Source organism: Juglans microcarpa x Juglans regia, chromosome 5S (genome assembly GCF_004785595.1).
Source record: "Juglans microcarpa x Juglans regia isolate MS1-56 chromosome 5S, Jm3101_v1.0, whole genome shotgun sequence".
NCBI lineage: Eukaryota > Viridiplantae > Streptophyta > Magnoliopsida > Fagales > Juglandaceae > Juglans > Juglans microcarpa x Juglans regia.
This window is the reverse complement of record NC_054603.1, coordinates 6,391,429-6,463,517: the sequence shown is the minus strand read 5'-3', so window position 1 is coordinate 6,463,517 and position 72,089 is coordinate 6,391,429. Positions and strand designations below refer to the sequence as shown.

The window sequence follows — 72,089 nt, the reverse complement described above, 5'->3', positions numbered from 1 at the left end:
TGCTATGTACAAGTAAGTTTGCGTACCAATCTGCGTACTAATGTTGTTGCGTTCATATTCTAAATTCAAATTAGCATTGTTTTCAATAAAATCTACTTTCTGACCAATCATATTGAATGTGTGCGCGTATTAGTGCGCAGAATTGCTTACAATTAGATTTTTCCTTATTTTATTTTAAAAAAAAAAAAGAGACTTACTAGGTACAAGCAGTTTGGCGCACTAAACTGCGTACCAATACTTACATAATTTTTTTTATTATAAAAATAATAATTTTTTTTAGAGAATAATAGGATCTTCTGTCTCACGAAAATCATTTTTGTCTTCAATTCGCATTATTTTATTAAACGAATGCCTTACATTTAACATTGGTGTGCAGTTTAGTGTGTGAAATCGCTTGCAAGAAGACTTTTCCAAAAAAAAAAATAAAGTCGGCAGGAAGAAGAAAAAAGGAAAAACCTCCAGACTTTTCATTTCTCTCTTGGCTTCGTTTCTCTCATGGTGTCGTCTCTCTTGATTTCCTCTCTCCCGCTCTTATCATATCAGAGTCTCGGAATGATGTAGTTCCATTGCTATTGATCAGTTACAGCAACCCATGCCATCCTCGACTGCTATCCACATTTCAACATCGAATCTAGTAAGAAGCTTAGAAGCTTTAATTTTTCTTCTATTTATCTTTTCTCTAACTTTGGGATTGTTTGAGTGTGAGTTGTGAAATTTGTCAAACAAATGGGTCCCCACCGTGGGGTAGAGATGTAATAAATTGAATACAGAGCATGAAATTGGATACGGAGCATGGAGTTTAACCTGATTAGTTGCTCAACACATTAGAGTCAAAGTTTAAACTCATGACCGGATCTACTTTGATACCTTGTAAAATTATCAGTATTTATCTTAAAAGCTCAAGCTGATGGAAACTAAAAATGATAGATTTAATTAATTATTTGTATTATATTGATACTCATTGTAAATTAATTGAAGTACTTTTACTACGTGTAATATATAACTAATTTCAAACAGGCCGAAGTTGAAAGTGGAGCTGCTCCATCAACAATCGTATGTTATATCGTAGCTAGAGACAACAAGACTCGAACTGTGTTGATTTTAGCTACAGGTGCAAAAGTATATGTATAATCGATCCCATAGGTTTGGATGTACCCCTTTTGCAATCAGTCTCGCTTTAAACCATTCAATTCTACCATCTGCTTTGTACTTCACAGTAAAAATCCATCGGCATCCAATGATTGGGAATGCATGGTATAGATTTAATAATCACCGCATTCCAATAAGTCACAACTACAAGTACAAGCTAGCCAATGCATTGCAATTATTAATATGCAAAAGTACCCCAGCAATAACAATCAAGGCATGTATATACATCATATTCATGAACAGGGTGTCAACAGGTTACACAGAAGCCAAATAACAATTTGCTTCAATCCAGATCCTATCATTATCTCAGAATCTAACTGTTTCAATAACTAAGCAAGACTCACCACACTGCCAGTTATTGCTTCCCATCCTTGTGCTTTAGCTCATGATTTTGATATCCCAATCCAGTAAATAAAAATGAACAAGATATAGAACAACTCCACCTCCTTTCCAGCAAACGAACACTATTAGCATTCACAACAAAGCATGTATCAGTAAAACCCAAACTTTCCACATGCCCAAGTTCAGGACTAGACTCACTGAAAGGCATGACGAGTTCAATATTCTTCAAGATTCAACTTTCATAAGTTTAAACCCCACGATCAAAAATAAATTAGTCAATCAACAAGAATATGATGCAGTGGCACAAAATAGTTGCAAATTTTCAACTCTTTTATCATCACAATACAGCCACATAATCAATATTGTTGGAAAAACTTTTCGAAAAGGAACAAAATGGAAGTAATACATAAGTTTATTATAACCAAGTTTATCCTTTCTGATCCTTGTAGTATTTTCATCACCAACATCCCATCATCCACATTTATGTTTTTCAGCTTGCAAGTATTTTGCAAGAGCTACAAACAAGAATAAATAAACAAAAAAAAAAAGCCACCACCAGGAATGTGAAATCCACCAATGTATCAACTGTAAGGCCCCCAACGAAAGACCCAAACTACAAGGTCTATACTCCAAATAGACTAGTCAATGATATAATTGGAGTCTCATTAGAACTTTATAAATTTGCAAGAACTTCTCATTCCCAAGTAATGTGGGATCTCATACATCACTTACTTTTATCCTTATCATATGGAGTATCACAATCTACCACCCTTAAATTCTCGACGTCATCGTCGGGCCTATCCATCGTAGGTGGCATGGCTCAAGTACCACATTTCTGGTTGTGATAAACTCTGATACCATTTGTAACGCTCCAATGGAAGACCCGAACTACATGACCTATACTCCAAAAGGACTAATTAATGATACAATTGGAGCCCCATTGGAACCTTATAAAGATCAAGAACCCTTCCTTCTCATACCATATACCACATACCATTATCCTTATCATATGGGGTATCACATCAACCCAATGATTTAGATTCCTCTCTCTTTCAATCTGTTTCATATCATCGTCCTTGTCTTCACTCTATTACATTATATTGCCTAAGAGAATCACAAAATAGTTTTCAATCATATTGCCTAGCAGTCTCCTTCCACCCAAAAGACAAAGAAATGACAAAAAGAAAAATCATAGATTGCTTTTCAGGTACCTGAGATTTGAATGGGGAACAACAAAATCGTTCCCCTTGCAACATATAATGGGCAAAACCCAAATCTGAGCCGTGACAGGATAACTATCGGGAAATCAAAGTGCTATAGGGAAATCAAACTCATGACTGGTTTAAGACAGTTGAGATACCACATACATGGAAGAACAAGAACTTAGTAAACGGAGGGAAAAATAAATCCATGATGAAGAATGACCGTCTACCGCAAGGAACAAGGAGAAGGGACTCACCATCTGCCATGACGAAGGAGAAGGGACTCAACATGAGCTTTGTGAAATGCACTAGGAAGAGAAAAAAAGGTCGAGCAGAGGAGAGGGGAGGGGAGTTAGGAACAAGGAAACGCACCTTTCATGGCTTGCAATTTTTTCATTCTTACCCATTTAAGCCACATGGGCTGTCGTGGGCGAGGCCTACGCCCTTGTTACTGAGTTTAGAATTTTTCATATATTATATATACAATCATGTCATGTATGGGGAAGAAAGACTATGCTACTTTTGGTCATGTTGGTACCACCGGCGGGAAATTCTATGGCTTTTCTTTTAAGCAAACAATCTTGTATTATTAATAAAAGTTTGTCAAGCTATACATCATTTCTCTCTCAAGATAGTATTTGAGATTACATCAGGTCCTTCTTCCATCTAGACCCTGTCCCCCTCCCTTTTAAAGCTTAAAGCATACTTTTCTAATAATTGCGCCGCTATATTACCCTCTCTAGGAGTATAAACCACCTTCCAATCTTTCCTCCCATCTGTATAAAACTTGATATCATCTATAATATGTCCAAACCAAGATTAATCTTCAACATCTCTATATACAACATTGAAAATTGTTAAACCATCCTCTTCTATAATTGCCTTCCTTATGTCTAACTCATTGCATACCTCTATCGCCTTCCATAGTGCATAGATTTTAGCAAGAGCAGGTTACGAAACATGCTTCTTTTGGGCACAAATCGTGACTAGAACCTCCCTTCCTTCATCTTTGATTATGGAACCAATCCTCATTCTCTTGATTTTTTCAATATAAAGTCGCATCCCAATTTGCATTCACAAATTCACTAGGTGGTTTCCACTAGTTCTTTGTCAATCTCCCAGCCACTGTTGTGTTTTGAATCCCTTTCTTCTTTCATTTGCTGATTGAAACTCTTCCATACTTATTCTTGCTAGTTCAGCCAACTTACTTGGACTATGGAATACATCTTCATAAATGAACCCATTCCTTCTTAACCATAGCCTACGCAGGGTAGTAGCAACCTACTCCATCTCAGCCTTGCTTAACCTGCCCATTAGCATCACCCATAACTTTATAAGTTCTTCTTCATCATTGGACCATTTCTGGACTGGAATTTGCTCCTGTACCCACACATTATTTGTTGCTGGGAAGTTCCCCAAAACATGCATCACAGTTTCCTCCCTGTTTTGACAAATAGGGCAGCAAGAGTTATCAACAATTTTCTTGTTAAAAAGGATTTTTCTTGTAGATAGGATGTTATTTCCTACTTTCCAGAAAATACATTTTAACCACCCCTGTAACTTTCATCCCCATATAAATTTTCATCTGTCATCTTGCTTAGTTTCCTTTGATGTCTCTCTTGGCTCTCCTTTTTCTGTTTAGATCCACATAGTAAGCACTCCTTATTGAAAACATCTCATCCTTTGTAAGGCCCCAAATTAATTTATCCCCAACCCCTAGCATGCTAATTGGGATACTACAAATTACATATGCTTCTTCCTCCACAAACAATTATTTAACTCTAACTTCTTTCCATTCTCTGGACTGATTGTTAATGAGATCACAAACCATAGATTCCCCATTAACGGCCTTACTAGGTGATTGTACACAGAAAGAAATAGGTGATGGGATCCACCTATCTCCCCATATTCTAATTTTATCCCCATTCCCAACCCTCCATTTAAGACCTTTTTTGAGAAGTCCAATCCCATTCCATACACTCCTCCATATCAATAATGGTGCCCCCTAGCTTGGCCTTTAGTATATGTTGTTGCTTGAAATAGTTATCTCTATAGACTTGAGCAGCAATCGAGCTTAGGTTTTTCAACATCCTCCAGCCTTGTTTTGCAAGCAAGGCTAAATTGAAACCCTCCAAGTCTCTAAAGCCCATCCCTCCTCTTGTTTTTTATACTCCCATCTTTTTCTAGCTTTTCCATTTTATTTTCTTGTCCCCATCTTTGTTCCCCCACCAGAATCTGGAAATATTGAGTTTAGGTCCTTACTTATCCTTCTCAAGAGCTTGACAATACTCATGGTATATGTTGGGATTGCATGTACTACTGCCTTTATGAGAACCTCTTTCCTAGCTTGAGATAGGAACTTATTCTTCCAGTCATTTATTTTTGCCACACCCTTTCCTTAATACACCTAAATGTGTTATACTTTGATTTTCCTACCATTGCTGGTAAACCCAGGTACCTCTTATTGTTGCCACAAGCTTTTGTCCCTGTTGCTCTCAACATGCATCTCCTTTCTGCTTCCCCAGTGCTTGAGCAAAAAAAGATGGAGGCTTTAGCTTTATTAAGAACCTGGCCTGAAGCTCTTTCATAAGTATATTGAATGTACTGCAATCTCTCTCATTCATCTCCAGTTGCCCTTCCAAACAGCCCACAATCATCCGCAAACAATGGATGATTTGTTCTAATACCTCTAGCCATGGACACTCCTCTTATCTCCCCCCCATCTTTCAACATTAGTAAGCATTGTACTGAGACCCTCAGGACAAAGCAGAAACAGATAAAGAGACAATGGGTCTTCTTGTCTCAAGCCTTTTAAAGGTGCAAATTTTCCTCCTGGTTTTTCATTGATCAATACAGAGTAAGTAACTGAGGTAACACACCTCATTATCAGAGCAATCCATCTCTCGTTGAAGCCTATCTTCATTATAACAGCTTCTAAGTAAGCCCATTCTATATGATCATAGGCTTTAGGCCTAACTAGCTTTAAAGCCATTGTCAGAGCATCTCGTTAAAGCCTGTTTTTTCCACTCTGCCTAGTCTTCATTGTGTGGAGTGCTTCATAAGCCACCATTATGTTGTCTGAAATGGCCTCTTAGGGATGAATGCACTCTGATTTAAAGATATTATGGCATCTAGCACAACCTTTAGCCTGTTAGCAATTACTTTTGAAACAATCTTATACAAAACATTACATAGGATTATTGGTCGAAAGTCACTAACATATACAGGAGATTTAACTTTGGAATCAAAACAATGTAAGTGTAGTTTAAAGAATAAGATAAGGTACCACCATTTAGAACACTCAGAACTGCATGAAAAACCTCCTCTCCCACGATGTTCCAATGATTTTGGTAGGAATATACCTCAAACTCATCTGGGCCTAGTGATTTCAGTGGGGCCATCTGTTTTAATGCTTCTTCCACTTCAGTTCTGTTGAAATGCCAGGTTGGCACACACATTGAGATATTTGTTGTTTCTATCTCCATGCTGATACCAGTTCTTCTTTGCCCTTTGTCTCTATTTTAAGTCTTCATTCTCCCTAAGTTGTCCCAACTCCCTTTGTATCCCTTTGATCTCTATGTTATGACTCCCTTACTCTAATTGTAACCTGTGAAGGCTTGTTGTTTTATCTTTTATCTCTTTCTCCTTATCCTTCTCGAAATTCTTGCTCCACTTGGTTAAAGCTCCACTGCATCGACTGAGCATGTCTTGCACTTTTGAAACTAGATCCAACAACCCTGGCCATTTATTCCATTCTTCCTCTATTATGGTCTCACACTCTCCGTCAACTGCCCACCCTGCTTCATATTTAAAGCCTTTCTTCTCATGCAGAGTTCCTTTCTTGAATTTATCCATGGTTAATAGGAAGGGTCTATGGTCTGAACTTTTAGCTATCAAGACCTCCAGTCTTAGACTAGTATGTGTTGGCCACAACCCTGCCTAATCGTTCATTTGTGAAAGTTTAATCAATATGCCTATTACTCTAGGTAAATCTATCTCCATTCCAGCCAATGTCATCTAACTCCACCTTCTCCAAAACATATCTAAAATTTGACATTAAGTATTCTTCCAAGGGTTGCGCCTCTCATTTTCTTCGTTTGTTACTATTTCATTAAAATCTCCCAAAACAAACCATCCATAGGGAATATCATGTTTAAATGATAGTAACATATCCTAGACTTCTTTCCATTTAATAGCATGGTTGTCCATAGAAACACATTAACAACCATTTGCCTTTTATTTCATCATCAAATATCCATACATTTATATGGTTTTGTGAGTAGTTAATATGTTCCACTCGCATCTCCATATTCCAGAAAAGTGCTAAGCCCCCACCCCTACCAGTTGGTTCCACCACAACACAATTTTTGAACCCCACATTCCTCTTTAACACCTCATACTTTCCAGCTTTTAACTTAGTCTCCATAACAAAGACTAATTGGGGTCTCTTTTTCTTTACTAGTAGGCAAAAGTCTCGAACTGTTCAAGGGTTTCCAAGAGCCTGACAGTTTCAGCGTAGGATTTTCATTGTGATTGGCATGGCTGATTTACAACCACCACCAATTCCTTTGTCAGATTGTCCCCATCTTTCCTGCTATCTGTTTTGCCTTTTTTCAACTCCCCCTTCTATAAATCATCCATGCCTTCATCACTTATTCTTCGTTTGAAACTAACCCAGTTAGACATCTCCTTAGGTGCTTTACCCATTCCCATGGCTCTCCTCTTCCATGTACCCCCTACCTTCTTCCGCCCTCTCCCTTTCTCCTCAGACTTCTTTATTATACCTTCTATTGAGATCATAGTAGATTCTAAACAAAAAGGCCCCTGTACTTTTCCTTCACTCATCACTATTTTTTTACTCTGCTCTCTACTACCCCTTCTCTCAACCTCTATACCCTCTGTAGAATTCATAGATACTTTCTCCCCCAACACCATTATTACTTCTTTGCTTCCCCCTCATTTTCATCTCTTCCATCCTTTCTCATCCCTTGTCCTTCATCTGTTTTTTATTCCCATCATCTCACAAATTTTCTTTCAGATTTGTGCCCTGTAAGAAATCTGGACTAATAACCCCATAACCTCCAATTGCTGATCTTCCACCATAATCCTCATTTGATGAATTTCCAGAGCTAGTATTGCTCTTGTATTTGGGTTTTCCTCCTCCCATTCTCCTTATAGTTGTTTCAGCTCTAAGCCAAGGCCCAAATTGCTCTACCTCGCTTGTCTATTTCTCCATTTACTTTTGACTGGCCATACAACCTTAGGAGCTATAGATTATTCTTCCACAAGTGAAACAAATACGAGGAAGTTTTTCGTACCTGAGGGAAACCCACTCATTCTGTTCTTGCACTGTGATTGTTCTTCCTCGTGCAACTGGCTTGGTTTAAGTCCAGAATGATATGCACCCTGAAGTAATTACCCCAACTACTCCCATCCTCTTGGACCACCACATTCGTCACCCTTTCGATCCTATTGCTGATTTGTTCCCCACAGTTACGCATCAAGTAAGCTAGTGGCAGGTTGTACATTTGTACCCAGGAAGTTTACTGCTCAAATCTCATCTTCTGTGATTGAGTGAAACCATCAAACAAGTTAAGGACTAAAAGGATGTTATCGAATAACCATGGCTTCCCGTCCCATAATCTCTGTTTGTCTTCCTTATTTGCAAAGGTAATCACAAAAGTGTTTCTCCTCACTTCTTGGAATGATGCTTGTTTGCTTACTCTCCAGACCTTTGCCATGGTTCATCCAATAACCTCTTGCCCGATCGTAATTATCTTCCTCACCAAACTCCTGTCCCCCTTCTGTTTCACCTCCTCTAAAATACCATCGTCCACCTTGATGGACGCATACTTCTCCTCCATCAATCGCAATCTATCCCACTTATCACCTAGCTCTTCCATCCTGTTACTGCAACCTGCCATAGTGACTGATGACTTCAAGCGCCCTCACCCGAAAGGATAGGGAGTAACCGTTTCCTTCACCCCCGCCTTCTCAGAGAGATGGTAGAGAGAAGAGAGATTGTTTAATAGAAAGACCCATAATTCTATGGCTTTTCTTGATGTCATTAATTCGTAGGTTCAAGATTTTCTTTTTTTTTTCTTTTTTTTTTTGTATGATCATGATTTTTTATGCTTTTTTTTTTTTGTTTGTCAGCATGGATCTTACCTTGAAAACAAAATATATATGGTCCGGTAATTAATTTTAGTACTTCTATTTACACATTAAAAAAAAATTCATTCCATTATAAACCCGTACTTTAGTATTACAAGCTTGTTTAAAATTAATACACTACTTTATATTAAAAATATTATTATTTTGAGTTTATTATAAATATATTAGATTCCACTTAACTAGTATGTTACACACTTGTATATAATAGAGCTAAAAAATAGGTTGACGTTTGAAGTGATGTCACATGTCACTACAAGGAAAACTACTTATTGCGTCGAATTTGGCATTGTCGCAAACAAAATCATCGGAAATGGTACCTAATTGCAACGGTTAAAATGTCGCTGCAAGTTTTTGTCAACAATTATGGGATCGACAATCAATGAGCAATGATTCAATCTATTACGGCGATTCTTCATCATTTGCCACGATTTTACCGTCGCAATAACCATAGCTTTACTGCATTGGCTGGTCATCCACGAAATAAACATATTGCGGTGATACTAATCAACCGACGCAAAAAAATAAAGTTTGTATTCTACAATCTTACGTTGACATTTGGTTCTTTTTTTTTTTTCCCAGAGATCCCCCATCTCCTTCTCAAGGGTCACCTACGACCGTTCTTGTTGTTTCGATTTCTCCCAACAAAAGCCTTAATTTCTGACATGAGCTCCTCATTCCGGCAAGGTGTCGATTTCAACGGTAGGATGATGATGATCTCTCTTTTTTTGGGTTGTAGGTTTTTCATATATAATTTTGTATATATATAAATCATCATCCCATACCACTTGCCGACTGAATTTCAAGCACCATTCATGAGTAATGAACTTGCATCCCATATCTGATTTTGAGATTTCTTTGAGTGTGTGATGATGATTTCTCTTTTTTTGGGGTTGCAGGTTTTTGTGATTTCTCTTGGTAAGCCATTCCATCCCTTACCAGTAATGTAAATGACAATTTTTGAGACTTTGTATGATGGAGAATGATCCAAAATCTGGCATAATCGAAAATCCAGAGATCGTTTTTAACAAATTTTGGCTTTTATCAAGGTATTTTTTCCCCTGATAAAGTGATGTTTGTGGATTGTATAGAATCATTAATGTGTACAACTGTGAAAAGCTTGAAAAAATATAAGTGTTTAGATTATTTGGTTGTTTCTTGGAAACAAAAATGTTATGCTTCCATTATGGCATTTCATAGTTGGCTTTTTACTTCCTGGTTGATAATAGAAGAAGTGGGCATCTTAATATTTGCAAGTTGATTTGTTTTTGGCTGAATGTTATGTAGCATCAATGTTTTGCTTTAAGCCATTTACATGGGCTTCACCTAATATTCATTCATTCTCAATAAAATCCTATCTTATTTACCTATAAATTTTTGGCAATCCGCCATTTACTTATATTCTGTCAAAGGAAAGTCTCATAATTTTTGCTATATGTGAATCCACTTTTTCTTATGAAAAGAGGCGTGAGAAACACACTTAAAGTGAACTCCATCCATTCCTAAGTTTTCTTTGGTGCGTGCCCAGCTCCCCCACAAAACCAGTTTCTTGCATTTTTCTTCAAGTCTTTGGTCAGATTTGAAGTTTAGAGCCATTCAAAGAGACGAACCCAATATTCATCCTTACCTTTGAGATCAGATTGAAGACTCCTCAAAATGACACTCAATAACAAACCCAAGAAACCCATTACTCCTTTCAAATCCCTACCCATTTAATATGTATGAAGTATTAAATGTTATGTATGAACTATTAACATTTGTTTTGAACGATAAGAGACACAATATGAACAAATAAAATAGAATAGGAAACTCAATCTAATTCTTTTTCTTTTTTATTTTACATACTTATATATACATATACTCTTTATTCATCTATGCTATAAAGTAAAGAATATATCTTCAGACATGTATGTATCATGATATATTTAATGAAATAGATTTAATGAATATGTATATCGACCCATATCCATTAATTGATACTCATACAAATTGAATCATGTGCCAAAAACCAGATTTGAAATGGTGACACGAGGATTTTCAGTCCTCTGCTCTACCAGCTAAGCTATCCTCTACTCTATGAAACAGATAAGTGGTTAGAGTTATTAATACCGATAAACTTTATGTTTGTTCCCCTTTTAAATGAAGATAAGGATCTCAAAATTAATTCCAGAACTGATTAATAGTAAGTTAAAAATAAATTACAGTTAATATATATATCAACAAACTAGCTAGGCAAGTACTAATCATACTTATCTCAATTGAGGCGATGGCATTTTATAGGATACTTTATTCATCATGGAAGTCATGGTTATCTTCTATGAAATTCTTCTCAACTCATTTACCTATTAATACACATATACTTGAGTTTAGATAGTTGCTAACTTCCATGAAAAATTCAGTTTTTCACATGTATAAACTCAAGTTTCGATATGTCAAATCTGAAAATGTTTTTTCCACACACTTCGCTATGTAATACATATAAACACACTCCCACACACTTGCTTAGTTTCACTCGATTCAATTAAATTTCTTACTTCTCAAAAAAAAAAAAAATGTTAACTGAGGTTTCAAGAGTTGATAGGCACTTCTATTTTCCAGGCAAAGGTAGTCAATAGCCACTTGTTGTGGAGAATCACCATTAAAAAACGTGCACTGCAATTACTCTCAATATCTCATCTCACCAGTCTAACAAAATCTGGTAACTAAAAGTAACTTTTAACCAACAAAAAATTACCAACACACACAGAGATTTCCAAAGAAGCTTATTCTTTTTAAGATATAGTTAAATATGACAACAATTTTCAGCAAATATAATCCATTATAAGTTTACCACTTGCCACAAAATAAGTTTTTTGATAGGGTTATAGACTTAGCATGAATGACTCTTACCTTGAGAACAAAGATCCTTCAACCTCAAAGATGGCATCTGTAATGATCCAATTATCAGGATAAGGCTTACCACTTGGTGCAAAATAATAACCAACATGTATTATCATTGGCAAGATACCAAAACTATCATTCACCATGGTAACCAGCTAGAAGATAGAAGATAGAACATGTAATGACAAACCCCTAGCCATAAGAAAGATATAGCTTTGGATGCATATAACCTAATTAGCTATCCAGAAAGTCACTAAAACTGATCTAAAAATGTGGAGTTTAAACAACCACTGAATACAAGAATTTACTAGAGAAATTATGATCCAATACAACTTAGCAAAGAAAAAAATTATGATGCAATACAAAATCTCTACTTGTCTAAGCTAAAGAGGCAAACACACATTCGCCCATATGATTTCAGGAATATACACATGCACATGTTTACTAGAACTCATCAAGAAACTAAAATCTATTGTTTCTAAGTCAGTATAATACCCACTATTGACCTTAGGATACAAAGGAAAAGGAACAAATTTAACTAATGGTTTAAGTAGCACTCTCTAAAACTGAAGGTGTCCTTTTGACTAAAACAAAATTTTAAGGATTACATGTTTCTCTTTCAAGAAAAATATAAATATGTGCTATGAAGAACACAATTTTACCTCAATCTTCGAATCTATTCCATAGATACAAAACATTTTTTATAGGTGGTCTGTCCCAAGGTGTAAGTGGATTCAAAACAGGATCACCATGATATGACCTCAAATGCACATCATTGTGAAAACAGGCTATTGAAAATAGAACTAGAAAGCAGCACCATCCTATGCTTTCCAGAATAATAAAAAATAAAAGAGAAGGAAAAAGAATCTAGCATTAGAAATTCTAATCAATATAGCATTTGGTATTTATGAATCAGCAAACATACTTAGACTTCACCATATCATATGTTAAAAATGACCAATTGAAGCTGTGATGCATGTGCACGATACCCATAAGAATTTTATAACTGTTCCATTAATAATTCATACAATTTGTCTCTAATAGATGTTGCTTCATGCTTGTTAATAATTACTGACTTTGACATTATATGGTCCTGTTTCGTAGACTTGTATATATTAATAATCCTGGTTTTACAGATGTGAAATGTAAATATCTTGAAATTACTGTTAATTTATTTTTATAAAGGACGTTCGATGGGAGCACTTAGGGAGTTTTTCTTTAGTACTTTATGTTTTTGGGCTAAAGCTCTTGTATTGAATGGAGATCATCTTCATGATTTGCTTTTAGCCCATTCTAGTTTCCTAGCTTGTATTTAGGCATTTTCTCTTGTATACTTCCTATGTACTTGGGCTATGCCTATACTCTCTCACACACACACACAAACAGAGAGAGAGAGAGAGAGAGAGAGAGAGAATGATTCACGAATAGAGTACCTGATAATAAGATTGAGAGGCATCAACCAAGCCAAAATTGGATTGATCAGCACCATATACTGCTGCACTTAGTGTTTGAGAGTTTTCAACAGCTTCTTTCTCTGCAACAAATGTAAAAGAAATTCATAAATTGAAACTAAATATGGAGGCAAAAGAGAAGACAATATGAGAGGGTAGGCTCCACAAAAAATAGCTTAATCAAGGGAGAAGTTAACCATCTGATTATTCAATATGGAAAATGATTAACTAACCACTCTTTTCTAACTATTTTACAACTCTATATGAAAGGAGGGTAGCTTTGTAAAATTGAAATTCATTTTTAAAGAAGTGGCACAATTGCAAAGAGACCTAAATGCTTGGAAAGAAGAATCTTCCAAGCTGATCATAGAGACCTAAATTTCTCTCGTAAAGGTTGTTACTCTCCCCTAACTACTCAACCACCACCATATGAAATTGCCAAAACCAAGCTTCATCCAAAAATATTCAATTCCAACCAAAAACTATCAAACCCTTTATGTATGTTCCACCATTTTTCCTTACAACATCAATGCCACTACGATTGTTTTTGCCTCTTAAGTAATACTGTGTCAATTATAGAAATTTAAAAGTTTGATTCCATTGACTTAGCATACCTTTTGCTTGATGCCCCATTCATTTGCACATATATCAGGTTCATTAAAGTGATGTTATATATATATATATATATATAGATATCTTCCCTATTGTACACCAAGAATACAGTTTCATATATTAAATACTATTGAGAAATTTACATTGGCTTTGGTAGTATGCCCATGTAGTCTTTATGACCTACATTTGGGGCTATTGATTTCTTCTCTCAGTAGCCAATATATTTTACTTATTTCATGCCAACTAATAATCGTTGTCCATTCCTTTTTTCAAGATCGACAAAAGTTGGATGAATTCTAAGGATAGACTTCGATCAACGAAATATGCTAAAGGAGTTAAGGAGTTCCTCACATAGGCATGAAATGACGCAGTGGGGAGTGACCACATCCGGTGTCCATGCCGTATATGTCCTAATAATATTTGGCTACCTATAAGTGAGGTGGAAACTCACTTGTTCCTTACATGGATTAATCCTAACTACATAGAATGGATATATCATAGGGTAGGAGGAAGCATGGAATGTCACTGATGACGAGGACGATGGCCATGTTAGTGATAAAGAAGGATACATTGATGACATGGATGAGATGTTAGACGACATCAGGGGAGGGACGTTCGCTGATGTAGCCTCAGGCAGTCCTAGCCGCGATACTGGGGCTTCTATTCTAGGATCTACACAATACTCAGCCTACGAAAAACTTTTAAATGATGCCAGACAACCACTTTTTGATGGCTGCACACAGTTTTTGCAACTCTCGTTCATTGTGAAATTGCTACACATTAAAACAATTAGGGGTTGGTCAATAAGATCATTTGACATGCTGCTTGAGCTTTTGAGGTCTGCATTTCCAGATGCCCTCTTGCCATAGTCATACGAAGAGTCACGATCATTGCAGCCAGGTTTAGGCTTTAGTTACACCAAAATTCATTCTTGTCCTAACGACTGCATATTATTTTGGAAGCAACATTTCGAGCTAAATGAATGCCCTAAATGTAAGACTTCTAGGTGGTTGTCAACCATACACAAAAGCCACCTAATCCCTCAGAAGGTCTTGCGTCATTTCCCTTTGAACCTGAGGTTGTAACGACTATATATGTCACGAAAGACAACCGTTGATATGAGATGGCATAAAGAGCAACGAGCAAATGATGGCATCAATATGAGACATCTTGCTGATTTTGAGGTTTGGAACCAGTTTGATAAAGATCATAATTGGTTTGCAGTGGATGCTCGCAATGTCCGATTGGGTCTATCAAGTGATGGGTTTAACCCTTTCAATAATATGGCCAAACCGTATAGTATATGGCCAGTTATCATTCTTCCATATAACTTGCCTCCATGGTTATGCATGAATGATGCGTTCTTTATGATGTCTCTCATTATTCTTGGACCAAAATCACCGGGGAATGAGATCGGTGTGTACTTGCAACCCCTTGTAGATGAATTGAATGATCTTTGGACAAATGGGGTTGCTACATATGATGCCTCTACGAAGGAAACATTCTTGCTACATGCTGCTTTATTGTTGACAATTAATGACTTTCCAGCGTATGGTAACCTTTCAGGGTAGTCAACTAAAGGCAAACTAGCATGTCCTACTTGCAACTTGGGTACAGATTCTATGTGGTTGACAAATGTTCGAAAGCATGCATATACGGGACATCGTATATGGAGAACAAAAAAAAGTGTTTTCAATGGTAACTGTGATCATTGCACCCTGCCAAATTTGTTAACGGGACTTGATATTATCAATCAACTAAGTTTTCTTGGAGATGTACACTTTGGTAAAGGTTTGAAGAAGCGGAAACGTACTCTCGATGAATTGAATTGGATGAAACGGAGCATATTCTTCAATTTGCCATATTGGTCGACACTTAAGCTCAGACATAATCCAGATGTTATGCATATTGAGAAGAACATATGCGACAACATCTTGGGAACCTTCTTGAACATTCCTGGGAAGATAAAAGATAATATCAATTCTCGGCGCGACCTTTCCAATTTGGGTATAAGAAATGAGTTACATTTGATCCAAGATTGTCAGCGGTGTACAATGCCACCTGCATGTTTCACATTGTATGGAGATGAGTCCCCAATGGCGATATTGTCTGATGATGTATTCATGGTATAATATAAACTTAAGTGTTAGTGTTGATATTCATGGTACATTGAGTTCAACTATATGAGATTTGTAACAATTGCCAATATTGGTTGTCTTGACCATGTATCTCATCAGGTTCCAAATAAAGTGAAGTTGCTAGTGGGATAACTTGGACATGGATGGTTTTATTGCATAGTTTTTGTTAACAACTTGGAAGTAATAGTTTCAGCTGGGCTAGCCTTTTTTTCCTTTCCTGCCATTCAATTTGGTGATGCTACTGCGGGAGGCAACTTCCTTTTGATAAAAATAGAGCATTTGTTGAAAATTGCATAGCTATAAATTGTATTACATATTACATTTTATCATCGATGTCCATTGTGTGCGTTGGTATTCACAAATCCTCAACGAAGAGCATACATTGCCAAGATGAGTCCCACATGCCAATAAGCTTTGAAGTTTTGAAAAGGGTATCTCAAAAAATATACAAAAGTCATTTTATATAAGTTAACATAATTTTTGTGATTAATCTGAACAGTGAAGAAGTTGCTATATGAATTCGCTTAATAATTAATGTTATTCATGATTTGACGCCTTTAAGAAGAGAAATTCGAAGGCCTATGAAACACTACCTGCTAAATTGGACATGGAAGAACTTTTAGAAGCTTGAAAATGTTTAATTATTATACATAAAAGTATTGGAAAAAAACGTTGGCAATATTATTTACATCTTGCAGTTATGCCTATTAAATATTTCTAATTGTGCCAATAAGTATTAATTTAATACTTATAATGAATATTCATTTCTTTCTATGCAAATAAGTATTCATTTAATAGGTATTAAATATTAAATACAGATAATTATGCCAACAAGGAAGGAAATAATTAATGGATTAATCTATTCCTTCCAACCAATTATATGATGCATATGCAAAATTGTTCCATACTTCTTCTATTCATTTAATAGGCCTTAATTTGGGATAATATTTTAATAGTTTAATGTAGGATAAAAGCAAATGTTGGGTACGACTATTGGGCTTGAAATGTTATAGAATGTCAACCAAAAAGCATGGGCGGGAGAGCTTGGCGCCTTGGAGGAAAAGTCAGGGCTGATATTGCAATTTAACCCTCATTTTCAGCTCAGATTGAGAGGTTAGTACAAAGAAAAATGATGAAATGGTTGGCAGATTAAGAGACACCCTTTTTACAGCTTGCATGTGTCATTTCACCTTCTTCATTGTAGACACAAAGTTGAGAAACACCCTCGTTCCATTCCGAAGGGAGAAATGACCTCTCTCACACTCATTTCCTCAAGATAGAACATAGTTGTTCTAGAAACTAAGCTTCTGGACACCTAAGCTAGTTGTGTGATAACAAGAAGGGTAGGAATCCAACAGTTCTACGACCAACTTCAAGGGGGTAGGTTAAATTTGCTAACCTAAGGTTGTAATTTCTTTCTTCTGATCATAGTGAGTTGGGACTATAATATGACATCTGATATGAACTTTTCACAGTGTTTTGTGACTACAGTTGTGAGTTTCTTGGGCAATTAGTGTCAACTTTTACTTTCTCTTTATCTCCTTTCTTTCTACTACAAAAACATATGCCTTTTTCTTTCTCTCAGATTATTACTTGTATTTTAATAAAGGGAAAGCTTTAGGGTACATTGTGTTAACCTCGACTAATTGTTTAAGTAAAGCATGAAGTAATTTGTCTCTTGATGTGAGTGTATTCTTCAATATAGTATATTTTATAAATGAATTGTGGTTGAAGCCCATGGCTTTTGGCAGCGATATCTATGGGCTTAAGGTATTGACAAGATAACTGAAATGGATTGAAAGTTTTCTATTGTTTAGTACCTTAGTATCTTGGTCATCTTTAAAGGGAAAATCTTTTAAGAGACATTTCCATGTATCTCTTATAATGGTAATTAAATAGTGCTTCCATGCTTTGGTATCTCCATGATGTTGCCTTCGGTGGATATAAGCCTTTTCATGCATATATGAACTAGTATTACATAATGATTTCCTGTTAATATATTACTTTAAGATGTTTATACTTGTTTCAACCATTACTATTTTTTTATTAAGTTACTATCACCAAGTTAGTTAAGTTAATATCAAAGGCACTTGAGGCAATCAAAAGATGGCCCCAAGTGGACGAGGAAGATGGAAAGGATGAGGTGTAGGTAATAGACGTGTTGGGGCTGCAACAATTAGACAATCAGAACATCATCCAGAACTTGCCTCATGGACCCTTAGAGATCTAGAAGTTAGCTCTAATGACTCGATGCAGCCACCAGACAGAGTACCGGATGCTGGTTTAGATAATTTGCAAGTGGATGCACAACAGAATAGAAATGATGATGGTAAGTCTGAGTGTTCTTCATGGCTGTCACATTACTTCGGTTATATGAATGCATACTTAGAGATATTGTCTCCTTCTCACAGAGGTTGAAGTCGAATCAGTGGAAGCTCCAACAGTGCTACCCGCAAAGAAACGTGGCCGTGGACCTACAAAATGCACAGAGTTTGATAAGCTGATGAAGCATGGTAAGATTTCTTTGAAAATCAAGGCTGACCAAACAGCCCCATGTTGCGAGAATGCAACCATGTTTACCATAAGGGTAACATGGATATTAAAGCACCATGCAGACATGAGTCATGCTCGTTGGACTGATGTCCCCGCTCCCGATAAAGATGAGCTCATTGACCGTGTGCGGGTAACAACTAAATAAGTCCTATGTATCCATTTGTTAAATTTATTTTCTATTGGTCGACATTAAACCTTAATGTCCTTGTCCATGTTAGGCTGACTTTGTTCTCGATTGGGATTTGGATAACCATCGAAAAACTGTTTCGAAACAACTTCGCAAGCGACTTAACACTTTTCACCATCAACTCCACAAAAAATATTTGGCTTATTCAAGTCATGAAGAGGCGTTAGCCAATGGGTGTGTCTTGCTGGACCCCTTGGTGTGGGTTAAGTTATGCGGGAGGTGGGGAAGCCACGTATTCAAGGTATTGGACACATTATTTATTGCACCAATTTTTTTTTATTTTTTATTTATTTTCGTTATTGACTTAGTTTAAAATAATAACTGACTTCTATTTGTTCATATGGCAGAAGGTTTCAATGTAAAATACAGAGAATAGAAAGAGGCTGACAACTAATCACACAGCTGGAAGAAAATCGTTTGTGAGAATACTAGAGGAGCAGGTATATAAATTGTATCAGCCTTCATTTAATAAGTGAACTTTTATATGTACTTTTAACACAAAATGAGCATGAACTGTATATTTTAATTGATATACAACAGTCACCTACAAGCAACCTAGTGGAGTTTTACAAGGAAGTTTGTTGGTCTAAGAAGAAGGACCAGTTTGTGTCGCCCACAACAGAAGAACTTTATGTGAGCAATTTCCTTGGGGCTTGCTTTGTATTCATTTTTCTAGTCAATTTCTTTGAATTATTTGTTTCAATTTATATTTCAGTTAATTAAGTACATTGGCTTACAAGTCATGTAAAATTTGTTGGTGTAGCACAAAATAGTTGGAAAGTTGTCTGATTTGGAACCCGAAGTTCGTACAACAAAGGCAACAGAAGGGGTTTTTAGAGATGTTTTGGGACATAAGTATGGGTATGCTAAAGGTTTAGGAGAGATGATAATGCCGGAGTCTACCCAAAAAAAAGATCACGAACGTGATAAACAATATGTTGAAGTAGTAAAGGAGGTTGCATACTATAAGAATGAGGTTGCAGAATTACGGGGAGATGTGAGGGTCCTTTTGGAGAGACAATAAGAGTATGGCAAGTTGATGAACATGTTAATGTCTGAGAGGCAGTCACGGGGAGATTCTCTCCCTACTACTTTGGATATTAGGTCCTCCAAGCTCTAATAAAGCATTTTGTGTTTTTTGGGATCAATGTGCTAGCATCCTTTTGTAGGAATCAGCATTTTGCTTTTGAGGCTAGAGGTAATGGGTTCTGGTTATAGTGTAGTAACCTAGCTGGGCTGGCAATATTTTCTAAGTTTTGGAGGGTCAAACAAACGTCGTGAAGTAGAATTGATGACTATATGGTTTGATGCAAAAGATGGGAGATGCATATTAATCATGTGAGTAGAACCATATTATCCACTCCATTGATTACATGTATAAATATATAAATTAAGTCATGCATATATATCTGGGTGCAATTTCATATTGAGTAAATCATTTTCAAATAGTTTAGATTCCTAGGAAATGTAGAAAACTTGTGTATGATAAATTGCTTGCCATTTTGCTACACATACTTGGTGTTGGCATAAGACAGAGGTAAATACTGAAATTTTCAATTCTGAATATGCTTCTAAGTTTGATAACTGCCAGCTGTTGCTTCTCTTAATTATTTCAAATGTAGTGTCAATAATTAATGTTATTTTTTTCCTCTTCTTCTAAGTGTTATAAGGTGATGTTTGTTGAAAGTGGATGTGGTTATGCATGTGAGACTTGTCAGCATTGAGTTTGAGAAGAATGATTGTGGATGGCTTTTGTAAATTCCAAACTTGTGGTGAACAAATGAGAGGTAACGAACTGAGGCTGTTTTTGTGTTTTCTTGCAATAATTCATGCTATCAAAGCTGTGCATATGTTTTCTTGTTTTGTGGAATGTCCCTACATATGTAATGTTTTTAGATGGATCGAGTTTATAATGGGCCATTGTGCAGTTTTTTGTGTTTGTGCTGAAGTAGTTTTTGTGTTTTTAAAAATCATTGCTTATCTTCAAATAAGCCAGATGCTTCAAGTCCCTACTAACTTCTTGTGCAATATTGTGTACTTAAAAAAATGTTGTTGTGTAAAGCCTTTTGAGTGGGTAAAATCTTTAATGCTTCACCATGTTTGGCTTAGAAGACTTGACAGTAGGCAAACATATAAGTGTAGTTTCCTTTACCAATAGTATTTGACAATTTTTGTACAGCTTCTTATAAGATAATTGTAGGGAAATGGTTTTTTGTTATATAAGGTTATAACATATTTGAATGTTGTTGTCCATAATTGTAGTGATCCATGTTAACTGGTTCTTCTATTTTGTTTTAGGCAACATCAAGTTATGGGTAGATGATAAGTATAACCATCCAAGAAGATTCTCTATCTATCGGCTCACATGATTGAGAAGCGAGCCCATAGATAGAGAAGCAATATGGTACAATGATAAAGTAGATGCAACACCAACTTCAGATTCTCTGTCTATGGGCTCACATGATTGAGAAGCAATATGGTACAATGATAAAGTAGATGCAACACCAACTTCAGATCAAGCAAGCAGCCCAACTGGAGATAGATTCCAAACATAAGGTTAATTATGCTAGCATATAGGGATTTATTCCTACACAATATCATGTGAGACTCAAGTAATATGTTTAGTACTTAATATGGATTTGTTACTTTATTAATGTAAATATTAGACTTGTTGATATTATATCCGGTATGCATTTAGATGTTGATCCACCACATGATATTTGACTTGAGTTCAATATATAGTTCATCAATGAAGTTGGACAACAATCATGTTCTAGTATATTTTTGTAAATGGTGTCCCTACTAGTTTATACCCAAATATGGCGCTTATCATTTTTTCCATACTGATTTTGACTATGAATATTCATCCAATAATGGTGAGTATCTATACTGCCGAAATGGTACTTTTGTTATTATTTGAAAATAGCAAAAAACCTTTAAAGAATACATTGAGGAGCATACAGAGAGGTGAGGTCGCAGCAAGGGGGAGGGCTCGCAATTGCAAGGAGCGAGAGGTGAGGTCGCGACGTTTGGGGGGGGGGGGGGGGAGAGTTAACTTGCAGTCATTGGGAGAGAGAGAGAGAGAGATGAGAGTATTGTGGGGTGGGGGAAGAAATGAATAAAGGAAAAATGTAGGTTTTAATTTTTTTAGCTTTTGCGGCGGGTTATTATCACTGTAAAAGTTGAAAACGTCGCTGCAAAAAACAAATAATTCAGAATTGAAAAATAATTCTAGTAAGTTTATTTGTGGCGAGAAGAAGTCGTCAGTAAAAAGCTACTAACGTCATTGCTAAAACTAATATCCCACGAGAAATTAATATTTCAGGTAAGACTCTTTGAGGCGAGAAAAAGTCACCACATAAAACCTTTTTTTTGCTGCAAAAATATTTTTCTCCACAAAGTTTTATTTGCCAACGTGATCTCATGATAAAAGACTAGCACCCTAAGGGCCGGGTAAGAGGTGGCCCCGCCCCGTAGGGGACGGATAGCACCCTACTTACACGTAAAATATAATAAAATTTTAATTTTTTAAATTCTAAAATAAAAATAATATTATAAAATTATTTTATTCAACTTTTAATAAAATATGTCATTTCATATCATCTCATCTGAATTAGATAAGGCCTGAGAATCGTTGACATCGTGTAACACGCCCGAAGAACTAGAACAATGCCTTAGGCCTTGTTTGTTTTTACAGATAAGATGAGATGAGATAAGTTAAGATGAAAATTAAAAATTGAATAAAATATTGTTAGAATATTTTTTTTAATATTATTTTTGTTTTAAAATTTAAAAAAATTGAATTAATTATTTTATTTTAATAAATTATAATAATTAGATAAAATGAGATGAGATAAATTAAAAATAAACTATACCCCAACTTGCATGTGGAATTTTCGAGGAGAACCAAGTACGTACGTACTACGTAATTAATGGGTGTGGGTTTGTCTCCTCTTACTGTATTACGTGCAAGGCACGTATTTTTATATGCTAGAAAAGTACTATTATATATATATATATATATATATATTTATGACAAATGATTTTTACAAACTAAAAAAAATAAATTCTATACAAATTTTTATAAAAAAAAAGACTTTATATTCAAATATGTAAAAACAATTATTCATTTTTTATGGGATTCATATCGTTAGAAAAGATCTACATGCAATTTGTTTATTCAGAACTTATAGCTAGTATTACTTATTTTTTATATATTATACATCATATTTTTATTTCACTTTTATTTTACTATATAAGTTATAATATATTTATTGTTATTGGATGATAAAGATAATTCAATAAGTCAATGTCTTTTAAACTGGATGACATAAAAGATTGATCCCTAATAGGAGAACCAAGTTTGAACCCCTCAACCCTATATATATAAAATAATCATCTACTACATGATCATTTAATGGTGATAAATATATTACATTTTATATAATGAAATATAAGTGGGATGGTAGTGTGGTATATAGAATTTTTCAAAATATAAAATTTGAAATACATATTAATTAATATAATAAATATAATAATTAGAGAACTGTTATAGTCTTAAAAATATTCTATAAGAGTAAACCTATAAATTAACGTAGTTTAATATAATATATTAGATCTATTTAACAATAAAAATAATTTTCCAATATTACGAGTCATGACAAACTGAGTCAGTTTATAAATTATTGAGAAATGATAGTTGCTGTCGTGAGTGTACAAGCGCTGTGTAATTAATTTTATGAAATAAATAAATAAATATATGACCCACATAAAAAAAATTAATTTTTTAATAGTAGATCCTACTTTTTTTAAAATAACTGCACAATATTTGATCATTCTAAGACAACATGTAGTATTACTCAAAAGTTATTTCCGTAAGTAGAATCTCTTTGTAGTTAAAAAAACTTCTCTTATAGTTAGTCGGTGTAATTGCTTGCGGGGCTAGTTTATAATTTGTCATGATTTCGTGTCCCGTTGCCTTATATAAACCTCTCTCATGAACTACAAATTTCTCCACATCCAACATCACCCGCTATGTAGCTCAGCGTTGCTATCTTAACGTTAACTTTGCTAGTTTTTTCATTAGCTAGCTAGCCAGCCTTTTTTCCTTCTCAAGTACTCGATCATTATGGACTGTAAGAAACCAGTACTGCAAGACGAGCAGCAAACCTTACCATTTCAGATGAAATCTGAAGCTTTTAATTTAATACATCAAAGACGGTCTGCGGCCAATTACGAACCAAATATATGAAAATGCGATTTCCTGGAATCTCTTGACAGCATTTACGATGTTAGAATCCTAATTCCCACCCACATGCATTATTTTCATTAATTTTATTAGAAAGTTCCATCTATATTGTTTCCTATATATATTGAGATTATATTCGGATGCATGTTTTTTTCTTTTTGCAGGAACCGGAATGTAAAAAACATGAAGAGAAGTTGATAGAAGTCTAAAAGATCAGTTATATTTGGAAAAGCTGTAGAACTTGACTCCCTGGCTAAGACGTTGGAGCTGATCGACAGCTTGGAAAAGTTGGGTTTAGCCATCCACTTTGAAGTGGAAATCAAGGAGGCGCTAGCAACCATAGCAATATCCATCAAGCAGAAAAATTGGAATCTTAATGGAGAGGATGATCTCTACGCTACTGCTCTTTGCTTTAAGCTTCTCCGGCAGCATGGCTATGATGTTTCACAAGGTATAATATTCAGAGTACAACATAGTACTATTTAAGATAATATATATTGTTATTTCCAAATCCTGCTCATTTCTAACTTCAATGAATTATATATGTTAAACCATATCAGATATGTTTAGCAACTTCATGGATGCAAAGACGGGTGCATTCACCAGGAAAAGCAAACACGAAAATATCAAAGGAATGCTGGAGCTCTCGGAGGCCTCACATCTAGCCATAGAAGGTGAAAACTTTCTGGATGCGGCTAGAGAATTCTCAACCACAACTCTCGAAGAAACCCTTGCAAATTTAGACGGTTTCCTTGCGAAGCAGGTGGTCCATGCTTTGGAGCTTCCCTCACAAAAGAGGGTGCAATGGTTTGACGTCAAATGGCACATCAGTGTCAAAGAAAAACACAGGGACATGAACGCTATTAATTTGCTCGAACTTGCTAAACTTAATTTTAACATAGTTCAAGCCACGCTCCAAAAAGACCTAAGGGAACTATCCAGGTAACTAAGGCCTCTTTTAAGGCTTCGTTTCAAACTATAAATCATCTCAACTCATCTTAATTTATCATTACAACTTTTTCAAATCCCAATACAAAATATAATAAACAATTCAACTTTCTCAAATTCTAAAATAATAATAATATTAAAAAATAATATTCTAATAATATTTTATCATCTCAACTCAACTCAACTCACTTCAACATCCAAACACAACTTAAATGTCAAGATATGAAAATTTTATGAATAATATTAAAATAGTTTATAAATAATAGTGAAATAATTTGATTTAAGATATTTTATTGAGTCATGAGAAAAGAGAGAAGAAATTTGAACTAAAATATTATTATAAAATATTTTATTAATATTATTTTTATTTTGTAATTTTAAAAAATTAAATTTTTTTTGTGTTTTGTTTAGAAATTTGAAAAAGTTATAATGATTAATTAAATTAGATGAATAGTTAAATATTTGAAATTAAAAAGTACTTACTTTTAATGATGATGTTTGAGAAGAAAATAAGATGATATTTGATAAAATGAGATAAATATCCAAACGGGACTTAAATGAAACTACACGATATGGATAAGTGATGTGACGTCCTCGTAGTCGATACAATATTGTACCATAAAGATCAAATTAATGATATGTTTTTTATTTTTATTTTTTGTGTGTGTTTTTAGGTGGTGGAGGGATCTGGGTCTCCGTGAGAATTTGAATTTTGCAAGAGATAGACTTGTCGAAAGTTTCGTCTTCTCGGTGGGCCTTGCGTGCGAGCCTGAGCACAGCTGTTTCAGAAAATGGCTAACAAAAGCCATTAATTTTATACTGATAATTGATGATGTCTAAGACGTTTATGGCATATTGGAAGAACTCGAGCTCTTCACCATTGCCGTAAATATGTTAGTGTTGCAGCATATTACTATCCCTGAGGTTTTCTTAATTCCTAGAACCTAAAGAATTCTAATCAACATGTTAAACAAATTCAGGTGGGATGTCAGTGAAACTAAACTGCGCTTCCGGAGTGCATGCAGATTTGTTTCCTTGCACTCTACAATACGACAGATGATTTTGTCAATGAAATCCAAAGAGATAAGGGTTGGGACAAATTATTACCAGTACATGTAAAGAAAGTGGTTAGTACACATCCATTAATTTCCTATCACGATGAATATATGAAGGCTGCGTTTGGATTTGAGATTATTTGAATTGATCTGTGAGTAGTATTATTTTGTGGGTTCTATTAAAATATGTTTGAATGTAAATATGTTGATATATGTATTTAAATGTATGAACTATGTTGAGATGAGTTTAATTTATTTTATATAAAGTTGAAAAAGTAGTGGATTCATAGTTCAAGTTTTGACGGATTCCCTCTGTTTGATGCAGAGTACTCTCTCTAGGTTTCTTGGAACGTGGAGTCCATCTCTGATCTCCGATCGAAAGAGGTTCAGTCTATTGCCATTCCTTGCAATGGAGGATCTAGCTAACCTTTATGAAGGATTTAATCTAACCAAGGAAGAACAACAAGAGTTCAACTTCTCGGAGGAGGACATTCTTCAGTCGCAACACTTTAGCAACATTAGCCTTGTCACTCTGGTTGTTTCAAAGAAAGAAGTCAACAAAGGAGCTTTTAAAGCTACGATGGCCAAAGTATGGCAGAGTGAAGGCAACTTAACATTCAAAGATATCGGTAGAAACAAGTTCTTAATCGAGTGTAGTAACATGGATGTGAAAAAGAGGATCCTATTGGGCCAACCATGGTTCTTTGACTGGAACTTATTAAGTGTGCAAGAATGTATTGGGGCGTCGCTGTCAAAGACATAGGATTCTCTCTAGTTCCATTCTGGTTACAGCTCCACGACCTGCCATTTGCTGGCATGAATAAGAAACTGGGAGAGAAACTTGGAGAGAGCGTAGGAAAAGTTCTACTCGTAGATGTAGACGAAAAAGATAGAGCCTGGGGTAGTTATTTACGTGTCAAAGTACACATTGATATCACGAAACCCCTGGCAAGGGGGAGAGTAATCACGATGGGAGATTCACGTCGTTGGATTCCATTCAAATATGAACGTCTCCCACCTTTCTGCTTCAACTGTGAAGTTTTACTACACTCCAGCTCCATTTGCTCGGGCAACACCTCAAATGGAAGATCTCGAGGGAGTCATTCTCTGCAATATGGGGCCTAGCTCAGAGCTGGCCTTCCAGCGAAACCAGATCATCCTCATGTTCACCCCCGCTACTCAGGGAAGGGAGACACAGAAGCACGGCAGGATAGTTCAGAGAGCCCACCGTAGGAAAATGGCGGGAAAAGCAACATGCATAAAGAAGCTACTGTTTTGCAAACATTTCTTCACGTTAAAGGCGGGAAAGATAATTTTCAAGATTCAGAAAATCCCAATGCTCACTATTCACACCCAAGAAATCGAGATCCTTCCCCTATGCTAGATGAAGGAACGTCAAATTACATCAGGGACTCTAAGGCAGTGGCTGACATACCTACTCCTACCAACCTGCAGACTGACCCTCAGCAGAGTGAACATGACTTGTTTGCCTTAGAAGTCAACAATCTGGTATGTCCCCCTCAATCAGATTCTCAGCTAAGTCCAGCTAGACAAAACAAAAACCATCTTTTGTCTAACTGGAAACGGAGGGCCAGAGGGGTTCCAACCTCTAGTTCCTTGGCCACTAAATCCCACTTGCCTAAGATTCTCCCAAAGATTAGGAAAAAAAGGAAACCAAATGCAATCCCCATCCCATCCCCGAGAATGTCCAAAAGACTCAAGAACTCTTCAATGGCAAAGGCTGTTAAACAGCCCTGCCAATCCCCCATGAAAACCCTCTGCTGGAACTGCCGAAGGCTTGGGAACCCTCGGACAGTGTAGGAGCTCCACCATTTGGTGAGAGAAAAGTCCCCAAACCTTGTCCTTTTAATTGAAACAAAATGCAGAAGGAATAAGATGGAACACATTCGTAACAGGTTGGGTCTCGAGTGCAGTTTCATAGTGGACTGTATAGGGCGTAGTGGCGGTCTGGCAGCCCTTTGGAAGCAAGATCTCAATGTTGATTTAATCTCCTATTCCCTCAGTCACATATCCCTTAAGGTTCAGGGAAATGAAAGTGCTAATGACGTGACAATCACTGGCTTTTATGGCCAACCAGAAACTTATAAACGAAAAGAAAGCTGGCGTCTTCTAAGAGCCCTCAAACCTCCTCAAAACTCCCCATGGCTATGCATGGGGTACTTTAATGAAACAGTGTCCATTGGTGAAAAAATAGGTGGCCCTTCTAAGCCCTTGAAACAAATGGAAGATTTCAGGCAGACTATTCTTGATTGCAACCTGGGTGACCTTGGCTATGAAGGCTCTCAATTCACTTGGTGTAACAATCGAGAGGGCCCTCACTTTACCAAGGAAAGATTGGATAGAGCCCTTGTTAACAGTGCCTGGCAACAATTATTCAACTTCAACTCTGTGAATATCCTGCCTGTCCAATCCTCGGACCATAATCCCTTACTAGTCACTACTCAAAACTGTCTCACGCCAGCCTTCACTTCTCAAAGAAAACTCTTCAAATATGAAGCAGCAAGGACTAAACAGAAAGATTGTGATGATATTGTTAAGAAAGCTTGGTATGGGGCTCTCCAACATGGTTCCAAAACATATGTTATTAGAAGAGGACTTGAGACGACCATATTCCAACTAAGGGAATGGAACTGCATATCTAGAAGAAACCAACAGAAAATCCTGTTTCATAAAAGAGAGCAGTTAAGAATATTATAGGATGCTAATACAGGCCAGACTAATAACCAAATTCATTCTTTACAAAGGGTGATTGATGGCCTTCTAGAGGAAGATGACTTAAAGTGGAAACAACGAGCTAAATAGAAACGGTTGCAAGAGGGAGACAGAAACACCAGCCACTTTCACAGATGTGCCACACAAAGGAAACAAAGGAATGTTATTTCCAAAATAATTACTGAGGAGGGTAACACGGTATCGAAGGCAGAGGATATTGGGGTGCAGTTTCAAGAATTCTTCAGGAACCTTTTCCTGTCATCTAATCCAAGTGGCATAGCAACTCTTCTGGAAGACTTTGAACCATCTGTTACTACTGACATGAATTCTAATTTAACCAAAAGTTACACCTCTGAAGAGATAGAGAGGGTTGTATTTGAAATGAACCCCATTGGATCCCCTGGCCCTGACGGATTCCCTGCACTATTCTATCAAAACCATTGGCCCATTGTGGGAAAGTTGGTCGCAGACAACAGTTACAAAAATGATCAACTCTAAGATAGGATTCCATTCCATAAACAATACCTTCATCACCCTTATTCCCAAGAAAAGAACTTCATCCTCAGTATCTGATTACAGACCCATAAGCCTTTGCAATGTTCTCTACAAAATCATTGCCAAGGTCATTGCCAACAGACTCAAAAAAATACTGCCCCATCTGATTTCTGAGACTCAAAGTGCTTTTGTACAAGGTAGATTGATTACTGATAACACTATTGTGGCCTATGAACTATTACACTCCATGCAAAATAGGATGAGGAGGAACGAGGGATACATGGCACTTAAACTTGACATGAGTAAAGCCTTTGATAGGCTAGAGTGGAATTTTCTGAAAGTTGTGATGCTAAAAATGGGTTTTGACTGTGGTTTGGTTGACCTCATTATGCAGTGTGTTACCTCAGTGTCTTACTCTATCGTCATAAATGGATCACCTCAAAACAAATTCAATCCTTCAGGAGGGATCAGGCAGGGAGACCCCTTTTCTCCTTACCTCTTCATCCTTTGTTCTGAATTACTAAGCTTTACCTTGAAGTAAGCTGAGCTAAGAGGTATCATCTCTGGATTTCCTCTAGCTAGAGGCTCTCTTTCTATTACTCACCTCTTTTTTGCAGATGATAGCCTTGTTTTTTGTAAGGCTCAGTCCAATGAATGGGAAAGGCTACATGGCATTTTAAGCTCTTATGAACAAGCTTCTGGCCAAAGACTCAACCTAGAAAAAACCTCAATATTCTTCAGCAAAAATACCAGTCTATCTACTCAGCAAACCATAGTGTCAATGGCAGGCATTCAAGCTTCGGACCCCTTTGACAAGTACTTAGGTCTGCCCTCTTACATTGGCAAACAAAAATTCAAAGCCTTCCATCCAATAATTGACAAGATCCAATCCAAGATAGGAAGCTGGAAGACAAACCTGCTATCACCAGCAGGCAAGGAGATTCTCATGAAGTCTGTTATCCAGTCCATTCCAACCTACTCAATGGGCATATTCAAGCTACCTAAATGCATATTAAGGAATCTCAATAAACTCATGCAATCCTTCTGGTGAGGGCAAAAAGAGTAGAAATCAAAGGTACATTGGCTCAGCTGGAAGAAAATAGGCGTTTCCAAGCAAGATGGGGTCTCAGATTTAGGGACTTTGAAAACTTTAATCTAGCTATACTGGCCAAACAAGGATGGAGATTACTCACCCATCCCTCCTCACTAGCTGCTCGAGTCCTTCAAGCTAAATACTTTCCCCATACTGATTTCCATAATGCAAAAGTCAAGCCTTATGACTCTTTTGTTTGGAAAAGCATAACTGTAGCTCGACCTCTCCTCCTTGAAGGCCTAATCTGGAGAATTGGCAATGGAAGATCAGTCAAAATTTGGTCTGACAGATGGATCCCCACCCCTTCCTCATTCAAGATCCAATCTCCTCCCAAAATCCTTGATCCCGAGGCAACAGTTTTTAATCTCATTGACCATAACACTCTCCAATGGAACACTCCTTTCCTACATCTCATTTTCAATGAAGAGGAGGCCTCTTCCATCTCAAAACTTCCCATTAGCCCCTGTAATAGCCCTGATAAGTTAGCTTGGAGATGCACCACCAATAGTAAGTTCTCTGTAAAATCAGCATACCACCTCCAAGTTTCTATCTCCTCAGGCAGTCTTGGTCAATCATCCACCCCTCCAAACTCTGTTGGTTTATGGAACCTCATCTGGCACTTAGATGTTCCCAATTCTACTAAGATGTTCCTATGGAGGTCTGCCAAAGACATTCTTCCCACAAAGTTTAACCTGTTCAAGAGAAAGGTGGTTGACACACCCCTTTGCCCAATCTGCCTCCTTCAACCTGAGACAGCCTCCCATGTTTTATGGTCGTGCAAAGTTGCCCAGGATGTCTGGAGCTGCAGCTCTAGAAGAATTAAAAAATGCAGCATCAGCGAGGCTCCATTCAGCTTGATATTGGACAATCTCCTTTCTTCACTTCCTGTGGAAGACCAATCTGTTTTGGCACACACCACCAAACTGCTCTGGCATAGAAGATGCAAATGGGTGTTTGAATCCCAATTTCTCTCTCCTCAACAAGTGACTATCCAAGTTACCTCTACTATCTCAGAATATAACCTGTCAAAGAGAGTCCCAGTGATTAGGACCCTCCTGCTCCCCCCCCCCCCCCTCTCTACTCAGTGGTGCAAACCCCCTTTCAACCAATTCAAAATCAATTGGGATGCCGCCATTGATAAGATCAACTGCAGAGTAGGTATAGGAGTGATTATTAGGGATTGGAATGGATGTGTCATGGCCACCTTAAGATCCTCATGAGCCTCATTCCCTGATCCTTTGCTGGGAGAAGCTATTGCAGCACTACGAGCACTCAAATTCTGCTAAGAACTAGGCCTCAGCTCCATCATCCTCTAAGGAGACTCTTTGAATGTGGTTAATGCCATAAATGATCACGAGATCAGCTGGAGTTCTGTTGGCATGCTCATAGTTGATATCAAGAAGTTGCTTCTACTGGTAGGAGCTAGGAAAGTCGTGTATGTTCCACGCCAGTTAAATACAGTGGCCCATTGTTTGGCCAAAAGTTCACTAGATCTCCCTTTGGAGTCTATCCATGTAGAGGATTATCCTCATTGTATCCACAACCTCCTTGGTTGATTTATCAATACAAGTGCACCTTTTTCTCAAAAAAAAAAAAATAGTGGATTCCATAAATAATTGGTTTGAAAAAGTAGTGGATTCCACAAATCTCGTTTTGTTTTGGGTGAAAGTATTTTCTTCTTTTGTTTAATAGTGGACAGATTTTTGTAACGCATTATATGTGGAAGCAAAGTGGTACACCACGGGCTACACTCCATCCCTACAGGAATATCTAAGCAACGCATGGATTTCATCATCCGGCTCTGTGCTGTTTGCCCATGTGTTTTTCTGTCTAGAGCATAAAGTCATGAAAGCCGAGGAATACGATAATTTCATGAAGAAAAGCAAAGATCTATTGTATAATGTATCTGTCATAGTTCGACTTTGCAATGATCTGGGAACTTCATCGGTAACTACTCATATGTCCATTAAATCTAGAAACAAAAAAAATGAAAACCATTAAACATGATTGAATATTGGTTTGTTGTCCATGTGAGATCACAAATTTTTCCAAAAACTTAAGCTGATGGGAACTAGAAGTGGTAGTTTTAATTATTTTTATTATATTAATTCTTAACTCTCGCTCACGTGTGGGCCACTCTTCCTCAATGAGTGGGTTTAATATGTGAAATATTTAATTAAATGAGATATAGTGTAGAATCAAGATTCGAACTCATGACTTGATCATTTGCTTTATAATACCTTATGAAATTATCATTTATCCTAAAATATTAAGCTGATGGGAGCTAAAAATGTTAGATTTGATTAATTATTTGTATTATATTCTTAACATGAGTCTGATACTCATTGTAAATTAATTGAACTTTAGCTAAGTGCAATATATAACTTTAAAACAGGCTGAAGTTGAAAGAGGAGATGCTCCATCATCAATCGTATGTTATATGAGCAAGAAGAATGTTTCAGAGGAAATGGCTCGGAAGCATATCAAATGCATGATAGACGAAAGCTGGAAGAAACTAAACGGGGAATGCTTAACGCAGATGCCCATGCAGCTCATGCAAACATTTGTGAATATTGCATAGGGCTGGTCTCCGACTCCGACGGAGTCGGAGTGCTCGTTTCCGACCTCCGACTCCGACAAGAGTCGGAGCCAAATTGGAGCTCTGACTTCGACTCCGAATTGGAGTCTGAGTCCGACTCCGATCGGAGGTTGGGACTCCGATCGGAGGTCGGAGCTCTGACATCCTATCGGAGCTCCGACCTCCTATAGGAGCTCCGACATAAGATCGGAGCTCGACATGCGCTCGACGTGGCGCTCGAGTGGAACTCTTTCAGAGAGGTTCGCTCGACTTCCGCTCGACATGTCGCTCGAGCGAACCTCTCTGGAAGAGGTTTGCTCGACGTCCGCTCGACATGTCTCTCTTGCAGAACTCTTCCAGAGAGGTTCGCTCGACTTCCGCTCGACATGTCGCTCGAGCCAATGTTCAATACAATGTGTGCTTGACTTGCGCTCGACACCTCGCTCGAGCGCAAGTGTACAGTAAAAAAAATTTCGGAGTCGGAATCGGAGCTTCTTGGAGCTCCGACTCCGACTCTGATTCCGAATACATATTCGGAGCTACTCCGAATTCTGATGACTCCGACGAAGTTGGAGTCGGAGTGAGAGCGGAAGTCGGACGGAGTCGAAATTTTAGGAATTTTGCACACCCCTAATATTGCACGTGTGGTGGAGGGCCTTTATCACCAAGGAGACTGGTTTGGTGTTCAAGATGGAGACAAGCGGAACAAAATCAAGTCCTTGCTACTTGAGCCTCTCTCATGCTCGATCTAGTACTTGAATTGAAATCTCATGCATGTTATATATAGAGCAAACATCCTGGCTTTAACGCTTTGGATTAATCATGAAGTAGTCGTCTTAGAATCTAAATAAAGATGGTTTTGTGCGTGCCCTTGTCTCTGTGATTTAAATAAAGATAATTAGGGTCATTTTAGTTTGTGATCTTTGATAGAAGTACTGGAAACTCTTCTTGAGTTTGCTTTTTTATTTCTTGCTTTTTACAAGCTGATTATATAAAATTGCTCTTTATCCTTCCGAAAAAGTTTAAATTAATGAAAAATATAAATTTTCTCATTTATTTTATATGGTGTTAACACTGATCTCCATTACGTGTGAGTGAGACCTCTCTCTTAATAAGTCCAACACAAAGAATATTTAACTAAACATAATAAATTAGTGTAAAGTAAGAATTCGAATTGATCAAGGATTCAAGCCCGCCGCCGCCGCGTCTGCGTTGCCTTCTCCCAGCCCGCCGCCGCCGCGCCGCCTGGCCGGCACTGCCCAGCCCTTCAGCTCCCCCTCCCTACGGTGACCACCCCCCACCATTTTTAGCCTCCCTCGCGCCGCCGTTAGCCTTCACGAGCTCCTCAAAGCCGCGGCACCCTTTGAGTTCCAGCGCCGCCGTCGCGCCACCTCTACCACAATTTCTTCACCACTTCATCCTCGACTTCCTAGCAATCCAATGCACCCATCCTTAGCCCCGATCCGTCAACGGTGAAGCACATCCATCAACATTTTCATTTTGAGCATTTTTTGCCTTAAACCGCCTCCTCACCACCACCCCACGGAAAACCACCACCACCACTAACTTCACCGACATCTCTAAGCCCTATCCTATCAATTTCGGGTCTTAGTTTGTCCACGTTCAAAAGTGGATTTTTGAGACCCACGGCCACAGTACATTTTGCACTGTTCTGTAGCTGTGTTGCCACTTCTTGCAGCTCTGTGATCCTTCGAAAATTATAATATAGAACTATAAGTATTTTCCCAAAGAGCTTTCGTGATTTAAATGTATTTTTGCAGTAACTCATTTTATCTGTGAACTGGTTGATTATGCCAGACTGAGTCCGAGGAGTTCGGGGGTCGGATGAATTGTGGACGGAGTGATTGTGTGTTTGGTTTGCATTGTTGGTTGTTGTTATGGCGTTGTTCATGTACATGACATATTGCACGCATGATCATGTTTGTAAATGAAACTGGGTTTTCGTGTACATACATTTATGTTCATGTGTTTATTGAAAACTGGTTTTCATGTGTTTATTTGAAAATTTGATTTTCATGTAAAATGATTTGAGTATGTTTAAAATGATTGGATTGACTGGTTTGAGAAAAAGGAAAAGAGACTGTGGGGATGGTGGTAAGCAGGGATGGTGGTAGAGTCCTGCCTGCGAATCCCGTCTACGGTGCATGCGGTAGGGATGGTGGTTGTGTCCTGCTTGTGATTCCCGCCTACGGTACACGTGATAGGGATGGTGGTAAGCAAGGATAGTGGTATAGTCCCACCTGTGATTCCCGTCTACAGTGCTCTGATATGTATTTATTGTGTGGAAATGAACTGTATGGATGGTGGTGAGCAGGGTTGGTGGTAGAGTCCCGCATGTGATTCCCGCCTACGGTGCACGCGGTAGGGATGGTGGTAAGCAGGGATGGTGGTTGTGTCCCGCCTGTGATTCCCACCTACGGTGCACGCGGTAGAGATGGTGGTAAACAGGGATGGTGGTATAGTCTCGCCTGCGATTCCCGCCTACAGTGTCCGATAAATGGTTGATTTTTGTTTGAATCATTTTCTGGAAAAATGACGGATGATATTTTTGGATCTAACGTATATTTCATCATATGCATGCATGTTAGTTGCACTAATATGCTTTTATCCCGAGAGTTATTTAGATTATTACTTACCTGTAGTACCATTTTATGGTATCGCAAAATTTGTTGCAGATGTGGATGACGAGCCTTATGCTTGACTCCGTTGGAGGAGTGATCTGGGATTGCTCCCGTATATCGAGATTTGTTTTATCAATTATTATGTATTTGCCTTTGTAATATATTTTGGGATGACTGTATAACTTTTTAACAGCTATTATTTTAAATATTTGTATTTAAACTTGTAGTACTTAGATGACTTATTTATATTATCCGTTACAATTTTTATTGTGCACTTTTGCATATTGCACACACTTGAACACATTTCGTTGAAATGCGTGACCCGTATTGTCATTATTCTGACGTCATGATTCTCGTATTTTTGTACGTGAGAGTCGGGGCATCACATGCAAGCTATGAATTTCTCATAGAAGTTCAAGTCACATATGTCGCATTTAATTTCTAATAAAAAATAAACAATATATAGTGAGATATTTGAGGCTTATGCATGCATAAGATCTTTTATATATAATTATATATATATATATATATATATATATATATATATTAAAGAGTCGAGATCACATGTCGAGTGACCTCTACCTAGTTTTATTAAGAAAACCCTCACTTATGAAAGAGTAATACCGTGCAATTCCAAAAACAAAAAATACTTACAAAACAATCCTTCCCAAATAACAAACCAGAAAACCCACCAAAACCATGGCACTATTAACATCCCATCTAAAAAAATTAACGCCTAACATACGGAAGCCCAACCTTATCCAAGCGAATCACTCCTTCAGCTTGCAAGGAAGAGAAGAAATTCCTAAGTATCTGATATTAATGCCACTTTCCCCTTGTCTTGCTAAAAAATCCGCTGCCTGATTTATCTCCCTACATTAATGCAAAACTTTAAAATTTATACCCATGAGCAACTCATGTAAAGCCTCCCAAAAGTCCCACAAATACCATACCGTGCAACTCCTCATCACCCAATTTACCACCACTGCAGAATCACTTTCTATCTCATCATTACGGAAACCCAATTCTGTACATAGTCCCACACCTGTAGACAATGCTCTTAACTCCGATTCATTATTAGTTCCAAAACCGTAGGATTCTGAGAAAGCGGCTATCAGACTACCAGTAGAATCACGTATAACCCCTCCCCCACCACAATTTCCCGGATTCCCTCGACAACTCCCATCAATATTCAATTTAACCCAACCTGCAGATGGCCTCCACCACTTAATACACCACGGAACTCTCTTCTTTACAGGAACTATGGACACCTCCAAATCATTAAGCAGTCTTCGGTTCGTTGAAGACAAACTTGTTACCTTTAAAAGATTTTCCGATACATGATGTATCCAGAACTTAATCTCCATCCATACCGAGTCAATCGAAAGTTGAACCCCCTCCATACGAGCTTTACACCGCCGTGCCCATAACCTCCACGTAATAATACTCGGAATTATCCCAATTAAAATTCCCCTCTGTGATGATCGGTTTGCACAGTTAAACCACATTGTTACCGGAGCCCACCATGAGTTACATTCCATGCACCGAACCCCCAATGCCACAGCAGCTCTCTTCCAGATCGCCTGCGCAAACTCGCCAGTGCAGAAAATATGGTCTAACGTTTCTCTGTTTCTAACCTCACAGCAATCACACCGAGACACTAGAGGAATGCCAATTGAACAAATCCGACTATCTACAGCCAAACAATTAAACCTGGCTTTCCCCATACAAATAGCTGCTTTACTAGGTAAATGTTTCTGCCAAATCCAGTCTAACCAAGGAAGTTTTTCCCTTCTCACTCTAATTACGTCCCAAGCACTAGTCGACGAAAATAAACCATTAACATTCGGCTTCCATATAATCACATCTGCACCTTCACGCCTCCCATCCACCTCATGAATAATCTCCCGAGCTTTAACGCTTCCTACCAAATCTTCAAGCAAATCTTCATCCCATTTACCGTTCACCCAGCAGTCTTTTATTTGGAGATTAGGATTCTCAATATTAACCATAGTGGAGCTCAGTGGACCACTCCTCATCCACTTATCAAACCAAAACGAGCCTTTCCTTCACGAACCCGCACCTGCAAGTTTTCCATCACATCTGGTAGTACATCCGCCACCGATTTCCAGAATCTAGACTCCGTACTTTTCCTTTCACTCAGCACCATGTGACCGTTCATGCCATATTTAGCTTTGAAAAATTGTGTCCATAAATTATCAGTAGTAAGAAAAAGCCAAGCAAACTTCATGTGCAAGCTCGCTGAACCTCAGCAAAATTTCTCAGTCCTATCCCACCCTCCGAGACAGGAGCGCACATTTTGGACCACGCAAGCCACTTTCTTCTCAATTTTCCATCAGATTCGCCCCAGAAAAACGAAGAGAGAATGGAATTGATTTTAGAGAAAATCACACCAGGCACCTTCAAAACAGCAAGTTGATGAATCACCATACTTGACAGCACATGACGAAGGAGAATCAGTCGCCCTCCTTGAGATAACAACTTTAAACGCCAACTCGCCACCTTCTTTCTAACTTTGGACACCAAAGGCTCAAGAATTCGAGCCGTAAGTTTCCCAGATACAAGTGGCACCCCAAGTACATTGATGGAAACGAGCCTTCTCTATAACCAGACAATTGGAGCAATCCCAACCGTCTATTAGAAGATATTTTCTTGGACAAAAAAAGTGCAGACTTATCCTTATTCACCACCTGTCCTGACCACTGCTCATAAAGTGACAACGTCTTCAATTGTTCTCTCATAGATCTTTTAGTCCCATTACAGAAAATGAGAAGATCATCCGCATACAGCAGATGCGAAACAAGTGGCGCCCCCCGCGGATGGTTGAAAGTTCCATGGACCATGGAGATATCAAGTGTGTGAGTAGAAATAAATATATTATAAGCAATATTAGATATAGTCGTAAATTATGTAACTATCGAATATTTTTTTTAAAAAAGAATAAAGTCTATAATTAAAAAATTAAATTTTTTATATAAATTTTATATTTACTTAATTTTTTTAAAAAGAATATACGATATTTACACACTCTATAATTAGAAATATAATTTCTCTTTATTTTATTATTTCGTTGCTTTCGGCTAATATTTTTCAAGCTGATCGAGCAGCTTATATATAACTTATCTCGATCATGAATTTTAAATATTTTTCTTTTGGATTTCAAATAATGAACCCAACAACCCAATTAATACTAGATTATGTTTGGATAATTAGATGAGATGTAATGATCTAATTTCAAAACTTTTTATAATTTCTTTTCTAAACATTATTTAAATTCAAAACAATCTTAGAATGTTTAAACATCATGCAATTTTTTTGAAAAAGAACAGGGTCTACTATTAAAAATTAGTTTTTGAGTAATACTAGATACAATCGTAGGTTGTGCAAGCATTACACCCTGCTTTTGAAAATGAGTGGAGTGCATTATTAAAAAAATAATTTTTTATGTGGATCTCATATTGATTTACTATTTTTAAAAGGAGTGGACGGCATTGCGCACTCTATATCTGTAAATATCATTTCTCTTAATTCTTTATGTCAATCTCATGTTTACTCATTATATTTCAAAAAGATTACACAGTGCTTACACATTTTATAATTAACATATACTAATTAGCATATACTAATATATATAGTCCTATATACTAATATACTATACTATATATATGATAATATACTATATATATATTTTAATTAGCGTATACTAATTATATATACTAATATAGATTTTTACTATATTATACTATAATATATTTTAAATAACATATACTAATTATAAGATACTATAAGATATTAAATAATATAGATATTTACTAAATTTGAAACAAATACAGTTCGAGTGGTAAGTCAAAACCGTTCAAACATATAATCTAACGTTCAAACGGTTTTGTACATATAAGTTATTGGGGGACAGAGGCTTTTAAATGTCGATATCCCCTTTCGTAAAAATACAGTTCTCGAATGTTTGAACGCCCTTTGTGCATCGATGTCGTTGCCATAATCACCACCCCCGTCGAAGCCTCTTCCTCTCAAGTATCGATACGCTCCTCAAGAGTTATTTTACTATTTATTTTTATCGTTTTGTTGTATTATTTGTTTGAATTAGGAAAGTTGTATTTTTCCATCAATATTTAGAAATGAAGTATAGAATGTGATTTGTTGAAGAACTCAAGGAATTGATTGATTCCATGGGTTTTTATGGCCGCTGAGTTGACTCAGCCATGACTGAGTACGATTCAGTTATCGTTTGAACGCAAACTTTCGAACGATATGAACCAAACACGAGGGTTACCGTTCGGACACTATTGTATCCGTTAGAACAGTATGTACTTGATAAATGTTAATGCACATTATGTTATAATTAAATTAATATTAATATTTATAACATTTATTAAATATTAAATTAGAATAATAATTATATTCTAATTAATATTAACTTATTAATTTATTTTTATCACATTTTATAGTTCTATCAATTAAATGTTAATGCACATTATATTATCATTAAATTAATATAAATATTTATCACATTTTTAAATATTAAATTACATATTATTAATTTATAATTAATATTAACTAATTAATTTGTTTTTATCACATTTTGTTGTTCAATCAATTAATTTATTAAATTGCTATTAGTATATAATTTTGTGAATACTTATTTATTACATTTTATCACTAATGTTGCATATATATTTTAATGTTTTAAATTTTAGGTTGATAATGTCTTATAGGGGACATAAGTGTGGCAGACTAGATGAACCTTCCATCCAAACAGTATGAGAGATGATTGTTTTACTAGAGCAGCATGTGAACATTTCTGACTTTGTAACTCTTATATAGGAGGGTCATTCCCTGTAATCAGTCTTCAACGATCGTAGTTGGGCACCAATACTAGATCGGAGGAAAGAAACATGGGAGCTTGTATCTTATATTGACACCGTTGCTAGGTTCTATAAATAGCTCGGTGGTGCCAGCCCACAATCTTTGTCAGAGTAGCTCCAATTATATTTTCAGCAAAAAGACTCGCTGAATTTCTCTGTATTCCTAGACTGAGCGACGCATATCCGAACGTGATGCCTAAAAAGTCTGATCCTTCGGGTGATGCGGAGATGACTCAGGATGAGGGAACAATTTATGTAGATGAGCTCAATACCCTCGCTGATCATGAGGTGAGGGACTTGGTTGTTGGTCCATATGCTCCTCTGTATGATGGGACGAAGAGTATAAAGCAGGAAGATATATATTCTTTCTTCCAGATCATGAATTTGATAATCACCAATAATATTGATCATCGGTAGCACAAAACAGATGTTGGCATGGATCGAGCAAAATTTATGATACGCGTTGCTTGTGGCGTTCCTATCAACCTAGTGGAGTATATATTTGATAGGATTCGATCAGAGACTCTGTACATTACGACAGATAAACTATCATTCGGGATCATGATCAACCGATTTCTTCTATATGTCGGGGTCGTGCCAGATGTCGCCGAATGTAAATGGGAGCATTTTGTAAATTTGATTTAATTATGAATTTTTTTTTTGTGTTTTCTGAATTAATTATTAATTTATATTATTCCTATTATTTAATTGATGAATTTTATATAAATTATTAGTTAATATAAGAATAATTCTACTTATCATTCCCAGTATACACCACACACTTCATCTATTTTATTTTTTTATTTTTCCTATAACAAGTATGTGATGTATGTATGATAAGTAGATCAATTCAATAAGTTTAACAAGAATAAAATTAAATTAAAATTAAAAAAATAAAAATAAAAAATAATTTTAAAATATGTAAAGTAGCATTCCTCTAATCACCGTTCAAACATTTAATTTTACATTCGAACATTAATTAACTTACTATTCAAACGGTAAGTCAATGTACCGCCAAAATTTATTGACTTAACCTGCCAATTTACAGTGCAATCATAAATAATATATGTTCGAACATTGTTTGACCTTAGAGTTCGAACATTTTTGTATGTTGTTCGAATGTTAAGTCAATGTCCCACTACATTGTTTCACTTAACATACCATATTAGGGAAAAATATTTTCATCCCAAAATATACCGTTCGAACGGTAAACACCTTCCGTCATTTTTTAGAAATGAAATTTGAAATTCTTCCCTACATCTCTTTTTTGGAACGATTTTTCATTTGGTTCCAAACAAAAATCGTTCTAATAGTTTTTTTTTGTTATTGTGTGTAGAATCAAGGTTCAAACTCATGACCTGATCTGCTTTGATACCTTGTGAAATCATCAATATTTATCCTAAAAGCTTACGGAAACTGAGAATAGTAGATTTAGTTAATTATTTGTATTATATTCTTAACATGAGTCTGATGCTCATTGTAAATTAATTGAAGTACTTTTGCTACGTGCAATATATAAGTAATTTAAAATAGGCCGAAGTTGAAAGAGGAGATGCTCCATCATCAATCGTATACTATATGAGAGAGAAGAATGTTTCAGAGGAAATGGCTCGGAAGCATATCAAAGGCATGATAGACGAAAGCTAGAAGAAACTAAATGAGGAATGCTTAACGTAGATGCCCATGCAGCTCATGCAAACATTTGTAAATATTGCATGTGTGGTAGAAGACCTTTATCACCAAGGAGATGGGTTTGGTGATCAAGATGGAGACAAACAGAACAAAATTAATCAAGTCCTTCCTACTTGAGCCTCTCCCATGCTCGATCTATTACTTGAATTGAATTCTATATGTGAGTGGAGAAGCCCCTAGGGGCTGAGCTTGGGATTTGGCCAGAACCCAAGCCCACATACAAGACTCGAGATGGGCCAGGACTGCCTTGGTAACCCAGACGGCCCAGGGGGAATGGCCCAAGACAGGAGTTCGAACGAAAGAACCGGAGACTGAGCCACATGGCACCCTTGATAGAGGCGCCCACAACCCTGACAATAGGGAACGACTTGGCACCAAAGCGCAACAACAATCAGAGGTGTCCTCATCTCTGACACAGTTATTAGGATGGCACAGGTGGCCAAGCGAGCCTGCTCGGGCCACGCCGCATTTAATGATGCGGGAACGAGCACGCATGGCAGGGACATGTTGCATTCAGGCATCTGGGGTTAGTACGGAATGGCGCATCCACCTAGGTGTCAACAACAACCTAGGGCGGACCTGACAAGTCTAACCGGATGCAGGAAGTTGATAGAGATGTGCAATCCGATATAGATCTGCACAACCGTCACAACCACTTCGGGACAAACTGATTTCAGGTATAAATACCCATCTTCCTGCCAAGAAGGGGGTTACTCTCTCTCTCATGCTTGAACACTATTGCTATCTCATTTTAGTATCTGTTTTTTTTCCCTTTTCCACAATCTTAAACTAACTTGAGCGTCGGAGGTACCATGGCCCCCGAGCTCCCCCGCTCTCCTCCTTGCAGGAAAGAGCTCGAGCGCTGTCAGTGTGGAGTGGCACAGGCACATGAAACACGACATAAACATTGGCGTCGTCTATGGGATTTCCTCTTGCAAGTAACGTGTCATGCATATGCCGGCCATGACGTACTCTTAAGCCTCGTGGCGGGAAGAAGAGCGACCTGAGGCGATGGAAAGAAGAATCAACGAACAAGCTGCAACAATACAAAGGCTACAGGAAGAAATGGCGGCCCTCTGTCGAGAAAATGCCGCCTTGAAAGGGTCGGACGGAGAACCAGAGAGTGCAACAAAGCCACAACTCCGAGACCCACTGTCCACCCGAGGTGGAGGCAGCAAAAGAAGAGCGATGCAAGGCGGACCTTAGGTTCTAGAAACTAGAAACCAAGTACAACGGGGTGGTCAAACAGGTAGGCCCACCTTCAACGGTAGACCAATTGCTCACTAGAGTCGAGTTGCCGTATAGTGCCGACGTTATGGCGGTCCCTCTACCCCCGAGGTTCAAAGTCCCATTGATAGACGCATACGACTGATTAAAAGATCCCCTGGAACACTTGGAAACCATCAAGGTGAACATGACCCTACACGGGTTCTTGAGAGAGGTTGCGTGCAGGGCATTCCCCTTCACACTGAAAGGGGCGACGAGGGCATGGTTCAGGGCCCTGCTACCTGGGACTGTTACTAGCTTCACTGAGTTGGCATCCCTTTTCTTAACACAGTTCATGGCTAGCTGGAAGAGGAGACTACCTGCTGCCTATCTCCTGACCGTGAAGCAAAGAGATGACAAGAGCCTGAAGTCCTACCTCTCTCGTTTCAATAAGGAACGAATGAAGACAGATAACTAGGACGAGAAAATCACCCTGGTCGCACTACTTGGGGGAATTTGGCCCCGCAAACCCTTCATGGTGGAGATAGCAAGAAAAATCCCAACTTCGCTAAGGGAATTCATGGACCGCGCCGATGGCTTCATTAACGTTGAGGACACGCTCCAGGCTTTGACTGCCTCACGCCGAACTGAGCTGGACATAGCAGACAAGAAAGCAGCTGGCTAGAATGGCGAGGGGAGCCGAGAAGATTAAGAAGATGCAAAGTGCAAAGAAGAATAGCCCACAAGGGGAAAGACTGTACAACACATCCACACCAACTTAGCTGTGGAAACCGAAGGGGACTCGAGCCGGTAAGACGAACAGAGACTGGACTCTAGCCACTCTAAATATTGTACCTATCAAAAAACCAGCAGCCACTGGACGGAGGACTACGTCACGAGGAAGCAGAAGCTAGAAGAGATGGAAGCTCTGATAGACCAACGAGGTGATGAAAGGCGCAGCCCGTGGTACAACAACTGAAGGCGGCCACGAAGAAGCGAACCCCGGACATGAGGTATTCTGACTAGCGTAATAGGACAAGCTCGCGACGAAGGAGCTCAGACATTGAAGAAGGACCGATGGGCGAAATATGTACAATAACAGGAGGATACGCAGGAGGAGGTGTCACCTTGTTGGCAAGAAGGGCCCACACCAGAAGAGCCAGATACAAGGAAGTGTTTGCCACTTACAGGCCAGCCCTGAGCGCGATGAACCATGCGAGGGAACCTGTCATAACTTCCAACGAAAAAGACGAAGAAGGAGTTTTGCATCGTGACCATACAGATCGCCAACTACTTAACCATGAGGGTCCTAATAGACAACAGCAGCTCGACAGACATTTTGTACTGGGAAGCATTTGTCCGAATGGTGATCACACCCGGTCAGTTGCGTCCAGCTCCATTTTCGCCCATGGGTTTTACCAGAGATACGATCCAACCAATCGGATCCATCACCTTATCCATTCTGGTAGGAGCAACCCTGAGAACAATAGAAGCTATTGTGGACTTCCTTGTGGTAAAAGCCCCATCCGCCTACAATGCAATCTTTGGGCAGCCAACTTTGAACCGCCTCAGAGTGGTGACGTCCACATATCACCTCAAGATAAAATTCCCAACCCCCATGGGAGTGGGGGAGATACGCGGCGAACAGAAGCTGGTAAGGAATTGTTACGCTCAGGAGCTGAAGCTGACCCTGCTGAGGTCCGAACCCTAGTGAAAGTACACAATTCCGCAGCTCTACCCCAAAGATAGGTAGAATGAAGGACCATGAGGGCCACGAGCCACCCCAATTTAAGAGGGAACATTTTGTGTAAGAAAACATGAGTCCACCCAACCATGTAACCTGTGATTATTTAAATGAATGTATGATTTTGCCCCTATTCGCTCTTGTTGTTAGAATATCGAATGCCACAAGCCCAGTCCCTTGGCTAGCCCCAATGCATTGGCTAAGCACCAGAGCCTCCTGAGCTCCCCCCTAGTCACCTAACTCACCAACCTTCTCGCAATGCATGGTCGAAGCATTGCCTAAGGGGCAACTCCTCCCGAGTTTACCCTTCATAGCCTGTCAGGAACAAGTTCGTGGACTTGCCAACCTTCGCGCACCACAAGCCCAGTCTCATGGCTGGCCACGATGCATTGGCTAAGGGTCAGGGCCTCCCTTTCATAGCCAATCGAACACGAGTCACTTAACTCGCTGACCTTCGTGCAATGCATGGTCGCGATGCATTGGTTAAGGGCTGAAGCCTCTTAAGCTTTCCCTTTCACAGTTAGTCGGACACAAGTCCCTTGACTTGCTGACGTTCATGCACCACAAACCCAGTCCCTTGGATGGCCGTGATGCATCGGCTAAGAGCCAGAGCACCTCGAGCTCCCCCCTTTACAGCCACTCGGGCATGAGTCACCTAACTCACCGACCTTCGCGCAATGCATGGTCGCGATGCATTGGTTAAGGGGAATTTTTTTTTCAATGTGAATTGTTGTTAACATTTCCATTTTGCTATTAATGTTGGAGTTCGTTTGTAGTGACCCACGCAAAGTGGTCAGGGGAGCCGTCGACCCCTTTGGTCCATCTTAGGTAGTTTCTGAGCTCGTTGACTCATTCTCGAAAGTAATCCGCGCGAGGCAGTTGTGGAGCTTGGAGGCATGTTAACTTCAAAGGCTCATTTTTTAAAGTAACCTGCTGGCATCGTTTATGGCACAAATGCGAACACTCGACATTTTTCTAGTGGAGATGCCATCCAGGGAGTAACGTCAGCCAGTGCGTAAGACTGAACCAACCTTGTTGACATGTCGAAGGTCGAGTAGCTCGTAAGGCTGGACTCGTCTCGTTGACCTTTGTAGAAGTGAGGGAAGGTCGAGTAGTTTGTAAGACTGGAATCGCCTTGTTGGGTCTCGATATATGTTCATAAAACCACTATGATATAGTTTACTATGACTTTGTTAATTGAATAAATATTTAGCCAATAGATTTGTTTTTGTTTTTTTGCAGAAAATACGCAAGAGATTTAAAGTATATTTCAAAGTATAGTACTAAGCATTAAATTATGATTAGCCTATAATATTATGGAGTCTGTTTAATTCCATTGTTTATTTTTTCAGATTTTTGATAAAATTGTTATGTTATACTTTAAATAGAAAATCAATGAATATGTTATGAACTTTAGATTATTTCTATGGTATGATTTTAATTAATTAGAATATCTAGAAGCGCTTTCTTAGAAAGTAACAAACTGTGTTTATTGTTTTGTATAAATTTAAAAACACTTTCATATTTCCATGGTATGAATTTAGTGTTTCATATAAATAACAAAATGTGAAATGAAATTTTAGAAGCAGAGCTACTAGGTAAGTAATTTGCTTATCCACCAAACTTGTATGGACCTGTCACTTCTCTTAATTTTGTATTAGGTTTATTTTAATTTATATAAATCTATGACGTGTTTTAACTTTGTATGGATTTCAATTCTCATTTTATTGTTCATTGTGGAGTGAAAGATAGCCATTTTATTCACTTTGATTAAGGATAACTCAATTCATCTCAAATCAATAATTAATGAAACTTAGGTCTTGTTTGGATAATAAATTGATCTCATTTAATCTTATCTAATCATTATAATATTTCTAAACTTTCAAACAAAATATAATAAAAAATACCTTTTTATTTTTTAACCAGGTGCTAGGTGCAAGGGGCATAAGTGCCTTGCACGTAGCTCCTCACTAGTGTGTGTATATAATTTTAATAGTTATCTTAAGAAACTGTAACACACCGCTCCTCACGGTTAATAATAAAATTATTTTTAAAAATTCACGGAAGATAGAGTGCTACTACTAACCTTGACTTAAATATTTTCTTATACTTGTGCCAGATAAAAATATTATATATAATAAATAAAGTCATTTCGTATTAAAATACTGAAATTATAAATGAGAGTGCGTTGAAATATTTATTAAAATTTCTCAAAGCTTGTATAAAAAAAAATCATAATTTAAAATCGCTATACATGATTTAAGCCACTGTCGCATCTCTCTGAACTAAGTCTCGTCCTGCAGCTCTACTTAAACAGTAAAATTATATGCTAAATTAATCTATTATTATTTATTATGATAATAATTCGCTATTATTATAATTGTTATTTATATTATTTATTATTATATACAAATAATTCATTATTATTTAGTATTATTTCTTATTATTATTTACAAATTTTTTTAGATAATTTCATCATCCAAACATAACTTAATTATATGCTAAATTAATCTCACTCGAACAGTAAAATTGGGTATCCTTTACTCTAGAGCCATAGATATATATCTTCTCTAATTTTTGTATCAAACTTAACCTTACAAATAAAAAAAAAAAAATAAAAAAAAAAAAAAAAAAAAAAAAAAAAGGAGTGGGGGGGCACTAATTAAGTCGGGTTGACAAATAAATCCAAGACATCATAATTTGTCTACTTGATTGCAAAGCATGCACGACATGCATTTAATGCAGCTGATACAAGCCACATGAGTACTCTACAGAACGGTCCGGGTTCAGTAGCCCCGCGGCGCACCTGTTTTTTAGGAAAAATTTCTAATTCATACATTTAATGCAAAGTCATGTTTTATGACTTTGCATAAAACAGGCCCGGTACTCATCAATGAGAGCATCATCATGTATAAAATTTCTAATTCTTTCAATTTTAGAAAAAATTTTAATTATTTAATTTATTTAATTTTTTATTTTTGTATAAAAACCTCTCTTAATCTCATTTCCTGTTTTAGGAAAATATTTTAGAATGTGAACAGTAACTTCTTAAATATGAAGAGCTACTATTCATCTCTAAATAATTTTTTATAAATATTTTATTCTAATAAATAAAATAATTTTTTTCTTCCAATCATCTACACTTTCTGATCTCATGCTCATATTTATTATAGCTATAAGTAATAATTTTGAAAATAATTTAAATAATTACAAAAATATAAAAATAATTTTAAAAATATTATCGTACCAGCTAAAAAAAAGAATATAAATTTTTGTTTAAAATTTTCGCTATATAGAGAGTAATAGTCCAAAATATAAGAAAAAAAATATAAAATAGTAAGTAGTTAAGTTTATAAATTATGGAAGTGTGAGAAAAAAGTAATAAAGAAATAATATAAAAATATTATTTTAATAAAATAAAAAAATAATAGAGAATAAGATGTAGAAAGTTTTTGAAAGAAAAGTAAAATTTAGAGAAAAAATTAAAAATATATATTTTTTAGCTAAATTTTAAAAAACTTTATAAAAAACTCAATGTGAATTATCTAATAGCCCCAATTGCATAAGTTATAAACGCGAATCGCGATAACAAAATCTTATTCATTATCCAAATTCAACATTACCATAAAAAGTAAGAGAATTGTTTCGTTGCACCAAAACAAAATCTTTTGCTATTTCTTCCGAAAAGACCCCTGAGTTGATTTCCTTCTGAAGCGTCAATTCATCTTCCCATTGATCCAGATATCATGAAGTCTGTAGCTTTTAATAAAATGCATCATGAGAGACGGTCTGCCAATTATAAGCCAAATATTTGGAAATACGATTTCCTGGAATCTCTTGATTTATAGCATTTACGACGTGAGCATCATTCCCAGCCATATTTAATTTTATGCTAACAGTTCTTGTTACTATATAGTTTTAATTAACGTGCTTGTATATTATAATCTGCATATATAACGAACATTCATTCCTATAATTTCATGCATCTTCATAATTATTTGATGGTAGTTTCAGCAATTTCCATATTTTCTCGCAGCTGCAATATAATTATATTTGATTTGCATGTTTGTTCAAATTTGTCAGCGATTAATATTAATATAAAACGATCGAGGCGATCGATCTACTGATCTACTTTCCATTGAGATTTGAAACGATGATGTTTTTGCAGGGACCAGAATATAAAAGACGCGTAACGCATTGTCCCGAGGGTCTGAAGAGTTAATTCATATCACTTAAAAATTATTTTTCATCCATATAGTACATACTCTAATTTTTCTCTATCATATGTAATACTCATTAATTTACATCAAATTCTCCAGTATAATTATTTTAAGACAATACAAAGTCTCAATATAAACATCAACCTCCCAACAAATCATATCATCAGAGCACAACTAGCTTATTGAATAAAAATCCTCAATACTCATATAAATCTTCTATGCTTAAATCATCATTCTTAATTCCTCTCACCCATGCTCCATATTTTTTATCCTCAACTAGAACATTCAAATTATCTGAAAAATATTGTAGAGATAAGGGGTGAGTTATCAATAACTCAGTAAGCAGAAAACATATACTAGTATGTAAACATGAGCCTTTTTCAGAAAATTCAGTATGCAGAAACAAAACATTTCATTTTTATATGCATATCTCATAAACGTGTTATCAGAAAAATCAGAGTGACTTTTCAGACGTTTCATCTCAAAAATTAATTGTTCATATTTAAAGACACTTTTCGTATTCAAAGACCATTTTCATATTCAAAAACCAACTGTTCATATTTAAATATTCGTTTCATATTAAAAAACGCTTTGGCATAACATAACTGAACATCTTCATCATATCATATCATGTCATATCGTATCATATCATATACCATGTTTAACCCCCGTAGTAGGGTTGTGCTATTCCCGGTGGTCAAACCAGACAGTATCATGTTGTGAAACTTTCCATTTTTCAATCTCGGAGCCCCGAGTGTGCACACAAGAAAGAACACGTAAAAGACCACTTTGTTTCCAAAGTAGGTGCACTCATATCATATCATATCATGTTGGTACCAACCATATCACGTGAACTAGTATCATCATATCAGAACCATATTCAAAATCAGATTCAGAACAGATAAGTATGCCAAAGTTTTATCATATCCATATCATATCAAAACACTTGCGAAACATATTCATATAATTTCCATTTGATAAAAAACAGATCCAAATCATTTCATACCACATGCATAAAAATCTCAATTATATCATATTCGCTCTTTTGCTTATTTTAGAAACTTGTCAAATATTACTCATGTCTACACATTTCATGTCAAAAATATTTCTTTTCTTTTTCATACGTATCTCATGAGTGAATGCAAAACATATACTGAGGTTGTTTTTCATTTTTTTTTTAAAAAAAACAACATGCACATTTTTATAAACCAATTTCAGTTCATTTCTTTTTATGCAAATCTAGCAGAGGAACCTCGCTTACCTGGACTTCATAGCCTTTCAAAAATTTCCTCAAAAATGCCGAATAAAAAAATTAATCGTCACCTATAAAATAATCACATAATTTTCGTAAATTTTTAGTCGATCACGTACTTTAATATTTAAGTCTAAAATGCTAGAATAACCTATTTTAATTCCTCAAAAACTTAAATTTCCAATCCCTAAAATATCATCACTTCCCAAATTCTTCAGTATCCAACTTGACATTTGACTAAAATATTAAATTCTAACTTATTTACTACTGAAGAAACAAACTATCAAATTTAATACTAAATAGAATAATTATACCAAAATATTTTAAATTATATAACTACAATTATTTAATACACTAGATCATAATAAAATTACAACATTATCGTTTACTTTTAAAAAAAGCTTTACTAGAAATAAATTTTAACTTATCAAAAATCATTTTTGTAAACATGGAAAACTTAGAGTTTACAAATACATATTAAAGATTTAAAACACAATAATAAAACTTGTAACTCATAGGCAATAATGTAATTTTATTTATTTATTAGACCGACTATGCAATGGCTTTTGAAAATTTTCCATCACTTGAAAATGTGATCAAAGGGCATAACAGTAATAATTTCTATTCTATTAGGTTACAGACTTACCTATAAATATAAACATGTATATATATATATATATATACAACTATTTAAATCAACAACATGAAAAAAAAAATAGAGGAAAGGAGTGCAGCGGCGAGAGCTTACGACCAAACCGAGAGTATGCGTGGAGGGGCAAGGCGCGACGGGCTGGCTGGAGGAGCTACGGTGGCGCAACTGGAGTGCAACGGAGGCATACGACGGCGGGGTTACCTACGCTGGGCGGCGAGAGCGAGAGAGAGACGCACAGTGAGAGAATGAGGGAGAGACCGAGAGGAAACAAAAAACATCTGGAGGTGGCATGAGCTTATCGGGGGACTGAGGCGGCATGCGGCGGACTGGGGTGATGGGAAGTCCTTGTCGGTAGTTTCTGTGGGGGCACAACGCGGTGGAGCTCTCGATGGAGGGTGATTGCAGCGGCTTGGACGCTACTCTGTTTTAGACAACTAAAACAAAGTATTTTGAGGCTTGCAACAGAGGCTACAGGCGTTGGGTGGCAGCTCCGCATGGCTGGGCACGGCGGTGAGGTTTGGATTGAGTTTTCACAGTGGAGATTGATGACCGAACGGTTTGGGGTGGCGGTTTACTAGGTACAAACTGAGCCCTTCGGTTTGGTATTTTACGGAGACAAGATGGTTCGTTGCGTGGTGGTGCGGTTCTGGACTAAGGTTCACAGAGGGGAGTGGATGTTCAGAAGCGTTTGGATGGCTGAGGCGTGAATAAGAGGGCAATGGCAAAGAATTTAGGGTTGAGAAAAGCATAATATATATAAGCTATAAATGGAAAACAGATAAAATCTAAAGAGGAGGAATTGAAGGACGTGCATAAAAGAGAAAATATGATGTGAACCCAAGCGACGTGAAATCTAGAAGCGTGTTCCACGGCCTGGCCTGGTAGTGGGTTGGGTCTTACCCGACGGGCAGAGAAGTTGATAGAGGACGTGGTAAGAATTATATTTGGGGAAGCGGTTGACTCAGAGGCAAAGTTGGAGCTGATTGACAGCGTGCAGAAGTTAGGGTTAGCCACCTACTTTGACGAGGAAATCAAGGCGGCGCTAGACACCATAGCAATAGCATCCATCAGCAAGAACAATCAGAGTCCAGGAGAAGAGGCAGGTCCTTTATACGTTACTGCTCTGTGCTTTAAGCATCTCCGGCAGCATGGCTAAGATGTTTCACAATGTAATTATAAATATTTTTTTTTATAGGATTTAAATTTTAGACTATTATATCTAATTCAAATGCAATATTCCCAATTACTGATTATTCATTGAACTCCGATGCATTACGTGGAACCCACATCAGATATGTTTAGCGGCTTCATGGATGAAAAGACGGGAACATTCAGGAAAAGCAAACACGAAGATATCGAAGGAATGCTGGAGCTTTTGGAGGCCTCGCACCTAGCTTTAGAAGGTGAAGACATACTAGATGAGGCTAGAGAATTCTCAACCACAACTCTCGAAGAAACCATTCCCAATTTAGACGATCACCGTGCGAAGCAGGTCGCCCATGCTTTGGAGCTTCCCTCACAAAGGAGGGTGCAGTGGTTTGACGTCAAATGGCACATCAACGTCAAGGAGAAAGACCGGCACACGAACGATATTTTACTTGAACTTGCTAAACTTAATTTCAACGTAATTCAAGCCACACTCCAAAAAGATCTGAAGGAATTGTCTAGGTAATTACAAAAAAATATACTTATATTAATGTACCAATTAAGGATAAGAACTTATTTGTTGGTTTTTTTTTTTTTTTTTTGTCATTTAGGTGGTGGAGGAATCTGGGCCTCAGAGAGAGCTTGAGTTTTGCAAGAGACAGACTGGTCGAAACGTTGATCATCTTCTCAGTGGGGTTTGCTTTTGAGCCTGAGAACAGATGTTTCAGAAAATGGCTTACTAAAGTCCTCATTCTAGTTGCGATAATTGATGATGTTTATGACGTTTATGGCACGTTGGAAGAATTAACACACTTCACCAATGCAGTAACTAGGTTAGTATCAATTAATGCAATCATGCATGCAAGTTGTTCTATAATCATGTAAAGAATTCTAATCTCAACATGTTAAATTCAGGTGGGATGTCAGGGAAACTCAACAGCTTCCAGAGTGCATGAAGACTTGCTTCCTAGCACTCTACAATACAGTCAATGAATTCGTTAATGAAGTTCGAAGAGAGAAGGGTTGGGACCCATTATTACCTCATCTAAAGAAAGTGGTACGTACTCACCTGTTCATTTCCTATACTTTGAACATCTTCCATGGATAATTTATTAAGATCATCGATATTGGAACAAGAATTTAAATCTCTTAATTAATATTCTTGCGTTTAATAGTGGGCAGGTTTTTGTAACGCATTATTTGTGGAAGCAAAGTGGTACAACACGGGCTACACTCCATCTCTAGAGGAATATCTTAGCAACGCATGGATTTCATCATCCGGCTCTGTGCTTTTGGCCCATGCTTTTTTCTGTCTAGAGCACAAGGTAACTGAGGAGTACGAAAACTTTATGGAGAAAAAGAAAGAACTTCTGTATAATTTGTCCATGATAATTCGGCTCTGCAATGATCTTGGAACATCATCGGTACGTAAGATCAACTGTTTGAATCCATTAAATTAAGGTTAAAGAGAAACTTAGAAATATATATGACTCCTTTCCTAATTGTTCATTCATTATTCTTTGGTACAATCTATGACTTTGGGACCAGGCTGAAGTGGAAAGAGGCGATGCTCCTTCATCAATCCTGTGTTGTATGAGAGAAGAGAATGTTTTAGAAGAAATAGCTCGGAAGCATATCGAAGGAATGATAAACAGAACTTGGAAGAGATTAAATGGGCAATGCTTCACCCAATTGCCCACTTTGCAACCATTTATCAATATGGCAACGAATATTGCTCGTGTGGTGCACGGCCTTTATCGCCATGGAGATGGGTTTGGAGTTCAAGATGGAGAGACTCGGAACAACATCCAATCTTTACTTGTTGAGCCTCTACTCATGCTCTATTGAGTTGAGATTGCATTAATTTTGAAAAGAATAATTCTACTTATCATCTTCATACGCCACATGTTACATTTATTTTTATTTTTTTTCATTTTTCTTATAATAAGTATGTTGTGTATAGATCATGATAAGTAGATCAACAACTCAATTAATTTAACAAGAATAAAATAAAATAAAAAATAATTTTAAAATATATAAAATGTGTAGTGTGGGATTATATGTAGCATCCATTTTTTTGAAAAACATTAGTGGATCAAGAAATAGCATTGCCCAAGAAAAATTTACTTATCATTTTTTACACCATACACCAATATGTAATTTGTTATTTTTGTCATTTTATGTAAATACACATATATTGATGTGTAAACATATATATTAATAGAGAAAAGATATTTGCAACCGTGAATTATGCAATCACCGCGTAATCGCTTTGAAAAAAATGAATAAAAAATGAGAACTACATAAAAAAAAAATTTAATAATATTATATCTCATTCTTTTTCAAAACGATTATGCGACGTTTATATACTTTATAATTGTATATAAAATTACTCATATTGATATATAATGTAAAAATGCTAATGAGTAGCATTTCTGCACCCCAAACCTCTAAAATTTCCTGTGAAGTACTCTACAATGTTTATTTAAAGTTTAATTAAGGCTACGGATGACTTTGCATTATCTCCCTACTATTTGAACTGCGATTTATACCGGCGAAGTGTAATGGGTGTGTAGAGAAATTTTGGAACTTTCAGGGCTCGTTTGTCATCTCATCTAATTCTTATAATTTTTTTAAATTTTACATAAAATAAAACATATAGTTTAACTTTTTCAAATTCTAAAACAAAAATAATATTAAAAAAATATATTTTAATAATATTTTATTCAAATTTTAACTTTAATCTCAACTCATCTTATCTCATTTCATTTTAATCGCTAAAACAAACGAGGCCTTAATCGGTATAGATCGATTTTAAAAATTTAATAAACGATAGGAAACGATTCATCATCAAAATTAAAATTTTTAGTTTTTTTAATTTCAGTCCAATCCGATTTGGGTTTTTCGGTTTACACGTACATAAGATTAGTCTTATAATTTTTTCAACACTAAATTTAATTATTAGAATTTAATATTTATTATTAACAATTACTCATTCATAGTATTTAATTATACTAATATATTACAAGTACTACTGTCTAACAATTATAAGAATAATAAGATAAATTTTATGTTATATTAATTAGTAATTAGTATGTAATGTATAATATAATACAATATAAAAACCTATATAAATTTTTTAAAATATAATATAAAAAATTAAAAGAATATATATTGATTCAATTCAAACCGATTTTCAAGATATAAAAAGGGATACCAAACTGATTTAGTACCTATTTTAAACCGGTTGATTCAACCGACTTTTATGATTTTTTTTATGAGTAATGATAGATACAATTGTGGAATGTGTAAACGCTATGCAATCCTTTTGAAAAAGAACATGGTTTACTATAAAAAAAATTAATTTTTGAGTAATGCTTGATATAATTATGAGTTGTGCAAACGCTGCGCACTCTTTTTGAAAATGAGTGGAGTGTACTATTAAAAATTATTTTTTCATGTAGATCTTATATTTATTCATGTACATTTTGCATGTTCCACTTAGATCTAAGTAGTTGACAAACCTCAACCAAGTTTTTACCTGGACTTCCCATAAATTACTAGTGGGTTTGGATTTCCAAGCAGGATTTTAATCACTCAAAATCTTGGATTTCAAATTCTATTTATTGAAAAGGAATTTCAAATCATTCTAAGACATAAGTTACATTGAATTTCAAATCCAGTCATTTCTAAAATCCATCCAAACAAACAATTTTAAAATCAAATACATTTGGATATACAATTATTTGCCTTGTAGTTTGGTGTGTCTGTTCTTGTATTTGGTTTTTGGGTGGTGAGGAACAAGATGCTAGAGAGAATTATGGTTATAAAATTATATGTGCCTTTGCAATTGGTTTACCTTGTGTTTTGTTATATGGATGCAGGCTGAAATTGTTTTGACCAAATTTTGTGTGCCTTTGCAATCGGTCCAGCTGATGATGCTCACCACTACAAGTTCAAGACATGTGGAAGAAATTAAGGAGGTCACACCAGATTTGAGAGAAGTTGAGTTGATGTCTATTTGTGCACTTTGAGTGTCATTCTTGAATAGGTACTGGTCCTTGTGTTAATTTAGGATATTGTTACTTTCATGTATTTTTGTACTTTGGGTGTCATTCTTGATGCTATGTACAAGGAACTTATGTTAATTTGGGATACTGTTACTTTGATGTATTTGTACACTTTGGGTGTCATTGTTGATGCTATGTACAAGGAACAATGTGTGGATTGTTGTGTAATCAGAGTTAGATATAATTTGAATGCCCCTGATTTATTTCTACGTCTTGTATTTCTGCCTCTTTATTGAGAAATAAAAGAGCAGGTTGGTGGATGGTGAGACACATAAATGTTCTTTTCTTGAAGTCATAGGTGCAAGTGTTCGTCAGTGGGAGTCTGGGACAAGTGGATCCAGATATGGTGGAACTTGTCAAAACTGGTAGTCAAAAATGAGGATCCATATTTATAAATACATAATACTTTTTTAATTCTCTTATTGTACTCTTACAAGCATCACCTCAATTGGAGATCTCAGCTTACAGGAGTTTTTTCTTTTTTGGGTGGCTTGGCAATCTGAAGTTTATTCTCTTTGGGAAATGGTTCTACAGTAGTAACAAATAAAAAAAATCATAAAATAAAGTCTGCATTAGAAACTCAAGAATCCCTGCCATACATTCGACATTCCAAATTTAACACCTAGTCTATATCAATATACATAAAGGCCCTATCAACAAAGTCTCTAATAATTGGCCCCCATTACAAAAACTAGGTCCCTAACAACAAAGTGAGCGACTGTTGGTCGAGATTATATGCAACAAAGTTCCCATTAATTGGGGCTTCACTTTGATCATATTAAGTACAATGATTGACAAATATGCAATGATCCTAATACACACGATGTAGTGTGCGTGAACACCGCATGTCTACTTCTTGCCTTCACAGCTTGACTTAATCGTTGTGGAGTCCCAACTCCCTTTTCCCAATTCCTTCCTCTCGTTTGAAGCTTTTCTTCATTCTTTAACAATTCAATTTATCTTTGTCTTCGTTAATATCCGTCCATTTGAATTAGTAGCATGACATGCTGCAAAAGCTGGATTAGTATTATCCGACACATTTATAAAACAACAAATACTTTCTTCTCATAGCAATTTAGAAGATATAGTGGAACGCCATTAGTCTAAAATAAGCCATTGTTGTAGGAAAGAAAAACTTTACCAATGATTGGGAATGCATGGTATAGATGTAATAATCACCACATTCCAATAAGTCACAACTACAAGTCCAAGCTAGCCAATGCATTGCGATTATTAATATGCAAAAGTATGCCAGCAATAACAATCAAGGCATGTATATACATCATATTCATGAACAGGGTGTCAACAGGTTACACACAAGCCAAATAACAATTTGCTTCAGTCTAGATCCTATCATTATCTCAAGATCAGATTGTTCATTCGGACCGGATTTTTTTCCGGCCCATAACCGGGTTTCGGCCCGGGACATACCTGGGCTGATACCCATATGATTAAAATCGGTTTCATCTTGCCTGGGTACGAGATTTTAAATCCGAAACCCGAATTTAAACTCGGTACCTGGTTTTTTTTAAAACCTATGTATTAAAATGAATCATCACTCCTTCAGATCTCTCTCTCTCTCTCTCTCTCTCTCTCTCTCTCTCTATTCAACTTGCGCCGATGTCCTCTCTCACCCTCACTCTCACGCCAAAACCCTAGCCTCCTCTACCTTCATCACCTTTGTTGCTTTGTCATCTCCATCTCTCTCCCCCCCCCCCTCTCTCTCTCTCTCTCTAGTCGTCATGGTCCCATTCCGTGACCAGGTGAGGGAAATTTCAGTATTTTCTATTATGGGTTTGAATTTTGGACTGTTAAGTGCAGAAACCCTAGCCTTTTTTTGCCGAGTGCCGAAACTCTAATACTCTTAGATCTACTCTTAGATCTAAGATGTGGCTTTGAGTTGTTTTTGTTTTTTTGTTCTAGATCTACTCCTAGATCTTATCCCATAATTTGCATTATATTTTCTTTTTATATGTAGATCTTAGAATCCTTGATGTGCTCTACTATTTGGTTTTTTTTTTTATTTTTTATTTTTATTTTGGGTTGTTTTTAGGGTTGATAATCCACCAGTGACCATGATCTGTCTTGTTGTCTGTATTTCAACAAAGATTTTCCAGATTTGCAAGGTGCTTTGTCTGGGTTTGCTACATAAAGGGTGGTCTTGTGATTACTCATCCTTTTCTTTTTTCTTTTCTGAGATGCCGAAACCCACTTTCTCTTTCTTGCTCTCACGACGAACCCTAGCCTCCTCTGCCGATCGAAGCGTTGTCTTTATCCTTGGGTATCTTTTATTCTCTTTGTTTTTTTTTTTTTTTTTGGTTCTCTCTTTATTGATTTTGAGTTTCTTTTGATGAGAATGTTTGAATGTTTGAGGAGTATTTTTCTGGGTTAGATCCTCGTGACGTCATCTTCATCCGTGGGTATGTTTTCTTCTCTCTATATGTTTTGTTCTCTGTTTGTTGATTTTGAGTTTGTTTTGTTGATTTCGACGAAGGTCTTGTGAGATTCAATGCTTTCTCTTTTGTTTCTAGAAGATTTGTTGTTGTCGGTGAAAATTAAAATTTTGAAGTTGAATTTAATAGATAAGAAGTAGCTACTCCATATATATTATAAACATGATTATTCGGTTGTGATGGGTTTTAGACTTTGGCGTGAAAGTGATGGATTAATATTTTCTTAGATCTAATCTTTTTTCTTCAACATGGGTCGTTTTTCACTACTGATCTACCCAGATCTTAAGTTTCTTCAGCCAAAGATTTAGGAAGAAGCCGAGGAACAGATGTTGCACATGACCACATAGACCCTTTCCCCATTCTAGCACATCTGGGTATGGAACTCTCTCTCTTTTGTGTGTGTGTGTGTGCGTGTCTTGGTATGGGTTGTTTTCTTCAGAGCCAAATAGAATGTCTTCTACCTGTATATTTGAAAAGTTTGACTTGTTATGCAGCAGTACTGATAGAAAAAAAGGTAGACTTTTCCTGTCTGAAAAGTCTTTACAAGGGTTACAACTTCCCATTATTGGTTTAAAAATGGAACTCAGTGATCAACATCTTTTTTTTAAGTCCATCACCAAACAGATCTTCAAAGATACTGTATCTTAGTTGTGACGCCCCGACTCCCACGTACAAAAACAAGGGAATCGTGACGTCAGGATGATGACAACACGGGTCACGCATCCCAACGAAATGTGCTCAAGTGTGTGCAACATGCAAAAGTGCACAATAAAAATCGCAGCAGATAATATAAATAAGTCATCTAAGTACCAGAAGTTTAAATACAAATATTCAAAACAATTTACCTTTAAAGAGTTATACAGTCATCCCAAATATATTACAAAGACAACACATAAATTAATAAAAAATGAAACTAGATAAATAGGAGCAATCCCAGATCACTCCACCAACGGAGCCAAGCTAAGGCTCGTCATCCTCATCTGCATCAAAATCTGCGATACCATAAAATGGTACCACAGGTAAGTATAAACCAAACAACTATCGGGATAAAAACATATTAATGCAACCAACATGCATTCATATGACAAAATCCACTTAACCATAAAATACCGTTTTTCCCAAAAATGATTATTTCCAACACACGCGAAAATCACATTTTGGCACAAAAACATAGTCTGTCATTTTCCTAGAAAATGATTCACACAAAGCAAATCATTTATCGGACACTGTAGGCGGGAATTGCAGGCGGGACTGTACCACCGTCTCTGCTTACCACCATCCCTACCGCGTGCACCGTAGGCGGGAATCACAGGCGGGACACAACCACCATCCCTACCGCGTGCACCGTAGGCGGAAATCACAGGCGGGACTCTACCACCATCCCTACAGTTCCTTTCCACACAATGAATACTTATCACACAAAATGAATACTTATCACATACCATGAATACTTATCACATACCATGAATACTTATCAGAGCACTGTAGGCGGGAATCACAGGCGGGACTATACCACCATCCCTGCTTACCACCATCCCTACCGCGTGCATCGTAGACGGGAATCACAGGCGGGACACAACCACCATCCCTACCGCGTGCACCGTAGGCGGGAATCACAGGCGGGACTCTACCACCATCCCTGCTTACCACCGTCCCTACAGTCTCTTTTCCTTTTTCTCAAACCAGTCAATCTAGTCGTTTTAAACACACTCAAATCATTTCACATGAAAATCTAATTTTCAGATAAACACATGAGCATGTATGCAATCATGTGAAAACTCAGTTTTCATTTACAAACATGAACATGCGTGCAAATATGCCATATACATGAAACAACACCACAACAACCAACAATTCACAATACCAACCAAACACACAACTCCGTCCATAATCCATCCGACCCCCGAACTCCTTGGACTCAGTCCGGCATGTCCAACCAGATCACAATAATATGTGTTAGTACAAAAATACATTTAAATCACGAAAGTTCTTTGGAAAAATACTTACAGTGCTATATAATAATTTTTGAAGGATTACGAAGCTGCAAGAAGTGGCGGCTCAGCAACGTAACAGTGTAAAATACACTGTGGCCGTGGGTCTCAAAATCTCACTTTTCAACGGAGACAAACTAAGACCCGAAATTGATAGGGTAGGGCCTAGAGAGGTCGGTGAAACCAATGGTGGTGGTGGTTTGTCGTGGGTGGCGGCGCAAATGCTGGTTTTAGGCCAAAAATACTCAAATCGGAAATGAGGTTGGATGTGCTTCACCGGTGACGGATCGGAGCTGGGGTTGGGTCCATTGGGTTGCTAGGAGGTCAAGGATGAAGTGATGAAGAGATGGTGGCCGGTGGTGGCACGACAGCGATGCGCGAACGAAGAGAACGCCACGGCTTGGTGTTGCGCGTGGAGGAGAACGACGGAACGAGAGGGGCTGGAATTTGGGAGGTGGGGTCGCCGGCCGATGGGGAAACGAACGAAAGGGGTGGTGTCGCCGGACGAAGGCGCACGGCGGCGGACTGGGCGAGCGACGGAAAGCACGGGGAGAGAGAGGGAGGCTGTCGTGCGGGAAGGGGAAAAGCAGAGGAAGAAAAAGAAAAGGGGATGAAAGAAAAGAAAGGGAAAAGAAAAAGAGAAAAAGAAAAGTAAGGGGAAATAAATTAGGTCCAATTCTCACATCTTGGGTCATAAAAATGATCCAACAGAAATGATTTTAAAACAGCAAATCAATTAAAATAATTTAAACGTAATGATACAATGAAAATAAAATAATTAAATCTCACAATCAATTAATTTAAAAGAAGAACAATTTAAATGTACAACAATAAATAAATATTAAGAAAACATAACAATTTAATTTTCACAATTTAAAGATCATGAAATAACCCATTTAAAATATACGATAATTATAAAATAAGAGAATAAATTTTTGAATTATCAAAAAATAATCCTTCAGTGAAAATACACTAAAATACGGGGTGTTACATTAGTACAATTTTCTACTAGAATCTATGCTTAGCATTGTCACAATTTTCTTTTACATGTATCTATCCTGCAGAAAAAGAGATAGAAGATAACCCAGCTAGGATGAAGCAATTTGTGTTAGGCAAGCTTGGAAAAGTTCTTGATGAAATGTCAGCAAAGGCTTCTTTGAGGAGCTTCTTTGGTGTGAGATTAAATCACTGATGGGAAGAGTCGAAAGATTGTGCTGCTGATTTTGTAACTCATTTCTTGTAATTTTATGTTTGGTAATGTAATTTATAAATACCAATAGTGTAATATGTAGTGGATTGCATTATGATGCATGCATAGATGAATATTAAATTTGTTTTCTTGTTTTACATGTATTTAGTATTTGTAGAACACAAATATTATGCGTTTCTTGAACTTGACTTCTTAGAAAAAAAAAATTAATAAAATAAAGGCTTTTACTTAAGAAGGGAAAAAAAAATCCGCATACAACCAAGAACCTAGAATTTCGGATTTTAAAAATCCGGATCCACCCGGGTTCTGGCCCAGGTCTAACCCGGTCTGGGTTCCGACCCAGGTTTAAAACCCAGGTCCCGGTCCGGGTATACCCGGGTTCCTAGATTGGAATTTGGATGAACACCCCTATCTCAGGATCTAACTGTTTCAGTTACTAAGCAAGACCCACCACACTGCCAGTTATTGCTTCCCATCCTTGTGCTTCTGCTCATGATTTTGATATCCCAATTCAATAAATAAAAATGAACAAGATATAGAACAACTACACCTCATTTCCAGCAAAAGAATAGTACTAGCCTTCACAACAAAGCATGTATCAGTAAAACCCAAACTTTCCACATGCCCAAGTTTAGGACTAGACTCACTGAAATGCATGATGAGTTCAATATTCTTCAAGATTCAACTTTCATAAGTTTAAACCCCACGATCAAAAATAAATTAGTCAATCAACAAGAATATGATGCAATGGCACAAAATAGTTGCAAATTTTCAACTCTTTTATCATCACAATACAACCATATAATCAGTATTGTTGGGAAAACTTTTCGAAAAGGAACAAAATGGAAGTAATACATAATTTTATTAGAACCAAGTTTATCCGTTCTGATCCTCATAGTATTTTCATCACCAACATCCTATCATCTACATTTACGTTTTTCAGCTTGCAAGTATTTTGCAAGAGCTACAAACAAGAATAAATAAACAAAAAAAATGCCACCACCAAGAATGTGAAATCCACCAATGTATTAACTGTGACGCCCTCAATGGAAGGTCCAAACCACACCTATACTCCAAAATGACTAGTCAATGATATAATTGGAGTCTCATTAGAACCTTATAAAGAGCAAAAACTTCTCATTCTCAAGCAATGTGGGATCTCATATATCTATTAAATTTATCTTTATCATATGGAGTATCACAATCTACTACCCTTAAATTCTCGAAGTCATCGTTGGGCTTGTCCATCGTAGCTGGCACGGCTTAAGTCCCACATTTTTGGTTGTGATAGACTTTAATACCATTTGTAATGCTCCAATGGAGACCCAAATTATATGGCCTATAGTCCAAAAGGACTAGTTAATGATACAATTGGAGCCTTATTGAAAACTTATAAACACACTACAAGAAAATTGTTTATTTGTGGCCAACTATTTCCTACGAAAATAATTATTTCCTACTAAAAATAAGTCTGTTTTGGTCTTAAATAGTCATTCTCGTCGTAAATAATCCTTCACAAATGCTCAAAATTTTTTATTGTAGTGAGAGCAAAAATCTCTCATTCTCATGCAATATGAGATCTCATACACTACCTACCATTATCCTTATCATATGGGGTATCACATCACCCCAATGATTTAGATTCCTCTCTCTTTTAATCTGTTCTCTTTCAATCTGTTTCACATCAACGTCCTTGTCTTCACTCTATTACATTATATTGCCTAAGAGAATCAGAAAATAGTTTTCAATCATATTGCCGAGCAATCTCCTTCTACCCAAAAGACAAAAAAATGAAAAAAAAATCATTGATTGCTTTTCAGGTACCTGAGATTTGAATGGGGAACAACAAAATCGTTCCCTATGCAACATATAATGGGTTAAACCCAAATCTGAGCCATGACAGGATAACTATCTGGAAATCAAAGTGCTATAGGGAAATCAAACTCATGAATGGTTTAAGACAGCTGAGATACCACATACATGGAAGAACAAGAACTTAGTAAATGGAGGGAAAAATAAATCCATGATGAAGAATGACCGTCTGCCACAAGGAACAAGGAGGAGGGACTCACCATCTGCCACGACGAAGGAGAAGGGACTCACCGTGAGCTTTGTGAAATGGACTGGGAAGAGGAAAAAAAAAAGTCGAGCAGAGGAGAGGGGAGGGGAGTTAGGAACAAGGAAACACACCTTTCATGGCTTGCAATTTTTTCATTCTTACCCATCCCAAAAGCTGTGTTTCATTTAAGCCACATGGGTTGTAGTGCGCTAGGCCTACATCCTTGTGATTGAGTTTAGACTTTTTCATATATTATATATACAATCATGTCATGTATGGGGAGGAAAGATTATTCTACTTTTGGTCATGTTGGTACCGCTGGCGAGAAATTCTATGGCTTCCCTTTTAAGCAAACAATCTCGTATTATTGATAAAACTTTGTCAAGCTATACATCATTTCTCTCTCAAGACAGTATTTGAGATTACATCAGGTCCTTCTTCCATCTAGACCATGTCCCCCTCCCTTTCAAAGCTTAAAGCATACTTTCCTAATAATTGTGCCGCTACATTACCCTCTATAGGAGTATAAACCACCTTCCAATCTTTCCTCCCATCTGTATAAAACTTGATATCTTCTATAATATGTCCAAACCAAGATAAATCTTCAACATCTCTATATACAACATTGACAATTGTTAAAGCATCCCCTTCTATTATCGCCTTCCTTATGTCTAACTCATTGCATACCTCTATCGCCTTCCATAGTGCATAGCTTTGAGCAAGAGCAGGTTACAAAACATGCTTCTTTTGGGCACAAATCGTGACTAGAACCTCCCCTGCTTCATCTCTGATTATGATACCAATCCTCATTCTCTTGATTTTTGAATATAAAGTCGCATCCTAGTTTGCCTTCACAAATTCACTAGGCGGTTTCCACCAGTTCTTTGTCAATCTCTTAGTCACTGTTGTGTCTTGAATCCCTTTCTTCTTTCATTTGCTGATTGAAACTCTTCCATACTTATTCTTGCTAGTTTAGCTAGCTTACTTGGACTATGGAATACATCTTCATAAATGAACCCATTCCTTCTTAACCATAGCCTATGAATGGTAGTAGCAACCCACCCCATCTAAGCCTTGCTTAACCTGCCCATTAGCTTCATCCATAACTTCATAAAGTCTTCTTCATCATTGGACCATTTCTGGACTGGACTTTGCTCCTCTACCTGCACATCGTTTGTTGCTGGGAAGTTCCCCAAAACATGCATCACAGTTTCCTCCCTGTTTTGACAAATAAGGCAGCAAGAGTTATCAACAATTTTCTTATTAAAATGATTTTTCTTGTAGGTAGGATGTTATTTCCTATTTTCCAAAAAAAAAAAAAAAGCATTTTACCCACCCCTGTAACTTTCATTCCCCATATAAATTTTCATCTGTCATCTTGCTTAGTTTCCTTTTATGTTTCTCTCTTGGCTCTCCTTCTTCTGTTTAGATCCATATAGTAAGCACTCCTTATTGAAAACATCTCATCCTTTGTAAGGCCCAAATTAATTTATCCCCAACCCCTAGCATGCTAATTGGGATAGGACAAATTACATATGCTTCTTCCTCCACAAACAATTATTTAACTCTAACTTCTTTCCATTCTTTGGATTGATTGTTGATGAGATCACAACCCATAGATTCCCCATTAACGGCCTTACGAGGTGATTGTACACAAAAAGAAATAGGTGATGGGATCCACCTATCTCCCTATATTCTAATTTTATCCCCATTCCCTACCCTCCATTTAAGACCTTTTTTGAGAAGTCCAACCTCATTCCATATACTCCTCCATATCAGTAATGGTGCCCCCCTAGCTTGGCCTTTAGTATATGTTGTTGCTTGAAATATTTATCTCTATAGACTTGAGCATCAATCGAGCTTGGTTTTTTCAACATCCTCTAGCCTTATTTTGCAAGCAAGGCTAAATTAAAACCCTCCAAGTCTCTAAAGCCCATCCCTCCTCTTGTTTTTTATACTCCCATCTTTTTCTAGCTTTTCCATTTTATTTTCTTGTCCCCATCTTTATTCTCCCACCAGAATCTGGAAAATATTGAGTTTAGTTGCTTACATATCATTCTCAAGAGCTTGACAGCACTCATGGTATAAGTTGGGATTGCATGTACTACTACCTTTATGAGAACCTCTTTCCCAGTTTGAGATAGGAACTTATTCTTCTAGTTGTTTATTTTTGCCACACCCTTTCCTTAATACACCTAAAGGTGTTATACTTTGATTTTCCTACCATTGTTGGTAAACCCAGGTACCTCCTATAGTTGTCACAAGCTTTTGTCCTTGTTGCTCTCAACATGCATCTCCTTTCTGCTTCCCTAGTGTTTGAGCTAAAAAGGATGGAGGTGGTTTTAGCTTTATTAAGAACTTGGCCTGAATCTCTTTCATCAATATATAGAATGTACTACAATCTCTCTCATTCATCTCCAGTTGCTCTTCCAAACAGCACACAATCATACTCAAACAACAGATGATTTATTCTAATACCACTCTTAGCCATGGACACTCCTCTTATCTCCCCCCATCTTTCAACATTAGTAAGCATTGTACTGAGACCCTCATCACATAGCAAAAACTAATAAAGAGACAGTGGGTCTCATTGTCTCTAGCCTTTTAAAGGTGCAAATTTTCCTCCTGGTTTTTCATTCATCAATACAGAGTAAGTAACTGAGGTAACACACCACATTATCAAAGCAATCCATATCTCGTTGAAGACTATCCTCATCATAACAGCTTCTAAGTAAGCCCATTCTATATAATCATAGGCTTTAGACATATCTAGCTTTAAAGCCATTATCAGAGCATCTCATTGAAGCCTTTTTTCCACTCTGTCTAGTCTTCATTGTGAGGAGTGCTTCATAAGCCCCCATTATGTTGTCTAAAATGAGCATCTCAGGGATGAATGCACTCTGATTTAAAGATATTATGGCATCTAGCAAAACCTTTAGCCTATTAGCAATTACTTTTGAAACAATCTTATACAAAACATTACATAGGCTTGTTGGTCGAAAGTCACTAACATATACAAGAGATTTAACTTTTGGAATCAAAACAATGTAAGTGTAGTTCAAAGAATGAGATAAGGTACCACCATTTAGAATATACTTACAACTGCATGACAAACCTCCTCTCCCATGATATTGCAATAATTTTGTTAGAAACATGCCCCAAACTCATCTGGGCCTGGTGATTTCAGTGGGGCCAATTGTTTTAATGCTTCTTCCACTTCAGTTCTGTTGAAATGCTAGGTTGGCACACGCATGGAGATATTTAGTGTTTCTATCTCCATGCTGATACCAGTTCTTCTTTGCCCTTTGTCTCTATTTTAAGTCTTCATTCTCCATAAGTTGTCCTAACTCCCTTTGTATCCTTTTGATCTCCTTTATGTTGTGACTCCCTTCCTCTAATTATAACTTGTGAAGACTTGCTGTTTTATCTTTTATCTCTTTCTCCTTATCCTTCTCAAAGCTCTTGCTACACCTGGTTAAAGCCCCACTGCATCGACTGAGCATGTCTTGCAGTTTTGAAACTAGATCCAACACCCTTGGCCATTTATTCCATTGTTCCTCTGTTATGTTCTCACACTCTCCCTCAAATGTCCACCCTGCTTCATATTTAAAGCCTTTCTTCCCATGCCGAGTTCCTTTCTTGAATTTATCCATGGTTAATAGGATGGGTCTATGGTTTGAACTTTTAGCTGTTAGGACCTCCATGCGTCTTTCTCTATAAGTCTTAGACTAGTATATGTTGGCCACAACCCTATCTAATCGTTCATTTGTGAATGTTTCATCACTGTGCCTATTACTCTAGATAAATCTATCTCCCTTCCGGCCAATGTCATGTAACTCCACCTTCTCCAAAACATCTCTAAAATTTGACATTAAGTAGTCCTTCCTAGGCGTCCCCTCTCTTTTTCTTCGTTTGTTACTATTTCATTTAAATCTCCTAAAACACACCACCCATAGGGAATATCATGTTTAAATGATAGTAACATATCCCAGAATTCTTTCCTTTTAATAGCATCTGGTTGTCCCTAGAAACACATTAACAATCATTAGCCTTTTATTTCACCATCAAATATCCATACATTTATATGGTTTTGTGAGTAGTTAATAAGTTCCACTCGCATCTCCCTATTCCAAAAAAGTGCTAATACCTCACCCTTGCAAGTTGGTTCCACCACAACACAATTTTTGAACCCCACATTCCTCTTTAACACCTTATACTTCCCAGCTTTTGACTTAGTCTCCATAACAAAGACTAAGTTGGGTCTCCTTTTCTTTACTAGTAGACAAAAGTCTCGAACTGTCTAAGGGTTCTCAAGAGCCCGACAATTCCAGCGTAGGATTTTCATTGTGATTAGCGGGGCTAATTTACAGCCACCACCAATTCCTTTGTCAGATTGTCCCCATCTTTCCTGCTATCTATTTTGCCTTTTTTCAACTCCCCCTTTTTTAAATCATCCATGTCTTCATCATTTATTCTTCGTTTGGAACTAACCTAGTTAGACATCTCCTAAGGTGCTTTTCCCATTCCCATAGCTCTCTTCTTCCATGTACCCCCTACATTCTTCTGCCCTCTCCCTTTCTTCTCAGACTTCTTTATTATACCTTCTGTCGAGATCATAGTAGATTCTAAACAAAAAAGCCCCTATACTTTTCCTTCAGTCATCACTATTTTTTTACTCTGCTCTCCACTACCCCTTTTCTCAACCTCTATACCCTCTGTAGAATTCACATATACTTTCTCCCCTGGCACCATTATTACTTCTTTGCTTCCCCCCCTCATTTTCATTTCTTCCATCATTTCTCATCCCTTGTCCTTCTTTTGTTTTTTATTCCCATCATCACACAAATTTTCTTTTAGATTTGTGCCCTGTAACAGATCTGGACTAATAACCCCAGAACCTTTAATTGCTGATCTACCTCTATAATCCTCATTTGATGAATTTCCAGAGCTGGTATTGCTCTTATATTTGGGTCTTCCTCCTCACATTCTCCTTATAGTTGTTTCAGCTCTAAGCCAAGGCCCAAATTGCTCTACCTCGTCTGTCTGTTTCTCCATTTATTTTTCACTGGCCATACAACCTTGGGAGCTATAGATTATTCTTACACAAGTAAAACAAATACGAGGAAGTTTTTCGTACCTGAGGGAAACCCACTCATTTTGTTCTTGCACTGTGATTGTTCTTCCTCGTGCAATTGGCTTGGTTTAAGTCCAGAAGGATCTGCACGCTTAAGTAATTTCCCCAACTACTCCCATCCTCTTGGACCACCATGTTTGTCACCCTTCCGATCGTATTGTTGATTTGTTCCCCACAGTCATGCATCAAGTAAGCTAAAGACAGGTTGTACATTTGTACCCAGGAAGTTTCCTGCTCAAATCTCATCTTCTGTGGTTGAGTGCTAAAGGCATGTTGTACATTTGTACCCAGGAAGTTTCCTGCACAAATCTCATCTTCTATGGTTGAGTGAAATCATCAAACAAGTTAAGGAATAAAATGGTGTTATCGAATAACCAATGCTTCCCGTCCCATACTCTTTATTTGTCTTCCTTATTTGCAAAGGTAATCACAAAAGTGTTTCTCCTCACTTCTTGGAATGATGCTTGTTTGCTTACTCTCCATACCTTTGCCATGGTTGATCCAATAACCTCCTGTCCGATCTTCTTGTCGGTAATTATCTTCCCCACCAAACTCATGTCCCCCTTCTGTTTCACCTCCTCTAAAATACCATCGTCCACATTGATGGACGTATACTCTTCCATCAATCGCAATGTATCCAACTTATCACCTAGCTCCTCTATCATGTCACTGCAGCTAGTCATAGTGACTGATGACTTCAAGCACCCTCACCCGGAAGGATAGGGAGTAACCGTTTCCTTCACCCTTGCCTTCTCTGAGAGATGGTAGAGAGAAGAGAGATTGTTTAATAGAAAGACCCATAATTCTATGGCTTTTGTTGATGTTATTAATTCGTAGGTTCATGATTTTCTTTATTTTTTTCCTTTTTTTTTTGTATGATCATGATTCTATTTTTTATGCTTTTTTTAAATGATCATGATTCTATTTTTCATGCTTTTTGTTTTTTTGTATGATCTTGATTCTTTTTTTTTTTTTTTTTTTTTCTTCTGTTGGTGTGGATCTTACCTTGAAAACAAAATATATGGTCCGGTAATTAATTTTAGTACATCTGTTTACACATTGAAAAAAAATTCATTCCATTATATACCCGTACGTATTACAAGCTTGTTTAATATTAACACACTACTTTATATTAAAAATATTAGTATTTTGAGTTTATTATAAATATAATAGATTCCACGTTAACTAGTATGTTACACTTGTATATAATAGAGCTAAAAAATAGGTTGACGTTTGAAGTGATGTCACATGTGGAGTAGTATCACGTGTAAAAAGCTACAAAAAAAATCTAAATAAAAATAAATCCAAATAATTCTAAATAGGATAATTAATTAAAAATAAAGCAAAAAAATATTTTAGAAAAGGGAAATAGTATAATAGAAAAAATTTAAATAATTTCACGTCGACAAGTAAAAGGTTTTATGGGGCGAATATTTCTCGCCGCAAATAGTTTTACGAAAAATATTAATTTCTCGTGGGTTATTAGTTTTAGCGATGATGTTAGTAGCTTTTTGCAAGCAACTTTTTCTAACCGCAACTTTTTCTAACCGCATGTTCCATCAACTCAACTGCTGAATAACCCAATATCTCTTCCGCTACTTTACCAAACATAATAGTAGCTATCTTTTTAGTATTATCATCCAGTTCAACATATGCCCTAACACTTTTAATGCATTGAATATATTATTTTCAATTTAAACAGTGTTAAATTCTAAATTTAATTAGATATCAATTATAAATTAAAATTGTAACATACTTATTGTGGTTTGCAGACCCCTTGACTTTTGCAATATATACAAACAAAGCTTTCATTGTATTTATATCCAGTCCCTTTATTACAGCCAACACATGACATGAAATAAAATATTTGGCCCAAGTTAATCACAATTATCTTTGCCTCTATCTAAAATTTTGCTTTCTATGTTAAATCATAATCAATTTTTGTAAAGAATGTTTGTGTAAATATTTTAATTTATTATTAATAAAATAATATTTATCCTCGTTGATTGCAAACCCTTCATCAACTCATATCTAATGAAAAGTAATTTTTTATAAAATGAATATTATAGGGAAAGATTTCAAACAATGGGCGCGGAATCACTAAGGTTTGGATTCAGAGATGAGTTGAGATGGGTTGAGATGGTCTGTAAATAGTAAAATAAAAGTTGAATTATTTATATTTTATGTGAAAATTTGATAAAGTTGTTTTGTGATTTGAAAAAGTTGAATTGTTTAAAAAAATTGTAATGATGAGATGAGATGAATTGAGGTGAGTTTTGAATGTAAACAATAAGTAAGTGGATAATTGTCATTGGCGAATGTGTAGATATCTTATTGAATTTCAGGAAAGCTCATGAAGTAGAGTAAACACCTTTTCCCATTTCTTTTGATTAGACAAATCTGAAACTAGTTTGGTGACACCACACAGGACATGTGGATGATTCAGACCTAGGCCAGCTGGTCTACATCATGCTCAGCATAGTTCAATATCATCATCTATTATTACTTGTCATATCAATTACCTCACAATAATAATTTCTTCGTTCTTATTCTGGCCTCTATCCCCTACCTTTTACCATTCTATATAGGACAATGCTAGAGCCAACGGGAGCCCAAGAGCCACTGCTTGGGCTGCCATTGGCTCTAGTATATGTTTTTTTTAAGTTATTTTTTACATAAATTTTTTTAATCCTTTTAAATATTTTTAAAAAATAAAATAAATTTAGTACATCATTAAAAAACACTTCCTTAATCATAAAGATGTTCTCAAATATTTAAAAATTTTAATTAAAAAAAGATGCTTAAATTAAAAATTTAATGAAAACTTAAATTAACAATGCAAATTTCAATACTAAAATTTCATAACAAAGTAAAAAATG

At 36.7% G+C, this 72,089-nt stretch overlaps 1 long non-coding RNA gene and 2 pseudogenes across 1 annotated transcript; all 3 read left to right on the top strand.

The window, feature by feature from the left end:
- Positions 1 to 18,812: 18,812 nt before the first annotated feature.
- LOC121266986 lies at positions 18,813 to 19,573 on the top strand. The gene is made up of 3 exons (XR_005940955.1): positions 18,813 to 18,926; positions 19,033 to 19,125; positions 19,226 to 19,573. It is a non-coding gene; the product is annotated as an uncharacterized LOC121266986 (long non-coding RNA).
- Positions 19,574 to 23,813: 4,240 nt separating this feature from the next.
- On the top strand, positions 23,814 to 42,028 carry LOC121267031 (annotated as a pseudogene).
- Positions 42,029 to 48,769: 6,741 nt separating this feature from the next.
- On the top strand, positions 48,770 to 54,141 carry LOC121267030 (annotated as a pseudogene).
- Positions 54,142 to 72,089: the final 17,948 nt, after the last annotated feature.